Below are 54331 nucleotides of genomic sequence, written 5' to 3'. Positions count from 1 at the left end.
AAGTGTGAAAGCGGCAATGGTAGAATGCGATGACAATATTGGTAATGGTGGTGGCAGAAAGCAATTGCGATGGTGATGATGGTGGTTGTAGCGGAAAGTGGCGTTTGAGAGGGGTGGTGGTCACTAGCAAGTGTAGGGTGGGCTCAAGTCCACCCCCAAACAAAAAAATAATAATATTTACTATGTCTAATTTTAGCCCAGATAAAAAATAATATATATTACTACTATTAGTCCATCCAAAAAAATATTAACCCACTTCATTGACAATTCTTGAATTCGCCCTTAGTGGTAGTAGAATGTGATGATGTCGAGGGTGGTGGAAGGTCTTAGTTGAGGGTGGCGGTAGCGGCGACGGTATCGGTGGAAGCCTGGAAAGTGGGCATGGCGATGGTAGTGAAGGGTGATGGTGGCGGTAGTGGTAATTGGTGGCGGTGGTGGTGGTTGGTGATGGTGGCAACGGTGGAACGAAGGACCAAAAAATAATATTGGACAATCTTGTCAATTTATGAAAAATGCGTGGACAAATTAGTAAAATAAAATTAACTTCTTAAAAGGAGAAGCAACATTTTCTTACTTCTCTTAAATGGACTTCCTGACCATTTACTTTTTGAGAAAGTCCTTTACATATATGTAACCAAATGTTACAATTTTTTTTAAATATACTTTTCAAGCTTGGAAAGGACTTTTTAAGGCTCTACGAAGCTCCCCCAAAATCTCTGTATAATTCCTTCCATTTCTTTCTAACCAAACTATTTGGTATTGATATTTAATATTAAGGAAGGAAAAAGTTATTTGAGGTATTACTACACGGCTGAAAATTTGGTACAGTATTATGATACCCTCGGATTTCCAGATGTGAGTTGGCCATGCCGACGCCCGAACACCCGAGGATATAAAAAACAAATGGCAATAATCGAACACATAATACAATTATAATAAAAATGAATAAATAAAACTGCTGAAAGAAAACCAAAACGATAATCCAATAATGAAAACCTCAGAATAAATTTTATATATAAGAACTATTCTGGTACATCCAAACCTCCAATACAAATACAACTCGAAAATCCATCTAGTGAACCCTCAATCAAAACCCAACTGAAGATAAACTAAACTAAAAAGGAAATCCAAAACTAAATATAAATTGCAGTCCTACGCAATCAGAAGAATGAGTAACCGTCTCTGCTCAGCATGAACAAGCTTTAAGACTGGACCCGTCCGATACCTGAAAAATAATAGTAGGTCAGGCCTACGTACAAGTTCTATACTAACTAGAATTCAAATAGAGACCCAATACACAGATACATCTTAGATATCTTAACAATATCTATCGAGTCCATACATATATATATCCACACTAAATGATTCTCGCTGGACTACAAAGGGGGTCTCAACCTAAATAGAATGTAGCATGCAAAACGCACTAGAGGTGAGCATGATTACCTAGACCTAACAGGGTACACCTCAACCATCATAGCCAGCTATGCATCCCAATGCATGTACGCTCCCTAACCAATGATTATGAGACTCAAGCTTATATCGTTGTACCATAGTTATATATCTAAAGTCCGTCCAAAACCAGAGTATGTCATTTAATTGTTCATTGATCTGACATAAGATTTATAATCCGGTTAGTCACTCAACTTACTCAGTTGATCTGACTTAAATATAAGTAGGATTCAATATTTTACAATCCATTCCCTTATTCCAATAAAATAGGTCTTAGCGTTTTGAGTTAAACCATCCCTAATATGCCACCGCTCTTTACCGGTGCGTACAATATATAACATCTATATAATTGACAGAATCTAATATAATAATTCAACAATTAAAATTCAACATATAAATCCATGTAATTGACAGAACATAGTTTAATAGTTCAGCAATTAATAACCAAAACACTAATCCATGTAACTGCAAAATAACGTTTATTATTTCAGCAATTAGAATCCTAAGTAAGCATGGATCAAGTCTGATAAATAAATGACCCTATTGTACATCCAAAGCAAGATTTATAATCATGCTATAGTCCGTTAAATTGTTAAAACAGAATTAAACAATTTAATCTCTTTATATCCGTTAACAGCATGCAAGATTGTTTAAACTTTCCTACTGTTAAATCCAATAGCATAGAAGCATTAATTATGCAGTGTGGGTTCTAATACAGCATAATATAATGTTTAGAGCCCATGCTATAGTCCATTAAATTGTTAAAACAAAATTAAACAATTTAATCTTTTCTATCTACTAACAGCATGCAAAGTTGCTTAATTTCATACTGTTCATTCCATTAGCATAATGATGTAAATTATGCAATATGAGGTTTTAAAATTTAATGAAATTACATTTAGAACCCTCAGTACAGTCCCCAAAACAATCCAGAATACCAAATTCGTCTGGTGCCCAGAAAAGTCCAGATTATAAGTATATAAGAGAGCCTGCTCTCAAAACTTGAAAGCATGTTCCAACCAAGCATGGAGCTGGCTCCATGCCCCCTGGAGCCGGCTCTAGAGGGGTGGGAGTCGCCTCTACATCCCCCAGAGCCGGCTTTTCACTTGGGAGAGCCGGCTCCCTCTTCCATGGAGCTGGCTCTCTCCCTCTTCCATTGAGCCGGCTCTCTCCCTCTCTGAGAGCCCTGAACCTTCTCCGGCCTTTTGCTTCGTCTCCGGCCACTTCCAACCCTTCTGTTATTCAAAAGCAATGAACTTAACAGTCTAAATTATACCCATAGCATCCCAATCAGTTATTTACCACAGTTGGAATTAAAAACCACGCTGAAACCAGTTACCGATTCTTTATGTTTTACAAACAGACAATGAACTCCAAACTTGCAAGAACAATTACAGATTAAATTAAACACATATATACGAGCAATTTAACAAATATTAAGCATGCAAGATTTAGTTATTATCCGAGTAAGATCCTATAGATCATCTAGGTATACATAGAACACAGGTCAAGGGGAGAGAGACATAATAGAACTTGCCTGAGGTTTTGAATCAAAACATCGTCGCCGTCTTCCTAAGTTTTCCGACGACGTCTATTCACTGTCAACCTCCTACTGCTCAACCTTCCCTCCTCTTAAGTCTGTTCTTTAATCCACAGCCAAAACCCTGACGAAAATCTCTATGTTTTTTCACAATCTCTCTCTGGTTTTCTTTATATCTCTGGTACATGAATAAGGTTTTTCCAACCCTTGTGCAAACTTGTAACAGTATATTTATAGGCACAAATAAAAACCTAGGTCCAATGTTAATCAAAGACGGAAAGCCTAATAAACTCCTAGTCAGCCAACGCGCGAGTCATAAAAAGAATAAAACCCTAAGTTCACATTATAATTAATAACTCTAATTTAATCCAATTAATTCATTTAAATAAACTAATAAACCATTAAACAATTAAAACTAATTTAATCCAATTAAATACAATTAAATTAACAATAACACTTTAATCCAATTAAAGAAAAATACAATACAATTAAATTAACAATAACACTTTAATCCAATCAAAGAAACATACAATACAATTAAATTGACAATGAAACAAACAATTCAATTAAAACAAACGATCAATCAATTAATTAAAATAAACAGGCAACCAAACACATAAACAAATAAAAATGCAATAAAATAAAACTTAAAATGCTGAGACTATCTTTTTAAAATTAGGGGTATTACAAGTATTAACTAACCAAATTTTGGATAAAAATTGAAGTAAGTGTCACTGGAGTTTTTGAGACAGGTTCACATTGAAATGTGTTCATCTCCAATAGCAGTTTATGGTATATTCACTTGCTTAAAATCGTGTCAATATGGATGAGGAATTGGAGCCAATGTAGCTTATTTAATCACGGGTAAAAGTAGGTGTGGCGGTATTGTCCGACTGATAGAGAGTGAGGCCTTAAGTGCCCCCAAACCTATACTCTTGGGTTCGAATTTCCTTCTCCCTAATGTGACTCCTAGCTCTCTAACCATTGTCAGGTTAAAAAAAAAATCATGAATGAAAGTGGGTTATTTTGCTTGAGCTTGTTGGCCTTACGCCTAGTCCAAAATTTTCAAAATCTGAACTAATGCATGGGTAGTAATTTTGTTGGTTCGGGTTGGTGGTTCATCGAACTAGTGCACCCATTGACGGCTCAACTGAAAATTTGCACCCATTAGCTGAAGTGGTTCAATCGATGATTGTTTAACTCGACAGTTGTACTTATTAACCAAATTAGTGCAACCGATGACTGTTTAGGCCAAATAGAGGCACTTGTTTGGCCTCGATGTATCTTGTTCCAGACTAACACCATTTCCTTTATAAATACTCAATTTGGTCTCATTCTCTCTCTCTCACTCCCTATGAGCTCTGTGTTTGAGCTAATGCCAGTACTAACACTCGGATATTAGATCAAGATGAATATATGACCGTTCAAGGCCTTCGTGATTTGTATCCAAGTTTAATGGTTAATTATGAGTTCAAGTCAAGTCAGAAAAAAGTATAATGTAATACTTTGGCTAGTTCATTTGGTTTGAAGTATTATTATAGAATAATATAAAATCGTTATATCTTGTGAGACAAATGTTATAGAGACGTTTAACACATAGCAATGTGTACTGAATTGGTAAGGTGTTGTTGGGCCCAATTACATTTGAGTTTGCCACCGGTTTTTGGCACAACACTCATTTGATCAGGGGCAGAGCCAATGTGTGCTGGGAGGCACATGCCCCTGGTAGGGCCCGCCCACTATAGAATATAGTAATTTTTATTTTAATTTGTGCATTTATAAGAAAATTTCTATATAATACCCCCCATAAAATATATTCTAAATTTTTCTTTCATTTTTCTTCTGCTCTTAATATTTCATTGATTTCCTTAAAAAAAAGTTAAATTTTTCTTCTTTACTCAAACTATAATATTTTGTTCCATTAAAATTTATCATTTTTCTCCCCTTTTTATTCTTCTTTTTTTATTTATTTATTTTTGCCCTTGCTCCGTAACATTCTTCTTTTTGCACTTAAGAATGATGTATATTAGTATGTAATTTTTTTTGTTCTTCTTATTTAAATTATGATTTTCATTTTTACATTGCTTCCTGAATTAAAATCTTGGCTCCGCTCTGCACATGATACGACAAAATCATTGGATATGTTGTTATCAATCCTAAAGAGTCCATCTGAAACACTCCTAAAAACTATTTATAATATGATTGAAAATAAAATAAAGGAAGAGCCAGAGAGAAAAATGCATATGTTGAATTAATAATCGAGAATGGATCATCTCCAATAATTTTCCTCTCCAAGACTATGTTTAACAAATACAAAAATACCACATCATAATGTTGTTGTTATGAAACTAAAACATTATGAAGTTTTGTAGATGCTTGTAGAGGAAAATAATTTAAGAGGATCCAAATCCTCAAATTATTTTTGAAAATAACTTTTATATTTATAGAGTACGGTTTTCTTTAATTTTTTAAAAATATATAATTACTCCAATTTAAATGAGAGAAAGAGTAATGCCAGTAATACATGAAGAGCTATCAGTTTATACCGATTTTATTGGACAATTTTTTTAAAACTTGCAAAAAAAGGTCAAATGAATTATTAAATAAAATTTTGAATAACTTATGGAACCCTCATAAGAGATGGGAGAATATTTTTTTGGTGTATGTTTTTATAATCCAAACGATAATTATTTATTTTTTCCATGTTATCATATTTTAACCAAAAGGATAATTATTTAATTTTTACATACCAAGGCAAGGACTATAACACCAATAATATTTAGGTTTTAATTTGTCATAAAACAAGGTAGTAGTAATATACGATGAGGTTTCATCAGGCATGGTGAAACTGGGCTTCGAACAACGTTGGTGTTGGTCTGGTCTGGTCTGGTTCAGTTCTCGTGGGTTCGGGTTATCGGGTTTGGAGTTGCCGTGTTCACTGTAAACCTCCCTCTATCTCTATTCTTTCACCATTGTCTTCATCATCAACATCATCAACATCTTCTCTCTCAACCCGTTTCTCGTTGAAGCTGAACACCCACACACACCCCATTATCTACACAGACTATACTAGTACTGCCTCACAGATTCGGGTCATCCTCTTTCTCTCGCTGGTAAGCACAATATCTCTCAACCTATTAAAACCTAGGGTTTGGAACACAAAGAGCCCTAGGGCTCGTATTTCTATAAACGAAGTAAATGCATTTAGGGTTTTGAATTTAAAGGAAAGGGACTGGTTTATGCTTTCGAGCAATGACTCTGGCTGCATATGTTGTGATTTCTATTTGATAATTGCAAAAACGGTGTTATCAGATAGATTGGTAGCTCGCTAATAGAAAATGTTTGGTTTTTGGTGTTGGGTTCGTATGTAATTCTTTGCATGTTCATGTAGTGCGACGAGGGTAGTGGCATGAAAGCAGAAATAGAGACTTGTTTTATTCGGAGATGAGCGGACATGAGTAGACTGTCATTCAGGCCTCGTCCACTCGACATTCACAAGAAGCTCCCTATTGTCAAGTCTGTCAAGGACTTTGAAGATGAAGAGACCACCACCACTTCGACCCGTAACTCGCAGATACTGCGTCTTGCTGCAGAGGCCGATAATGAGGTACAAGCTCATTACCAGCTCAAAGTTCTCCATTGATTATTAATCTCTTTCTCTTACAGTTTAACTTTTTCGTTCTACTACAGCTATGCTGTGCTTGTCGAATATGATTTGCTAGTTGTAGTGAAGCTTACATTGGCATAGTATCTGTGATTATTCTAAATTTAAGGTGGCTGGGGATAGTTTTTGTTTTTTTTTCCTTGGCATTTAGTTTCATTGAAAACCACTTCTACCCCCTCCAATACATGCGAACACAAAGCGAAAGCTCAATGTGGGTGCGGGATTTGAAATAAATTATCAAAAAGTGGAGGTTGGGAGAAAATTAGAAATGGGTTCCGAAGAAGGGGAAGGCCGGGAGATGGAGATAACAATAGGGGGTTCTTCAAACTTTTGTACTTTCTGACTGTCTGTGCTTGGAGATTTAACAATATTCGCGTACTAAACATGTGCTAATCTGTTAGCATCTGTCCGTTGAAGGTGTTTGACTCGCCACATGTCCTTCCCTTTTGTACCACACTGCAAATGTAATTTGACATGTTGCATGTACTATTCAATTTGTTTAGGTTGTAGGGCAAGTGAATGACTTGAACCACTACTTTATTTTCCCCTAATTTTAAGTCAAGTCAAATGAATCCAAGTATCTCGATACAGGATTATGATGCAGCACTTCTATTGGCCGCATCACGACTGCTAGGGTCACATCTTGCACATCCATACTGTGACCACAGGGGTGCCATGAGTTGTGGTAGTTATTTGTTAACATATCGAAGAACACATAATGATTCCAAAACTGCAAAACAGTAACATGGATCACGCCTTCTTATCACAACAGATCACAAATGTTGATGCTTATAGCTGCATGATTACAATGGATTACCGTGTCTCATTGTAATCATTGAGGCTGCAGGGTGCCATGAAGGAGGGCGTACTGGAGCCATGTGTTTATGATGCAATACCAAACGGTCCAAACCACACAACAATTGTGATATTTGCAATGCATCACGAGATAGGATATATAGCAATAATCACAACACAATTCACAGGTGACATAGAATCATATGATCACAAACATCAAGGAATAATGAGGTTGCATCAGGGATTGCAGTAGTATGACCTATGATGCAATGCCATTAATGCTGTTTTAGTATGCACTGTGCTCAGAGTCCCCCTTGGTATTGCCTCAAATCTAGACACGTGCAGGATACTTGAGTGGTTTTAGTAAACGAGGAGCTATTCGGTATCATGTGAATTGTAGGTCAGAAAGCTGAATAAAAATTTGAATTGAAAAAGTACACATTAGACCCTTAATTGATTTTTGTTAAAATTGAAAGCATTAGTGGGATTGGAGATCAAGAAGCATTTACTTTTAGGATCTTCAAAGGTTTGGAGGGTGTAGGGCATGTCTAACTTTAATTCCTAGTAATTTTAAATAGTTGATCGAAGGAGCAGCGGTTAATGATAATTTTCACACTTAAAAAGGCATTGTACCAGTTTCCTTGTATTATCCCATTTGTTTGATGAAAATTATGAATATTTATTGAACTTTAATATGTTTCAAGCTACTTAAACTTTTCTTTCACTGTAGAATCATGGGGGGGTGTCTATATAAGAAATATCAAGTTGAGGCTGTTAAATGGGTGTGTAAATATAGTTTTCGTACAACTAGTGATGCTAATATCAGTTGATTTATTATGATTTCCAAAAGGTTTGTATCAGAATTCAGAAATTCTAGTTAGGAGTTGTCTTCCGTGCCGTTGTTTGGAATCTTTGGAAGGTTTAGGTACATATTTTAGGTGATGCTTCTGGATTCTGTGGAAAACACTAACTGCCACTCCAATTGCATCACTTGCAACTTGTGAATGTGGTTTAACAATAGTAAATCATAATTCACCTTTCATAGTTATCCTGTCACCCCAACATCAAATGCATCACCCCTTTCCCCCATTGAATGTCTTATATGCTGAAACTGCAAGATGCAAATTCATAATTGTACAAAGAAAAAATGAAATGAAAAGTCTCATTTGCCCCACGAAGGACATTAAAGAAAAGAACTTCAGAGAAAGCTTATAATGTTCCTATCCTCAAGGAGGCCTTGAGGTTATGCTGTCCTTTATCTACCATAGGAGATAGGTTTACAGCTCCCTCCTTGCTATTGTTTCGAAAATGTCAAAAGGCCAGTATGCATCTTTTACGGAAATATTAAAAATATTCCTCCCAAAAGTTCTATCATAACTTATCACATGTCATTTACAAATGTATGACCTGTAAGATCAGTGTTAACACACGATTTTGCTTCAAGTGCTGAGTTGTTCCTTTACTTTCAATTATTTTTGTTCTTTAGGTACAACATATTCCTACCAAGAAATTGGCTTCTGAAATACCTACACCACAGTTTGTTGTTGTGGGCACATATGAAAGAGATTATTCCCGAACTTTCAGTCAACCGACGTCATATTTACGCGGGAGGGGAGGTTTGAACTACGTAGATACTTTATTGATTCTGTTGCAGGATATAATTGATATATTGTACTGAATGTATGTTAAATTATTTGTAGCTCGGGCTGAGATTGGAGAGTTTATTGAGTACGACCTGGACAACGAGGATGAAGATTGGCTTCAAGAGTTCAACAATGAAAGAAAGATTCTTCAACCTGAAAAGTAATAATATCATATACGATTCCTATATCTGTTTCACGTCTGACAAATTTCATGGTCATTTTGAGTTGCTTGAGGATCATTATAATATCATTATGCTAAAAGATTGCTAGAGTTGTTACACCTTTATTACCTATGATATGGAAAATATGTGAAGTTGCTATAGGCTTTTGTTGCCATGTCTTGATTAAAAAATGAGCTTTTATTTGTAGAAGTTGAAGCACGCTCAATTGGGTATTTACAATAAGTTTTCTTGTTTTCTAGTTTGATATATGCTGCATGTGCAATTTTTGCTTGCACAAACATTGCTTTCTAAAAACTGATTTTCATTTTTTAATGGCACTTAGATGTAATTTCTTTTGAAGGTGTTGGGAGTCATACGTGAAGAGATTAGGGATGTGTTATTCACTTCTGTATTAGACTTTAGAAGTTATTTTTGGTTCTACATAGTAAGATCAATTTAATATGGTTGGAACATTGAAATGATAAAAAAATGCTAACCAATAAATATAAAACATGGAGTTAAAGCAAAACTAAATTTGTTGCAGCTTTGACGTGTATCCGAATCCTTTTTAGATGTAAATGAGATTTTCTTTTTTCAAATAAGAAAACAAAATGTATAAATGAGCTATAAAAACTGCACAGAACTGCTTCTCGTAGTATGATATTTGACTACCAAAACTGTGTGCTTATAACACTACACAACGACCTCTCGTCTTATCCTCAAATGCTGATTATTTGTACCGATCAATTGCTTTTACTTATTTACTCTTAGTCTACTTTATTGTACTACCACTCGCCCTTCTTGATATATTAGTAACTCTTCATAGTATAGAATTGAAAAGTTTTATCGCACAAGGTCAAAAATTTCCCAATGCAGAAGAATATAGCATACTCATTTTATTGATCATACTCATTTTATGGATCATATATATGCTGATCATCGATATCAAATTTAATAAATTCTCTTTGCTTTATGATTGACATTTTTCTTTCAATTTTCCTGAGAAAGAAAAAATTCTGTGTACATTATATAATGCATTTCCATGAGTTTGGATTGAAGTTGATTATTAGAAGTTCTATAATCACCTTTAAGTGATAAATATTGGTTTTTTACCTATAAAAAAGGGTTCCATTTAAAAATAAATAAATAAATTCTGTTATTTTTACTGAATTTTGTTTTCCAAAAAAATAAATAATTATATAATTCTCTCCCAGGACTGAAATTTGTGCTACACTACTTCGGCTGTTGTGTTGCTTTGTTGTTGTTATTATTACTATTATTTATTTGGGGAAGGAGGGGGGTTTGGGTTGGGTTAAGCCGGGGAAAAGTTAAGCCGTTGGATTGTAATATCTCATATCGTAGGCCTTTATTAAATTTAGGGTAACATTGGGTTAGCATAACCTAGCCTGTTCTTTATACCATCATGTCGAAAAGGATTGGGATTCAATCATTTCTTCGCTCCACAAAAAGTTCCTACAAAATCCCAGGTCCACTCTCAGGGTTGTTTCGAGGTTAGGTCCTTTTTTAAGTGCCTCTCGATTGATTCTGGAGGCCCTTTCCCTTGGAAGTCTATTTGGCGATCTAAGGCCCCCCTTAAGGTTGCATTTTTTGCTTGGACTTCCGTCCTGGGCAAGATTTTAACCCAAGATAATTTGAGGAGGAGGAATCAGGTGGTGGTCAATCATTGTTATATGTGCTTGTGCGATGAGGAGACGGTTGACCACCTTCTTTTGCACTGCAGCATGGCCAGAGACTGTTGGGATTTGATGCTTGGATTATTTGGGATCCATTGGGTTATGCCTTGTTCCTCTAGAGGATTGATCGAGGCTTGGAGAGATGTCTCTGTTGGGGTTCTCATTCATGAGGCTTGGAGGGCTACGCCTCTTTGTATTTGGTGGTGCATTTGGCTCGAGCGAAATAGGAGATATTTTGATGGAAAGAAGAAATCTATTTCTACGCTTAAGTTCTCTATTATGTCCACTCTTTTTTGTTGGGTTTTAGGGAGAGATTATAGATCTATTGAGGAGATTATTGTATTTTTGGCCTCTTTGAAGGTTTAAGGACCTTGTGGCCCTTTTGTTTCCATGGGTTCCGCTCCCCTTTTTGAGTGTTTTTTATAAAATCTTACTTTTCAAAAAAAAAAAAAGAAAAGTTTGGACATGTGGAAAAGCTATCAACATACAATCCCTTATAATATGAGAAAGGCTTTTGCTTGCTGCATTGCTAAAATGCTTGGTTTGTCTACCACTTCGTCAATGTCAAAGAGGGGCTTGTTTGTGCCTTGTATCAGGAATCCAAATCCCTATTACATACATGGATCTGTGATGTGACTACCTGGCAGAGGTTGTGATGACCTTTTGTGGATCCCCTCCACTCATGGTAGATATGGAGTACGATCCATGTTCTTGTGTTTGTCTAATTTTGCTGGCCAAGATTTCCCATGGAAGTCTATTTGGCGCTCTAAAGCTCCTCTTAGAGTCACATTCTTTGTTTGGACTGCTACCTGGGGAAAGATTTTGACATTGGTTAATCTGCGAAAGAGAGGCAATACCATTGTTAACTAGTGGTGCCTATGTAAAACAGACGGTGAGTCCGTGGATCACATTCTTATGCATTGTCCTGTGGCGTATGATTGTTGGAATCTCATATTTAGTATTTTTGGCGTTCAGTGGGTAATGTCTAATCAATGCTTGGAGAAGATGCCCTGTTAAAGGTCATGCTTGTGATTTTTGGAGGATCGTCCCACACTGTGTTTGGTGGTGTATTTGGAGAGAGAAATAACAGAAATTTTGAAGGAAAGGCAATCATCTCTTGCAAACTTAAAATCTCATATTCTTCGTTCTCTTTTCTGTTATGTAAGAGGCAGTGCTTGCTCCTCGATTGATGATTTGTTTGATCTATTGGACTATGTTGGTCTTTAGGTTTTTCGTTTTTGTGTATTAGGGACGCGTTCCCCTTTTTAACGTTTTTCTAATATATTTTACTTATCAAAAAAAAAAAAAAAAGGTCTTCATTGGAGTAGATTAATACCATTTGGTATTTATTTACTTATCAGAAAAAAGACCTGTTGTTTTTAGTAGCTCTAGAATGGTTGATTCTTTTGAGCGTTTTTAATAAAATCTTACTTATCAAAAAAAAAAAAATAGAATGGTTGACTCTTGAATCAGTGAAAGTTTTTATGTTTCTGTATTTTGAGTCCTGGTCCTAGTGGAAGTAGAAGATGTTCAAGATTCTATAAACATCTACATACTCTTTTAGTTCCATTGAGAGCTGAGTTTGGAGATTTGAAGATTGTGTTTTGCATGATGCAACTTATTAGTCACAAACCTAGTTGATGGATCCCAAGTGATTCTAGGTGAAAATCCTCATAAATCTTCTTCTTCTTTTCATTCCAAACCTCTACTCTCACAATCCTATCCTTTTCCCATACCCTCTTAGCCTTCAGTGTAACCCTCAAGAGTCAAAACCCTAAAGTACTTCCTATCTACAATTTCCAAGTAAATGATTTTCTGAAATCCAATAAGCCATTACATGCAAAACCAATCAAATACCATCATTTTCATCGAAAAAGCCCATAACCATTATTCTTCTTTTTAAAACCTTCAAGTAAGCTTTTCATAACCTTAGCTTATCAGAAAGCTAGTCATAGGCATCAATATTTTAAATTTTAAATGTTCCCCTGGACCCCTACATTATTCTGGTGTCAGAACTCATGGGGGATTATTTCTTTGCCCTTCTCTTTCATCACCCAGTCTAATTAAGTGTTAATTTATCCACAATCCTTGCATTAAATGTTATCGAAGCAATGATTGTCTTTGTGATTCCGGAAATTGAGAGTAGATTTGATGGTCTAGCCCATTGAAATATTGTGTATATTTCAAAGGGGCTAAACTACTTCTTCTCTTTATTAAACTTCACTTTTACTACTGTTTACTGGTATATTTGTTTGATGGAAATTTTCTATTGCAAAATTCAATAAAATCGAATTGATGCTAACCCTTTGGAGAATGACATGCTTAGTTATGGTCTGGATGCTGTTTGGTCACCTTTACTCATCATAGTACACATTGTTATTGCTCTGAGATCAGTATATCACAGTCAGACTTTGCACCAAGATAGAATGCTATTCTATCGTTCTTCCCAAGTGTGATGTTGTGCCCAAATTTGGGTGCTGGGTCGCAACTACCCTGTTTTTGTTTGTGGGTTAGTACGCTCTTGTAGCCCGACATATAAGGGCGTTTAGGGTTTGAATGGGACATTGAGAGATATTGAAAAATCAGAAAAGAGAGCGAGAGTGAGAGCTAGGGTTTGGAGGCTGAAACTTGTAATCTCTAGATTTTCGGATAGTGAGTTCTTTCTCCGGATCTTAACCGTGGATGTAGCCTTTGCCAAACCATATAAATTTTTGTGTTCTTTGTGTGACATGTTTATTTTTCTGTCGTGTTTCTTGATTGTTTCTTCGGTTCGTTGCGTTTGTCGTAACACCAAGTTCCATTATTTTTTATCTATTATAGTTACAGTTTTTTGTTGCATTTTAATTTATTTTTTTGTTGGTATACCTTCTGGTTTCACTTATATGTAGTTTCTTTTGTTGCTTTTACTCATCTATGACTGCTTGTTGATGCAGGCTTGAGACTATCTTGTTTAAACTAGAGGTATTGGATCATAAGGCCCGGGAACGAGCAGGAGTTATAACTCCTACTCTTGGTGGACCTATTCCTGTACTTCTACAGCTTGATGCTGCTATTGAGGTGAAAGTTACTCCCTTACTTGGTTGCAGAAATAATTATGTACGCTTGTTGGCACCCACTTTAAATATTGTGCACTCAATAGCTACTAATTTCCTTTTAAAATGGAATAAGCTCTTTTCTTCTTCTTCTTTTTTTTTTTTTTTTTTTTTTTTTCTTTCCTTTTTGTTTTTAATGGAAAAAGTTAATTTGTACCTATTCAATTACTTGTGATTGTTAGGTTCACAGTGGATCGTGGAGTTCATGCCTTATTAACATAAGCTATATGTTTATTTATTTTGTTTTCTAAATTGTCTACTCACAAAACTCTATCAACTCAACAAAGGAAAGTGTCTGTGGAGTTGTAGTTCCTTTGCTGAATGGTAAAATTAATTTTTTTGGAAAATAAATTGTTGGTTAGTGACAAATTATAGGTGCAATTACTTTGTGATGGTAAAGCGCTTGAGTATACAGAGTTTGAGGGTAGTCACTTTGTGCAAATAATGTTAAGAGGTCAGATCAATATGCAATGCACTCCTGATACCCTGCATTGGTGGGACCAAAACTAGGTAATGGATTTTGACACTTTTGGGAGAAAAAAGGTTGAGTTCTTGGCTTCTAGTTGGGCTTCGTTGTATGAAGGGTTGAGAAGTGCCTTTGATATTATTTTGGTTTGATTGGAGGACAACTTCCTCTTTGATAGCTCAAAACTAAAACAATAGCCGATCAGAAGTCTCCTTATTGTTGTATGCTTAAGTTCAATTTTGATGGTTATTCCTGTATACACACACAAATTTGATTATGTCTTTTTCTTCTTCTTAGACACACATGAATTTGATTATGGCTTTCTTCTTCTTCTGCTTCTTCAAGTTGGTGCTATTAAAGCAAATGTTGGTACCCTTTTAAATGCCTCGATGAAGGTGTGCCGTCAGTTTGAGGCAAGATCATCATTGGTTGGGTTAAAAGTAAGGGTATTGAAAGTTTTTGATATGCTTACCCATGAATCAAGTCAGGGATGTTCTGATGTCTGTTGTCATGCTCAACTCATAATAACTATCCTCACTAATTTTAATAGAAAGGGTCATTGCTTGAGTCAATGGTAAAAGTTCATGCTGAGAAGTGTGGGGATGCATGCTTGAGCCTGACAGCAGTCACTTTGTGCAAAATAATGTCAAGGTAAGATTTGTTTCCAGTCCTCCCCTCCTAGCATACTGTGTAGCCAGGGCTGGTACTGGCTAATGGCCTTTTAGGGGATTGATTCTCCTATTTTATTGCCTACTTTAGGTATGTTTGTTAAAGTGAATTTGTTCTATGGAATGAAATATCTAGATAATCTCTTTTGGCAATATATGTGTATTCTCTGCACTTGGGTGCTTGTTATGGAAAATCTGGTTTTGTTAGATTCAGTTCTTCACCCCCACCCCCCCCCCCCCCCCCCCCCCCCGCGCGGGCTCTCTCTCTCTCTCTCTCACACACACACAAATGTTAGAATCAGTTGTTTGTATAACAGGGGTTGATTAATATTTATTTGTTTCCTTGAAATGCCAGTCTCTACAAGACCTATCCATAAAATATGGAGTTTTCCAATCTATATATGGTTATTGGAGAGAAAAGGTACGCATTAATGACCATATAAAGCTTTTATGGTTTCATGAAAGATATTGCATCTTTGGTAGGGAATAATTCTGCTGCTATAATTAAATTTTCTGCAGTATGTAGTATGCTTTGTGTATCTTGGAAAATTTAAAATTATCAAAGAACAATGGTAACATTTTTTGATATATATACTTAAAAAAAAAAAACTTTTTGATATTTATAAATAATACTGAATGCGGCATTATATGGTCCACTAGTGCTACTTTGTTAAAAATTGTTTTTTATTTCATTACGTGAGTTGTTATAATTGTTTTAACCCTATATTTTCCCCCACATTTTTTCCTGTCAGCGTGAACGATGGCAAAAACCTGTTTTACGGCGTTTGCAGGTTAGTTCCATTGCTTGGTTATAGTTATTCCTTTCTAAGGTGTTTTGTCTTGTACATTTTCTGATAAAAATTGTCGAAGCGCTTGTTTGAAAAAGTGTGGTTTCATCACATCATTCTATTATTTTTTAAATATTTAACTACCATAAAATTCATTTGGTGAATCCAATTTGATACCCCTTTTCTTTGCACCTCTTTTTAATCTTCCTTCTGCCTCCCGATGATTTAAAGTTTGGATGACTAGCTGCATAGTTTAATGAAGACTTCACTAAAGAAAAGTGAAATCAACTGTTGCTAATCTTACAAGTGGCTTTTTATAATTATTGTTGATTCTATAGGATAGGTGTTCATTTCCAGCTATTTAACTTCTTTCTTTCTCCCCTGATTGCTAAATGTCATTTAGTGCTCAAACTCATTAATAAAACATTTTCCACAATGAATTGATTTGGTTATTGGAATCCTATCTTGCATTCTGCTCTATCCAGGGCTATGCTTTTTGTTCCTTTTTAATTGCCTTGAGTCATAACCCTTTTTGTCTTCCCCTTGTCCTTGGGACTTCTTGACCCGTTCAGCATGTGACTCCTCGCTAATGCAACTACTAAATTTTATTGTAAATGGACAAATAATCTCAATCAGTTTTCTCTTATCTCGTTTATGTTGTTATAAGCATTCTAATTGGGGCTTTAAGTTGGTAGAAACGATCAAGCAGTACTCCCCACGATTCCGATCCAGAGTATGCTCCTATCCACCGATTCAGTAAATAATTATCAGGAACGAAGTAATCCTCTATTTAATTTTTTTTATAGCCCCCTTTTTCTGAGAAAGGAGAATAGTAACGGGAAAAAAAATAAAATAAAAGATGAGATCAATTCAGAAGCACTTTTTATTTATTTATTATAAATAGAGCAGACAGAATGCCATTGGTCTAATACGGGACCTTACGATAGATTTTTTTGACTCTATCTATCCTACAAACATATGAAGATAAATAATATTGAATAGGTCCTTATGAGGTGAAAATCTCATGTACAGATATGTACATTTTAGACATTTTCCTAATAGCATTGTTGTTTTAATTACCCAAAAAAATTTCCATGAAAAAATTGTGGATCTCATAATAGTCTTATAAAGCCTCAAATTGTTTTGATTAGTCTCACATGGACTGGCGACTGCATAACCCTCTGAAAGAATTCCATTTCATCCATTTTGTTTTGGAAATATAATTTTTTTCTTTAGTTATATCTTATGGAATTGAGCCCAGGTAACAAATTCTAAAAGTTGCCTCTAGCTTTAATTTTTTGAACTTCTGTTTTTCATATTTAAAAGTTACTTTTGATTCCAAAGGTTGCCTTGGTGTTGTCATATCGATCAGTATGTCGACACAAATCACATGAAATGGCTTTTTTGGCATGAATCTGCATGATTTTTAACTTTTTCCTTCTCCAATTATTCCCTGGGGAAGGGGATTTGTTTAAGATGTCTGAAGAACTAGCATGTACCGATGGGAACTGCCACCTATCAATGTCTTCCATGATAATTTCATTTACATCTCTCACTAAAATACCCTTTAAAACCTCGTATTTTTCCTGATAAGTACCCTTAAGACTCACTTATGAGGGATATAATTCTCCTGTAAAATTCAGAAAACTGGTTTCTCTTCTCAAAATATTAGTGTGTTAAACATCATTTGAACTTCATGGAGGCATTCTAGCAGAGCAAGATCTTTGGTTTGACTCAAATTCATCCTGATTTCCTGTTATGTTAATGCACTTGAGTGTGATCTGGGATGGGAAGAGAGAGGAAGAAAGAACTGAATTACTATAGTAGCCTCTAATAGTGCCTTATAGTCCCCAATTGGTTAGGATTACCAAGAGAAACCATTGAAATTTAGTTTTATTCTCTCTTTAGGAGGGGGATCCCGTGAACAGGAAGGTATTGTCTTTAGAGTACCATCGTAGTGAACTGATATCCGATGGAGAGGTCAGGTTTAGAGGAACTGCTGCAAACTCTCTTGTTACTGAGACCCTTAGAGAAGTTAAAAATAAGATCTTGTTACATGTAGCAACTATTTTTTTCTTGCTTCTCCTAAAATATTTTGCACTATATACATATATAGAGGTCCATTTTGAGGAGGTGCACAATAAGCATTTTGGAGGACAGAGTATAGGTGCGCTTGAGTGGAAAAAAGAAAAAACTTATAGTAATCTTCACACTTTCAATTTAGCCCCACTTGTCACTTTATCTTCTTTCTTTGCATATTTATATGATTCAGCTATTAACATTTGGATGTGTATAAACTTCTCGGATTAAGTTATTACCATTTGCATGAAAAGCTTTTACTTAATTGTTCTTGATGGTCAGCTAACAACTCTCTCAACTACATTTGTTCTTGCAGCCTCCTCCACCAGTTAATGATACCAATCCATATAACGTATTTAGGCCAAGGGAGAAAGCCCATAGACTTCACACAAGGAGGGTAGGTGGTTGACTTGGTTTATGAATGGATTTTACCTCTTTTTTAAGTGGATAATTCCCTGTGAAATTTTAATTTGTTAATGGCAGGAGTATCATATTATTTGATGTTTTATCTGCTTGCTGTTCTATTATTTAGATGCAAAGGAGGGAAAACAACGTGCAATCATTTGAAAAGCTTCGCCAGGTGAGAACCCCTTACACTTCAACTTGTCAGTTCATGTGCTGGCTTTGACCTTATGTTTTTAATAGGACTTCTGAAACACACAACTCTCTGAAATTAAAGAATGATTATTCATGAATTGTGAACTTATTATGTTTATTTATTAAATGTGAAATTCTTTCTGGCTGAGAGCTACTGCCATTCTTATTCTTATTTTTTCCTTAGCAGTTATATACTCCCTCCCTCCCCCCTCTCCTTTATTTTTTCCACTGCCTAATAATGGTGAATTAGGGTAATGGGGTCTCACATGCTATAAGTGATATATATATATTTTCTGTAACAGTTTCTTATTCTTAATTGTACTACTTTAAAATATTTAGTACTTGCTTGTATAGAAACTGTTTCTAAATTATATCAATTTTATCTTCTTTTGCTAAGTTAAACTTTGGCTATATGATTGCTGATTAGCAAGATAGTCAGCTAGATACGTATCATTTACCTATTATTGGCACCATATGCTTATGATACTTATGCTATGATCTGAATCATTCTAGCAAAAACTTAAATTAACCTGTCTCTCTTGTTTCTTTTGCAAGGGTGGGGTTGGGTTGGGTTGGGTTTTGGGGGACACCACGATTGCTGATTAGCAAGATAATCAGCTAGATACATATCATTTACCTATTATTGGCACCATATGATGATGATACCTATGCTAGTATGATCTGAATTGTTCGATCAAAAACTCAATCTAATCTTTCCCCTGTGGGTTGGGTTGGGTTCGGTTTGGGGGATACTCCTATTGCGTCAGTAATTGAATAATGAATAATGATTGTAATCTTTGTTGAGATGGTTGACATGTCGACGTGATCAAGATCAAGGTACTTATTTCAGATGGTCCATTGGGCTTCTAGAACCCCCACCCCACCCCCCAAATAATAATAATAATAAAAGAAAAGAAAAAGGAAAAAGGAAAGAAAACAAATATGGCCTGATTTATAATATGCTAACTTATTTAAATTTTATGCTTTTGTCAAGAATTTGAATGAGCCTAGATTGGGTTGAATTTATGGGTTATATAGTGCTGGGTGTATTCATAAATATTGGGCATGGGTTTTGCTTTGGATTCCTAGTTATTTCCAAAATAAGGTTGCTTAGGGGGTGAAGTAACTTAAGTTAGAGGACATATAATCTGAAAAACTTAATTTCTGAGTGTGTGTCGTGGTGTGCACACGAGCACACACATGCTACAATGGAATATAGTATAGAAGGTTTTTGAAGAACAAAATTTCAAATTGGTGGTTTGTTTTATGCTCTATCACATGGATTCTTCAAAAGTAGTGAAGTACCCGTGTCGGACGCATGTCCCTTAGACATGGGTATGAGATATGTGTCCGATTCTTTTGGTTGGACATGTACTTTAAAAGCATAGCCAATCATTCAATTACATTATATTATTACTTTAAAATGAGTTAAATGCCTATATTGAACATTATATTAGATAAAAACGGTACTTTACTCTAGAAAATAAAATAATTAATAAAATGAATATTTAGCCGTGTCCGTATGTCCTTCTGTTTAGAGATTTGACACGTCCGACTCATGGATGCACACCCGTGTTCGACACCCGTACCCGAGTCCATGTAACATAGGTTTTATGTCCCTATTTCATCTTTCCTGAGGTCTGTCATCAAGCCCCGCGATATTCAAGCTTTTTATTGCTGGAAGTTATAAGATCTGTTCTACAACCATATTTGCAAATTTTCGGCATTGATTCAAATTTACATGAGTCAACCTTTGATTGTAGGACTGGATTCCCTACTCTTTGCTAAGGGAATACATTGCATAGATGCACATTTCCACACTTTTATGCAAGTTAGAGTTTATGTCCATACCAGGTCTTAGTTCTTGCAACTTGTGGTTTCTAGTACGCAAATTGTGATGTCACAAGACCAAACTATTGTCTGAACTTTGACCTTTTTGAGTGTTACTGAACTTAGAACTTTTCTACCTCTGGTTTTCACCTCCTAGCACCCTGCATAGGTGGGACCAGCTCTAGATAATGGCTTTGCCTTTCATTGTTACAGTCCCTTCCCCAATCCTTGGAATAAGCATTTCTATGGTATGATAGGTGTTTCCCTCAAGTGACTTCAGGCTGTCTAATGGTAGGAATGCACATCCTACGCAAATTAAATTAGGAAAATGAAATGATCATTATGTGTAATCATGCTGTCAACATAGTAACTGTGACGACCTCTATGAGCGGGTGCGAGACACTAGACGAGCTACTGCACTGGTAGACTACAAGGTGTCATGATCCCACATCGCCTAGGGAATGTGAAGTGCTATAGGTAAGGTTCAACAACCTTCTATCACACAACGCGTTTTAAAGCCGTGATGGCCGTGAACCCACCAGAACTATAAAGTTAAGCGTGCTTACTTTGGAGTAGTACCAAGATGGATGACCCCCTGGGAAGTCTTTGGTCTGAGGGAGCCAAAAGTGGACAATATTGTGTTTGGATAGGGTGAGGGCTGTTATAAATGGTATTAAAGCTAGCGCCCAGCCTGAAGTGTGGCCAACAAGGACGTTGGGCCCCCACGAGGGGTGATTGTGACCTATGTTATCCGGATTCGGGTACGGGTGTCGGACACGGGTATATGTCTAGGGGTCGGATCCATCTATCTATCAAATTATTGGATACGGGGACATAAAATAAAAGTGTCCAAAACTCGGACACGGGTATTTGGACATTTTATATATGTTGTAAAGGAGAAATATTACTCTGTCACTTGTATAACTTTTATGCTTCATTTGGTTGGAGAGATTGAAAAATGGATGGAAGGGAAGGTGTCTCCCCATTTTTTGTTTGGTTGAATGGAATGGATAGTAGAAAAGATGGATGGGGTGATACTTTTTTTTGTTTGGTTGGAAGGAAGGGAAATAACGGATTTATATTTTTTTACCAATATACCCTCACTGTTTAAAATAATAAAATTTAGATATCCATTTGAATTTTTTTGAAAAGGTTAAAATTGAAAATTGTATATTTGTAAGCAGTTATTCATTTTCTCTCTCCTCCTTTCCTCCTAAAATTGGGCGGATAGCAAAACAGGAAGAAAGGAGGGATGCTGCATCCCTCCTTGCTTCATTCTCCTCTTCCCTTCCCTCCAACCAAACACGAAAAGTTTCATCCATCCCCTCCTCTTATCCACCCCTCCTCAATCCTTCCCTCTAATCAAACATAGCATTAATATTGCACCAGTTAAATTTATATTTTGACGAAGTTTACTTTTTTCTCTTTTATCAAAGCAAGCACGCGAAATAGCGTCAAATAGAAAGTACAATTTTTGGCAGCCACATCGTCTTATATCCTAATTATGTGGGATGTCCGTTGGATCTCTTTGTTGGCCTCTCAGGTTGGGCGTTTCTCGGCTTCCTGTGTTCTATTCATGGTGGAGGATGGCTTTCGATGGGTTTTTTCTGGAGTCTATGGGCCTACGGAGGATTGTGATAGCCAGTTGCTCTTGGAGGAGCTGGGGGAGATTCGCAGGCGATGGTTGCTGCCTTGGTGTATCGGGGGGAATTTCAATGTTGTACGTTCCCCTTTTGAGAGATTGACAGGGGGCAGATGGATAGCTGATATGATGGCTTTCTCAGAGTTTATTGATGCTTGCTGTTTGCTTGATTTGCCTTTGGTGGGTGGGCCTTTCACTTGGTCCAGTGGATGTTCTCCTCCTACTCTTTCCCGTCTTGATAGATTCTTGGTGTCGAGTGATTGGGAGGAGAAGTTTTCTGATGTAGTTTAGACCACCTTGGCTCGTCCTTTGTTTGATCATATTCCGTTGTTGTTGGACTGTGGCGGGCTGCGTAGCAGAAGATCCCCATTTATATTTGAGAATATGTGGCTCCAGGCTGAAGGTTTTTTGGAGCGAGTCTGATCCTGGTGGGTGGGGTATGGAGTGGTTGGCACTCCAAGTCATTTTTTGGCAGGCAAGTTGCGTTTTTTAAAGAATGATCTCAAAGTCTGGAACAAAGAGGTGTTTGGTAATTTGGTCTGGAGAAAGAATTGAGTTCTCTCTGTGATTGTTGACATTGATAAGATGGAGAGTCAGGGTCTTTTGACGGGTCCTTTGAAGCTTAGGAGGGTGGAGTGCCAAGCAGAGTTTGCTGAGATTGCTGTCATGGAGGAGATTTCATGGAGACAGAAATCTAGAACTTTGTGGCTTAAGGAAGGTGACAATAACACTAAATTCTTTCATAGACTTGCCAATGCTCATAGAAGGGGCAACCACATTGGGAGGATAAGGGTGGATGGGGTGTTGGTTAGTAAAGAGGAGGAGATTTGTAAGAGTTTTTCCGAGTACTTTTCGAAGTTGTTCACTGAGTCAGTCGATTGGCGTCCTTTGCTTGATGGGCTTTTATTTGATTCTATTTCGGGAGAGGAGTGCTCTGTTTTGGAAGAGCCTTTTTCAGAAGAGGAAGTTCTCTCTGCTTTGAAGAGCTGTAATGGGGATAAAGCTCCTGGACCTGATGGTTTTACTATGAGGTTCCTTTTGGAGTGTTGGGAGGTGGTCCGTGAGGAGCTGATAGGCTCTTTTCATGCCTTCCATGTGCAGGGCTCTTTTGAGAAAAGTTTGAATGCAACTTTTATTGCTCTTATTCCGAAGAAGGGAGAGGCAATGGATGTTAGAGACTTCCGCCCTATTAGTTTGGTGAGATGTTTTTACAAGTTGATTGCGAAAGTCTTGGCCTCTAAGTTGAAGAAGGTGATGGATGGTGTCGTTTCTGACTCTCAGAATGTATTTGTGGGAGGTCGGCAGGTTTTGGATTCAGTTCTTATTGCTTGTGAATGTGTTGATTCCCGCTTGAGCAGCGGTGTTCCGGGTGTTCTTTGCAAGCTAGATATTGAAAAGGCATACGATCACGTGAGCTGGAGTTTCCTTCTCTACCTGTTAGAGAGGATGGGTTTTGGTGGGAGGTGGAGGAGATGGATTCTTTTTTGCATCTCTAGCGCTCGTTTCTCTATCCTTGTGAATGGAGGGCCGACGGGTTTCTTTTCTAGCTCGAGGGGCTTGAGACAAGGGGATCCGCTTTCCCCTTTCCTGTTTCTTTGTGTGATGGAGGCTCTTAGCAGAATGCTGAAGAGGGCTGTGGAGCTGGGTTTTTTGGGAGGTTTTCGGGTGGGCAGGGATGTTGCTAGTCAATTGGAGGTTTCTCATTTGATGTTTGCAGATGACATTATTGTGTTTTGTGATGCGGATGCATCCCAGCTGAGGTATTTGAGATGCGTTTTGATTTGGTTTCAAGTTGTTTCTGGCCTTAAGGTTAATGTTGGCAAGAGTCTTCTTGTGCTTGTTGGGGATGTTTCGGAGATTGAGTTGTTTGCTCAGATCCTTGGATGTTGCACTGGCTCTTTTCCCATTTCTTATTTAGGATTTTCTTTGGGAGCTCCTTCGAGATGTGTGGGGAGTTGGGATCCGGTTGTGGACAGATTCGAGAGGAAGTTGGCGGGTTGGAAAAAGCAGTACCTGTCCAAGGGGGGTCGGGTTACCCTGATTAAGAGCACCCTTTCTAGCCTTCCTACATACTTCATATCTCTGTTTCAGATTCCTTCTTCAGTGGCTGGGAGAATTGAAAGATTGCAGTGCAACTTTCTTTTTTTGGGGGGGGAAGGAGAAGAGTTCAAGTTTCACCTGGTTCGGTGGGATTAAGTGTGCCGCCCAATTCGGTTTGGAGGCTTAGGGTTAAGGAGGTTGTTGCCTTTTAATAAGGCTCTCCTTGGTAAATGGCTCTGGAGGTTTGGGTTCGAGAGGCATTGCTTATGGAGGAGAGTTATTGCTAGCAAATTTGGGGAAAGTCGTGGTGGGTGGTGCTCTCTGGCGATGCGTGGTCCAAGGGGGGTGGGAGTTTGGCATTTCATTCGGAAGGGTTGGGATGACTTCTGCAAGCATGTTCGTTTTCGCATTAAAGATGGAAGGAGGATCAGTTTTTGGAAGGATCTTTAGTGTGGGGAACTCCCTCTTGCTCTTGCTTTCCCACGGCTCTATAGGATTACTTCTCACCGATAGGCCATGGTTGTAGATTGTTATCATCTTGATAACGGGAGACTGTCTTGGGATGTTCAGTTCATGAGGCATTTTCAGGATTGGGAGATCGAGGATGTTTCTCGTTTTCTGGAGCTGTTGTATAGCCAGGTGATTTCTTTTGGGGAGCCGGATTGGTGGTTCTGGATTCCTAACTTGCAAGGCCGTTTTGAGGTTAGGTCCTTTTTCAGATGTCTTTCGGTTGGTCACGGAGAACCCTTCCCTTGGAAGTCTATTTGGCGGTCCAAGGCCCCCCGTAAGGTCGCTTTTTTTGCTTGGACCGCTGTCCTGGGTAAGATTTTAACGCAGGATAATCTGAGGAGGAGGAATCAGGTGGTGGTTAATCATTGTTACATGTGTTTGTGTAATGAGGAGTCAATTGATCACCTCCTTTTACATTGCAGCGTGGCCAGAGATTGTTGGGATTTGATGCTTCGATTATTTAGGGTCCATTGGGCCATGCCTTTTTCCTTTAGAGGGTTGATTGAGGCTTGGAGAGGCGTCTCTGTTGGGGCTGGCATTAAGGACGCTTGGAGGGCTACGCCGCTTTGTATCTGGTGGTGTATTTGGCTTGAGAGAAATAGGAGATATTTTGACGGAAAAAAGAAGCCTGTTTCTATGCTTGAGTTCTCTGTTATTTCTACTCTTTTTTGTTGGGTTTCAGGGAGAGATTATAGATCTATGGAGGAAATTATTGTTTTCTTGGCCTCTCTGAAAGTCTAAGGCGCCCTTTGGCCCTTTTGTTTCTTTGGGCTTCGCTCCCCTTTTGAGCGTTTTTAATAAATTCTTACTTATCAAAAAAAAAAAAATAATGGAAATTGTACAATGGAGGTGAGAATGTCCAAAAGCCAGCCTAAAACAAAAGTGCCCAACAATAATTGAAACACCCTTACAATAGACCATTAAAAGCCCAAATAGTAGCCCAACCCAATGTATTTGTGTGTGAAACGGAAGTGGGTTACAATGTAACCCACATATAATAATATAATAGTTATAATGATGATCTGAATGCTAAAAAAACAGTGAGCACGCTGCATGGAGTACTATAAGATATATATCATATATTTATAAGAATAAAAAAGTAATGACACGTTTAACAAGGAACTTTCTCTTCTTCGATAACTCCTCCTTTAACCTTTCTGAACTTCACAGCAGAAACCCCATTTTCAAACCCAATGTATTTGTGTGTGAAACGGAAGTGGGTTACAATGTAACCCACATATAATAATATAATAGTTATAATGATGATCTGAATGCTTAAAAAACAGTGAGCACGCTACACGGAGTACTATAAGATATATATCATATAGGGTAAAGTGTAATAAACCCCCTTCAACTATTACCCTTTTAGCAAATAACCCCCCTATACTATAAAAGTAGCAAACAACCCCCTGAACTTCGCATTTTAGTTGCAGTTTACCCACTCTGGTGATCCGCGGGCTGATTTTGATAGCATGTTTGTCACGTGACGACTCAAATTTAATTAAATGACCATACCACCCTTATGAAGGTTAAAAGACTATAACACCCTTCTATTACTTGACCCAAAACCCCACCAAACAAGCCTTGTCATCCCAAAAATCTCTCATTATTTCTTCCTTGATCTCGCTCGACTGATAGTTATCTCTATATGCCTATGTATATATATATTATATATATATAGTTCAAAAAATGTGGAGGGTTGTGCGTCCAAGAATTTTCAGAGGAAGCGTCGTCCAAAAAAAACAATTGCAGAGACGTGTTTCTTTTAGTCTTCACTGAAGCTCTCACTGAAACCCTCTTAGTTAATGGTCTGACCGGAGCTCACCGGTTTTTGAGATTGAGTTCTGTTATTGCAATCTGGAACACACCGGAATTTGGTCTAAGATTCGCTGGAATCAATGGAGTAATTAGGTAGGAGCTTTTCCCCATCTTCAATGCAACTCTGGTCGAAATGGTCTTTGTTGGGTCAGTCTGGAGTTCTAAACTCTCGCCCCTTGTAGATAACTGAAGCTCTGTATCTTCGCTGGTGGTGTATTGGTGAGTTTCTTTGATTTAGTTGCTGCAACTGCCTAGGTCTCACCTCTTTTTCAAGAATGAAGATTCTCCGGCTGTTTGGGTAGCTGAATCACAGACCTTCTCCAGCCGGTTTGTCACTAACTAAAGTTTTCTGGTCTGAACGCTGTAGCTATTGATGGATTTCCTTTTTCTGTATATAAATCCATGAAGCTCCACACCTTAATTGAATCTTCAAGGCTCGTAATATATTCATCTCTTCATTGAGATCAACTACTTCAAATGGAGCACCATTTTTTGCATTTGCTGCATCTGGTTGCTGACTTGGTCTTGGCTGCGTCTGGTTATTGCCAAACCCATCAAACTACAAGTAAATGGACAATTGGTGTCTTTCTCTTAGATATATATACACACACACATATATATATAATAGAGTTGCTCTGTGTTTCTTGATTTTGAATTTCTTGATGTTGTTTTAGGGTCCACAAAGTAGATTATCATATTCCAATTTCTCAGAGACTTTGATTACATTATGGCTCCAAACTTGGCGCGGCTAATTTCTGAAGAGACCCATGAAATTATGACTTTGATTTCAAACGGATTAATGAGGGCATTTTTTGTTGGTTCAAACGGATTAAAGAGATCAACCATGGATCAATACAAACAAAGTGTAGTCTGTACGATGCATATACATTTACTTATATGTATACACACTAGATTTTGTTGTTGGGAAAGAACTAAGAAGAAACAATGGTGGTGGTTTGGTTAAGGGAAGGGATAATGGGTCAGTGGTAAGTTGCATAGGTGTCCACATTTTAGTGGCTCTTCTTATTACATTGGTCCCACATCATTTAATCAATTTTATATTTACAGATGAATGTTAAACCACACCTTTTTTATTTAAGGGGTAAAATTGTCTTTACCTATTTCCGGTAATGAAAAGAGTCCGAATAATTTTCTCTTTCCTAAAACTAAACCAAATTCATAGTTGGAGGGGTTATTTTTAATTGAGGGGGGTTTGTTGCATTTGGGGTATAGTTGAGGGGGGTTTAATGCACTTTACCCTATCATATATTTATAAGAATCAAAAAGTAATGGCACGTTTAACAAGGAACTTTCTCTCTCTTCAACAACTCCTCCTTCAACCTTTCTGAACTTCACAGCAGAAACCCCATTTTCAAACCAGAGACTACCATGGAGCTTCACTGTTAATGGCTGCCGATCAATCGTGTCCGACTCAAAAGTGAAACGTCCGACTTGAGTCTTGTGTCCATGTTTGTGTCATGTCGACACGGACACTCTTGTCGTTACAGGCAAGTCCAAATAACACAAATTGTGACGACCTCTGTGGACAGGTGTGAGACATTGGACGAGCTACCACACTAGCAGGCTACTGGGTGTCATTATCCTACATTGTCTGGGTAAAGTGAAGTGCTATAGGTAAGGTTCAACACCCTTTTATGACACAATGCGTTTTAAAGCCGTGATGGCCGTGAACCCATCAGAACTCCAAAGTCAAGCGTACTTACTCTGGAGTAGTACCAGGATGGGTGACCCCCTAGTAAGTCTCTAGTTTGGGGGAGCCAAAAGCGGACGATATTGTGTCAGGATGAGGGTTGTTACAGCAACATACATGGAGCGCTGCCTGTCTTCGTTTTCAGTGGGCCTTAAGGAGGGTAAGAGATCCTTTGATGGAGTAGTCTCCTTGTTTTTTTGTTTTAGTTTGTGTTTTTGTTAAATTTTCTGTACTTTGTTCTCTATGCTTTTGGGTTCAGGTGTCATATTGTGAATCTATGGAGATTATTGTCTTTTGTGGATAGCCTAAGGCTATAGGTTTTTGTTTATGCAGTTGTTCTGTGCTGCGTCCCCCATTTGGTTGCTTAATGAAATCTTACTTAAAAAAAAAAGAAAAAAAAAAGGCATACATGGATGAAATGAATGCTAATGGTCATGTTTCTTTCCATATATTTATGTGCTCACTTCTGTTAATTGCTACATCACATTTTAAAATAAAAATTAATTAAATGATGCCTGTTGAAACCTGTAAGAAATCTTTCTGATACGTTATATGTGGAAGGAATATATGTTGTATCTGTCATGTTTATATTTCTAATATTAACATTATCTCACAGAATTCCACATCATATTAATCATTTCACAGATGTTTTAATTTAGTTAATTTGTTTTTAATTCACTATTTCCAGGTCAGACGCAACCTTGACCAAGCGAAGACCATACTTGAGGCTTTGATTAAGGTGTTCATTCTTTTTTATTGGAGTTTCAGAATCTCATTGTACATTATATCTATGATGACATTGTTCTAATGCCTACTAACACATGCTCTGGCAACATGATTGTATGCAGAGAGAAGAGAAAAAGAGAGATGTCATGGAGACTGAAGTTAGCCTTCAAAGGATCCAAATGAAATATAAGGTAATGTAATGCTGCATAATCTTTGAGTGAGCCAACGTATATTGCAAATGCAACTGATATTTGGGCCATGCAAATGCAATTTCGATTAATTTTTGACTCTCGTGTTTTCAGCATGAAACCGAGCTCCTTGAGGACAGCTTTGCTCTGCCTGGATTGCCATCTTTTCCTTGCAAGTTTGGTTCAAGTGAGGAGGAATTTGTCGATTCAGATGATGTTGCTAACAGCCGTCCAAATAATCGACATGCTGCAGTGCAGAATCGTCCTTTCACAGACTCCAAGCTTGTGATGGTTTCTGCAGGAAGCATGAAACGGGAGTTCAGAAGACGACATGTCCCGTATGGATGGCTTCATAAATTGGTAAATACATATTATTTATCAAATTACCCTGCCTTTTTTTACTTTTGGCTCTACCATTTTGTTTGTTGGGGCCATTGCAATAAGATTTTCCCAAGTAAATGCAACTTTTGTTTGCTACCTTGGCAGTCACTGGTTCAATATCGTTTTTTAGGGCACTCATAAAACTAATCAGAAGGGTAAAAGGGTTTCTTTGGGAACATGTTCACCTCTTTTATTTTTTATTTATTTATTTTTTCATGGCATAATAGATGCATTGTTGAATGCAAATTATAACTTTGGGTCAATGTAGGATCCGCTTGAGCCCGTTTTGCTGTTCACAAAACCTCTAGATCCAGAAAAGTTGGCAGCAGCAGGCATTGTACCTCCGTCAGATGCTCCAATGGCGAATGGCACATCTGGACGCTCATATAACTTCCATGGAAGGATTGGCCGGGGAGGGCGTATAGTATTCGATAGATGGAATCCGCTTATGCATACCCCAATCGACAGCAATAACTCTTTTTATGCACCACCAAAACCTCGGCCTTCCACACATAAATGACGCGTTACCGCATATTTTTTTTCCCATGCTCCAGCTCAGATGAGTGAATTCGCTCAGAACAGGTATACTTCTGATCCTTTTTCAGGCGACACTGGAGGGGGGCCAAAGGGTAATAGCACCCAGAATACCTTGTTAGGTCAGCTATGGGTATTTTGATGCAGGGACAGGAAGCGTACTTCCATGACCTTGCTTATGGAAATGGTTGTATTAAAACAATACCGGCATTTGAGGGTAATGCCCTCGCTTTGCCTCTGCTCATTGTACAATTATTATTATCTTTTGCAAAGTCATAAAAAAAAAAAAAAAAAAAAATTTGATAGTCATCTCTCTTCCCTCTCATATCTGTAATATTTTCCTCATATTGCAATGGGGATGAATGAATGAAAAAAATAAAGAAATAACGAAGCCAAGGTAAGAAGTAGGTGAGAGTTGGGAAGAATGGTGGAAAATCTTTGAAATTCTTGAAGTTGATTTGGTAGATCTTCGCAGTTTCCAGTGATTTTGATCCTTTTGAATGCGATTTCGGACGGTGTTTTATGCATGCCAAGCTTAATAAAGTGTTACGGATATCTGTTAAGGAAGTAGGAATTCAAATACTGTTCCTCAAAGTTTTGCTGGTAAACATTCACTCACTTTTGGTGGTTCCTTTCTTTAGGGTAGGGTTATACCAGGTTCTGTTCTATTTCAAATAAAAAAAAACAAAGAAGGGAAAAAAGAAGCAAGATTTGCCTACCCATGAGCTTTGGTTACTTTTTTTTTTATCGAAAGATATGAGCTTTGGTTACTTGATTTCAAAATACCTTTGACGGTGCTTATTATCCTAACAAACTAGGAAGGGAGATTTTAATAAGGATACATTTATTCGGGGAATTAGGGAATTTACAAAGTACAAACTAGGTGTAACGGGTGGGCGCTTGCATATTTCTATTTATGCTCATACATTTTTCTATCCGAATCCGATGTGAGACAAGTTTTCTTTTGTAACATTCTCCCCCACTCAAACTCGTAACGCTCTCGTTGTGATTGGACCGCCTTGCCTACTCAGGGGGTTCACCCGGATGCCTTAAGAGCTCGGCACTTGGCCTGGTATTGGATCAAGGACTAGTCTGATACTAACTGTAACAGGTGGGTGCTTGCACATTTATCTAAAAATTTAAAATATTGGACAGTGTCGCATATATGCTCACCAACTTATAATTTTATATTCATACATTTTTTCATTTGGATTCGATATGGGACAAATTCTTCCTTATAACACCACGCCACTAGGTAATGCGGCAATGATTAAATCACATAATGACACAATATCGAATATTACTTATAGATACTGAGCTCGATCTTCCTATTCTTGTACTGTCAAATGTGTTACATTTTGTAAAAAATATCAATAAATAGAAATTCAACTGAAATTGAATCTTTGTAAGACCGTTCAGTATTGTATCGAAAAAAAAAAATGCTACCTATATATAGTCACATTTGACTTTGCACTTTTCATTTGATCTGTGAACATGTCTGGCCAAATGAATTGAGATAAAGAAATTAATTAAGTGTACAAAATGCTTCTGCACAATTATAAGATATTTAAATACATATGTGACATTAATTTCTCCCCCAAGATTTGGTGGTTAATACTAGTTTTATTAATTAAGTGCAGGTAAATTTTAATTTTTACATTTTTTTTTTTTTTTTCTATATCAACCCTACAACACACGCACTATTCAAATTAGGAGTGCGGTTAAAGCGAAACCTTAAAGACTTACTTCCCTCTATATATATATATATATATATATATATATATATATATATTCTATACATAAACATGTTATGTCCAATTACGTCATATATTGTCCACTTATTATGATTTTCAAAACAGGCTTACACATGCAATTAATTAAAAGGCATTCACAAGTATAAATGAGAGCAACTTCTACGCTATGCCTAGTGGGACGTTTTACAAGTTGATACTAGTCTTGTTTAGTTAGTGTACTTAAAGTTTGTTCTTTACTTGGCCACCGTGTTTTTATAGTCGGTTCCTCCTTACCTTTCACTCCATTATTATATTCTTTGCCTTTATATATATATATATATATATAGTTTCACCTTCACATTTTATATCATATTACTGGGGGTTGTCATCTGTGGCAAGAAATGGCAGAGGAATCTCGGTCTCTAGAGTATACCCCATCGTGGGTTGTCGCCGTTGTTTGCACCATCATTGTTCTTCTATCTCTTCTTGCTGAACGAGGCCTTCATAGACTGGGAAAGGTATTCATTCATTCCTCTTGTTTCTTTTTGCATTATATTGCAGGATGGTTATGTTCTTTTATATATATATATATATATATATATATATAGTGCGAGCGATAGTAAGATTATTATTCCATTATGATTTAAATTTCACAATGACAACTCTCACGCGTGCATTAGATTAGACCACCACTTTCTTATATATATATATATATTATTTGGTTTGAATCCCTTAATATCTCCATTGCCTTATGATTGCCATCCCAAGATATAGTCAGATCTCATTGCATTTATAAGAATTGAAGTCTTAAAAATACAAAAATGGCTTGTTTTTGCTCTCTCTCTCTCTCTCTTTTAATTTTAAAAATAATGGTTCCAGAGGCGGTGGTGGTGGCGGAGGCGACGGTGGCGTCCGTGGTTGTGGCATAGGCCATGGTGGTGGAATAAGCGGTGGTGTAAGGCAGTGAGGCTGTTGTTCAGGTGGTGGCAGTGGTGTGATGACCATGGAAGGCGAAGACAGCGGTGGCGTGGTGGTGGTGGTGGAAGGCGTAGGTGGCGGTGGTGTGGTGATGGTGACGGTGGAAGCCGTGGGTGGGGGCGGTGGAGGGTGTCATTGGTGGTGGTGGAAGGTGTCAATGGTGGCGTAAGAAGGCAGCGGTGCTACAGTGGTGATGACACTTGAGAGTGGCAGCGCTGGACGTGGCGGCTGAGGTGGTGGTGTGCGGAAGGGGGGGACGCTACTAACTTATGAATTGAACAATAAACAATAGTGACTCTTAATAATATTAGAGTCATAGAAATCAATTCAGGTAGTGCTATACAATTTGTTTATATTTTTAAAAATCATAGTAAATTCTTAAAAATTATTTTTACTTATCTGAAAATGTAGTTTGTTGGAATATTATATTTATATATATAATTAATCTTAGAAGGTTATCTTTAAGCATATATATAGTCAAAATAACATGTTAAAGAAATTAGGCTCCGTTTGGTTAGATAGAAACAAGCAAGAAAAGAAATTGAAAATGAAGGAAAAGTGAAGTGAATAGAAAAAAAATTATTTTCTAGTATGCATTTGATTAGAATGAAAATTTATTCAAGAAAACTGTAAAAACATATTAATTTGTTATTTTTGATACCATAAAAGTAAAAAGAAATCGATTAAAGATACCAAATTTACCCTTTTAATTTTAAATACTAATAAATAAATGAATTTGTATTTATTGATGTACATTTTTAGCAAAGAAATAGTAAAATAATGGATTATTAAATTTAATAATATAATTATTTATATTTAAAATAAGACTTCATTATATTTTCTAAGGCAGTAGTATAACTAATTATTAGTGTATGAGAAACGAAACTTAAAAAAAAAAACACGAAAATGTATTGATGGCAATACTAAAAAAAAAACAAAGAAAAAGTTAGTTTTACAGAGAACTTGTCTCTAAGAAATTCAGTACAAAAATAAAAGAAGAAATTATTTTTCACTATTGGGTAAAATAAGAATGTTAAATTAAAAGGCAAACATCTCACGCGAAAAAATTAATTCCCTGTTTTTTTGTGCATGAAAAGTTTTGAGAGAAAATAGACAAGTATGGAAACAAAATTTTCCATTAATTTTCTCTTTCTATCTATCCAAACTCTAAAAAAATTTAAAAATTTTCTGTTTTCTTTCTTTTCTAGCTATTTTCACCTAACCAAACAAAGCCTTAGGATTTGATTGGAGAAAGAAAATGCAAATTTATTTGAGGAGAATAAAAAATATAAATAAAGAGTAAGAAGGAAAAGAAAGAAAGAAAGAAAGAAATTTGACATATTGAGGGGCAAATATGTATTTTCATATTATATACAAATAAAAAAAAAAAATTTAATATGGAGCCTGGTGAAGCTGGGTTCATCCCTAGACCATTCCAAATATTGCACATTAAACAAAAAAAAAAAAAAAAAATATCGAATATAAAATGATCATTCATTCCATTCTTATGTAAACGTAGCTAAAATAATTACAAAGCTTTTAAATTAACACTTCTAATTATTGGCATGTGAAATTGCTTAATTATGTTTTGGGTTGCTTGATATTCAGATCCTGAAACACAAAGGTCAAGACGCTTTATTCGAGGCCTTGCAAAAATTGAAAGAAGGTTTGTGATTAATTAGTTCTCTCTATACTTCATATATATATATATATATATATATATATATATATATATAAAAGTATAGAATTTTGAATTCACATGATTTGCTCTATTGTGATGATAATTTTACCCCTAGACCGTACACAATTTGCTTCAATTTGATATGTAGCACATTGAACTGCCAGCAATCAAAATGGTTAGAATCTAATTTGTGTGTGTTAAGAATGTTCCATTTTACTACCTATAAGAGGAAAACAAAACAAAAAAAAAAAAAAACAATAAAATAAAATAAAATGCATGTCTAATTTAGTCCCATTTTAATCTCTATAGGATATGGTTATGTAAAAAAGTCACAGTACTCGAATAAGTAGTTGAATGTGCAAGAAACTGCTCTCTATTAGGAAAATTAATTTTTTACACTTTGGCTCGATTTGTTTGGACTTAAATATTTGTTTAAAATTTTATTTTTATTTTTTGGTGTTTGATTGTCGTAAAATATTTATAAAGAAAAATATATTAAAATTTTACAAAATTAATTTATCCATTAATTTTTGGTAAGTTATTTTATACGTCCGGTCTAGGGATGACAATTTGACCCGCCCCTGCGGTTATTCGCCCCATTTTTGACGGTTTTGGGGGGACCGTTTTGCTTATTTAGGTGGGGATGATTTGATGCAATAAAAACCCACGCAGGTTTGGTGCGGGGGCGAGGAGAGGTCGTCCTGCACCGCCCCATTTGGATAGACAAATTACTTAAGTACCCTTATTTCATTAATATATATATTTCCCACTATATATTAATTACCTCATATAACAATATTAAAGTAATAAATGAATTTTATTAAAAGGAAAGTTGCAATGGTGAAGAATTGAAGATGGGAAAAAAAAAAAAAAAAGCAAATCCATTTCAACAATAATTAAATTATGGTCTTAAACGGGCCAGGTACTTGTGGGGGTAAAAATGTTAAACGGGGCCGTTTTTGCGGTTTTGGGCGGGGACGGGGTGAGGTTCTTAAACTGTTGCGGGGGCGAGGGAGGGTACACCCGCCTAAACCCGCCTCCATTGCCATCCCTAGTCTCGCCCGAAGGGTGTATATTACCCAAAAAATGAAAATATTTTCTAAAAAATAAATTTTACGTCATAACAATCTGAGCCTTCAATTAAATCCTTTACCTCTTCTTCTATTTATAAAAGTCTATTATTACCCTAAAAATCCTTTGCTCTTTCTAAACCGCTTCATCCCTCCTAAACGGGCTTGTCTCTTCTAGGCTGATCTCTTGGTCAAAACAAGCCTTGCTCTTGAAAGAAACAGGCCTTGAATGAGAGTCAGCGGACGGGATGGTCCTTGGGCTAATGGGCCGGGCAGGACTCGGCCCAGTGGGATTTTATGCCCATTCAGTAGTGGAAATAGTTGCCAAGCAAATCACCTTGTTACAATATTCTTAAACTGTTCTTGAATTAATTTCTATCTGTTTAACATATTCATTGTTCTTGATATATATATATATATATATATATATATATATATATATAATTTTGTTTTTCTTTCTTACCAGAGTTGATGCTTTTGGGTTTCATTTCTCTTCTCTTGACGGTCTCTCAAAATTTTATAACCCGCATATGCATCCCTAGTCATCTTGCATCTTATATGCTCCCCTGCAAATTGGAAACTACTACTTCAAGTGCTTCAGAACATCAACATCAAGCTATGAACTACGGCCGGAGGCTTTTGTCTACAGCTAATTCAGTCCAATGTGCACTTGTGAGTTTTTTTTTTAAAAAAGTATTTATTCGTTTTTCTACATGTAGAAATGTTAAATTTTTTAATTTTATTTTTGGAGTGAGACTTTACCTTTCAAATACATATACAAGTATATAACCACTCCAAGGGTATTAGGTACAGTCAGAAAGAGTTTAACTCAAGAACTACGAGTTGCTTTGTTTTATTTTTTTATTATGGCAAGAAACTCATACACCTTCTTTTTGAATTCGAACCTTCCACTTTTTACTTTGGAAGGTGAGAAATGCAACCTTCCACTTTTTTACTTTGGAAGGTGAGAAAGTATTATTACATTGCAACTCTTGTTCTATTGAGATTGATCGAAATTGTTAGATTTTTGTAAGATATTAAAAGATAAGACCATAGAAGAAAGGGAATTGAAGGTAATCCCTTAGGATGGTTAAGAAAATTTCATTGTGTGTTTAAAGTTCTAGAGAGAAGAATAATCTTTCCAAAATATAGTTATTTGTAGTCTGTTTGATGTAGTTGTAATTTTAAATGAAGCATTTTTCATATAGAACTGTCAAAAATGTTCTGGTTGTTAAGAGTTTCATATAGTGTCTGGAAATGTAATATATCAGAAGTCCTTATATATATATATATATGCACTCCATCCATAGATACAATCATTTTGCAACCGCAGTTTGAAAAGTTGAAAATTTTGGGTTCAAGTGAAAAGTTCTATAATGTCAAAATCTATACCTACTTTATTGTACCACCAAATGCAACTAAAATGCTAGTTTTCAAATTAAAAAATCTTCTAGACCATCGAGATTGAGTGTTCAAGCCCTTCTAAGGGCAATATTTTGGGGGGCGTGTGTGCGTGGTTGCTTGAACTTTCAAAAGAAAAAAAAAAATATGAGAGCAAATTTTGTTGACACAGAAGCTTGTGTCCATTCTTTCTTTGCAAAAAACACATTCTTGATATGATTATGCTCACATTACATGGAACTAGTGCTTAAATTTTGTTCCTCTTTCTCCGATTTCAGGGAAAGGTTCCATTACTCTCACTAGAAGCATTACATCATCTGCACATTTTCATCTTTGTATTGGCGGTTGTTCATGTCATCTTCTGTGTCAGCACCATGCTTCTTGGAGGGGCAAAGGTAATGTATGATTGGTTGCAACAATCGCACTCCATTTTCACTCAAATTTCAGTTCAAGACAATATCACCTTCCTTAGTGATTTTACAAGTTCTTGGCAAAAATCTGCAATAAACCGGTTTTGGTGAATGAACCATCTGTTAAATAAAAAGGAAACAGAACTCAATTTATGACATTGACCTATTGAGTAGAGTTGAATTTCAGTTACTTCATTCTATAACTCGAGTTTTAATGTTTTCTATGCTTAATATAGTATTGTCCAATAAATTTGTGTATTTCAACTTTCATGTAGATTCGTCGTTGGAAGCCTTGGGAGGAGGAAATCAGGACAACGGGTAAAGTTGATTTGTCACAATGCAAGCGTACATAATTTGTTTTAGCTGATAAAAAATCATATCTACATGCAGCTACCCATGTTCACCATCACCATCACCTTCGTTTCGAGCAACGTGCATCTGGACGTTGGAGGAGGACGTGGGTTGTAAGTTGGATGGTGAGTTCCATGTCATTTGTATCACTATACATTTCCCTCCAAATTCTAGTGTTTTTGCAATGCTTAACCGGACAAGTAATTCAAACCTTTTCATCTGTTTTCAGGCATTATGAGTAGTAGAAATTTTTTTACTTTGTTTTGGCTTTACAAAGTATCACAATGCAACAGTGAAAACCTCAAATTTTTGAGTTAACTAATAAGGTTTTTGAAGGACGATAATAATTTTTTTAGTACATAGTAAATGGAAGTGTGTATTCAATTCATATGTTTTACAAATGTGATGCATACTTCTCAAGTGTGATAACATTTTTAGTGGTTGTTTGTAGATTTCATTCTTCAAACAATTTTATGGCTCAGTTACAAAGTCCGACTATATTTCTCTACGAACAGGATTTATAAGAGTAAGGTTTCCCGTCATTGGTTATTATTAGCTAATTTCTTCCGTTTCCTGTCATACTGTTAGAAAAGTATAATAGTTAAACACAGTTTGTTTTTCATCTATAGGCCCATTGTCCTTCGAATCCAGGTTATGATTTTCACAGTTATATATTAAGGACACTGGAAATTGATTTCAAGAGAATTGTCGGCATAAGGTAAACTTTTTTTTATAGTTTTTACTTTTTGCATTGTGTTCGAAGATGAAGCTGATCTTTTGTGCTAAACATTGTCAACTGATCTTCTACTTCAGCTGGTATTTGTGGCTCTTTGTTGTGGTCTTTTTGCTGCTGAACATTGAAGGTACATTCCTTTCCTCTTGGTTGTGCATTTGACTCATTTCGTAATGGATTCCTAACTCTTCCCACTGTAAGTTGTCAAAATACGCAGGATGGCACACATATTTCTGGTTATCCTTTTTACCCCTCGTGGTAAGTAATTCGCTTCCTTTCAAGTGTAACAGTCTGATTGTTAGAAGGGAAGAGTGGGATGAGAGAAGGGTTGGGAAAGTGGAGGGATGGATAGAGTGTTTATCGTTTGGCAGGAAGGAAGAGGGACGGAAAAGAGGAGGGAAGCAACTTGCTCCCCAGTCTTTCTGTCCAAAAAGGTGGACGGAAAGGAGAAAAGCCCCATATTTTTAATTCATTCTTACATTCAAATAACACTCTGAACAAGGATATAATAGTATAAATTAGTTAACATCCTTTTCCTTTCTACTCGACCAAACAAGTGGAGGGAAGGATAGATTCTTCTCCTTAGGAAGGTCTTTTCCATCCCTCCTATCTTCCTTTCCTTTCATCTTTCCATCCCTCCTAATGAACCATTTGGTAGGAAGTAAAAGGGAAGAGAGACGGGAGGCAACTTGCTCCCCCACATTCTTTCCGTCCAAAAAGGTGGAGGGAAAGAGGAAAAGCCCCATATTTTTACTTCATTCTTCAAATAATACTCTGAACATGGTTATTTTAGTAAAAATTAGTCAACATCCTTTTCCTATCTACTCGACCAAACAAATGGAGGAAGTATAGCTTCTTCTCCCTAGGAATGCCTTTTCCATATCTTCTATTTTCCTTTCCTTTAATCTTTCCATCCCTCCTAATGAACCATTTGGTAGGAAGTAAAAGGGACAGAAAGGGAAGAGAGAAGGGAAGCAACATGCTCACCTCATTCTTTCCGTCTAAAAGGCTGGACAGAGAGAAGAAAAGCCTCATATTTTAAGTTCATTCTTCAAACAACTCTTTGAACTAGGACATACTAGTAAAAGTTAGTTCACATCATTTTCCTTTCTACTCAGACCAAACAAATGGAGGGAAGGATAGCTTCCTCTCCTTAGGAAGGTCCTTTCCACCCCTCCTAATAAACGGAGCATAAATTAGTGCATGGTGCGCAAGAAATGGCACAAATGTAACGCGAGTTGGTGAAATGGCAGCTTTTGCTTCTTGTGGGCGCAAAGTTAGAGCACGTTATCATCCGCTTGGCTGAAGATTTTGCACAGCATAAGCAGGGGGACAACGAAGCACAAGCAGTGGAGCCTTCTGACAGACATTTTTGGTTTAAAAAACCCAAGATTGTCCTTTACTTGATTCACTTTGTTTTGTTTCAAAATGCATTTGAGATCGGCTTCTTCTTTTGGATTTGGGTAAGCAGAGTGACTTCATCAATGAATTCCCAAATACAAGTGTCTTTTGCATTTTGGTTTAGTACTAACACTATGTCATTAACTGCTCTCCAGAGTACATATGGATTTCATTCATGCATCATGGAGAGATTGTGCTACATCATCCCAAGACTTATTATAGGGTACCCTATCTATCAATCTGTCTATATATATATATATATACATATAACTATATGCTCATTTTGTCTGGTCCATCTCACTGCATCACTTGCTTGGTCAGGGTGGTTGTTCAAGTACTCTGCAGTTACAGCACATTACCTCTGTATGCTCTAGTCACCCAGGTGAGACAACTTAGAAATTTAAGTTCACTAAGCTTGTGGGAGTAGTTTGGCATGCTTATTTTCTAATTTGTTCCTTTCTGAATGTAGATGGGTAGCGCTTTTAAAGAAGGAATTTTCAAAGATCATGTGCACGAAATGCTTGGAAGTTGGGCTGGCGGTTCAAAAAAAATGACCAAAGAATCGTTTGAAAACATTCGTACTGAGGAACAAATACCCGATGCTGATGCAGGAATTACTGCATCAGTAGTTGAGCTTTCTTGTATTAAGCGAACTCAAATGTCATCTCCTTGAGTTTGTTCAATAATGATTTGGTTTTCCCAAAACAATCAATGACATTCATATATACAAGCAAATTTGATTCATGGTTGTGACTTGTGAGTTCATTAGATTCATCAGTATGTAATCAATCTCTTGCCGATGAATTCTAACAGAAAAGGATGCTGATATATTTTCTGTAAACACATCAATGCAGCTTTCTACTATTATGGTTTAAGAACTTGTTTTTCCTAGTTGCAAAATCTAACTGTTGAAATCTATTTATTTAGTAGTTGCTAACTTTCTATACATTGATTGTGAGATGTAATGAAACTGAAGAGGAATACAAACCATTATGCCCTGCTCTTGAAAAATACCTTATCTATACGGGCTAGCCCAGTGCACGAGGCTTTAATTACTGCGGAATTTGGGGAGGGTCAGATATACACAGCCTTACTTCCGTATGGGGAGGCTGTTTCCGATTTTGAACCCGTGACCTTTAGGTCACAATGGAGGATCAATCAACCTAACCAATAAGGTTCTATTCCAAGTCACAATGGATCAACCAACCTAACCAATAAAAGAAGGTTCGGTTTTCCACTATGCAAGTCGCTAAACAAGGTAATTTAGACTTGGTGAAGGACTTTACTCTCCAGTGTTTCTTGAAATTAGTTAAAGGAGATAAAACAACTAAATCTTACTTGGAACCAGATGGCAAAATGTCAAAATTAACCTTGATGAATGTCTAAATGGAGTCTGAAACCAAAGTCCAATTTCATTAAAATTTGCCATCTGGTTCTCATGAAATTGCCATACTTCACATTTGGCATTCAACAATCTAAACATGGTATTCTCAAGCTATGGATTTAATGTGGGGAAGCATATGGTAAATTCTCATGTTATTTTTCAACATCAATTGACACCTGCCCAGTATAAAGAGGATAATAATAATTTTACAAAAAAAAAAAAAAGAGAGGAAATTTTATTTGCTAATAGACTCAATACACTTCCATCTCTGACACATTTTACAGTATTTTCTCTGTTTTTCCTCCTCCTAGGGATCTAACCGAAACCCCTCATTAGCTCCAGTTGTATACAGTAACAATTTAAAAACCATCTAGGGCTATGACAAGGATGATGATGAACCCAGATGCTTAGGTCTTTCAAGTGGAAGCTTTTCCATCTCAAATCTGCCATGATCAGAGGCGGAGGCTTCTTCATTGATCTCTGCACTTTTAAGTTCATTCAGAGTCCTCTTTGCATAGACAGTAAAAGCAACTGTGGTGATGATTGCAACAATGAAGGAGATAACGTTGTATATTATTTCCACTGAAGTCAGGTGATGGTTCCCATACTTGATATCTGCTAACGTCCTTATTAATCGACCACTGCACAGGAGAACAAGGGGAATGAAGGCACGTGAACAACACAAACCAAAATGAGCAAAAATATGCCTAGCCAAACACCATTAGCGTACTTAAAATATTCTAGCTTCTGCCGAGAAACGTTTAGGAAAAATCATCAATTTTACAATATAAGCATACCCTTAAAAAGCAAAGCGAAGGGTATCTGTTGTTATATGCTTGCATCAACCAGAAAACTGAAAAAAGCAGCAACTCAATAGTGTGTTTGTGATGTAATGACTAGACCTCACACACATTCCGAATTAATCGAGAATGCACTTTAATTTTTTTAGTAATTAATGATAAATGGCGCCTATTCTTGCTTGTATAATATAATTATCTTGAAACCACACAGCAGAAAAATTCTTGCTAAAAGGAATTCAGAAAACTAACCTATAGATGTAAATGAAGGCTTCTGGAACCATTCCAGCTACCGAACCACATAAATAAGGCCAAAAATTCATACTGGTCACCACTATTGCATAATTAAAAATTGTGTATGGGAATGGTGAGACCCTGAAGAGGGCAACCACTCGAAATTGATGGAACCAGCTCCCTTCCCCAGCAATTCTGATCATAGCTGCTTTCTGAGGCCATCTCTTTAGCCATTGCTGAACATGAAATGAAAAGACAGGAACATGAAAAAAAAGGAGAATGGAAATCTAATAACAACATTTCTCTGTACCATAAACACTGACATTTATTGGACTTACATGAATTCGGTCACGGAAGAGTAATCCAATCAAATATGGAAGGATCATACCAATAGTTGTTCCAACCATGATTATAACGAACCCAAGACCATATCCAAAAATCATTCCAGCCAACCACATCGAAGGGCCAGAAGGGATTAAGAACACAGGAAACAGTGCCAGAGAAGCAACAAGTACAAGTGCAAGAACTGGACGACCAAAGGCAGTGGATTCCCATTGCAAGATTGGAAAAAGAACCTACAGTAAAATTGAGAAACCAAAGGTTTATTGAAGCCACAGCAGTAAAACTCGAGTTTAGTGCTTCTATGAAGCAAAAATACTTGACTTAGGAAGCAATACAGTGTTATTTACATTATACAATCATTATTTACAAATTTCACACACCCTTCATTTTAATCAAATCATTTCTACATTCTCAACATTAAGTCAATTCCACAAATTTAGCACCCTAATACTTGATTCTGTGCCATTGTCTATATGTTGTTGTTGTTGGTGTATTGGTACACGTACAACAACACACTCAATCCATAATTTTTTCTGCTTACCCTAGTTCTAGATTCTTTACATGCATGTTTTGTATTCTTTCCATATATTCATATTTTTAGGAAGATTCCATTGCATTTCAAAAATGTTTCCATAACTAGCCAACCAAAGCGCATTGTCGACACTCTGACCCACAATTGATCTGTTGTTAGCTGATGCCTCCATATCACCAAATTGACCGTATCAACTTGTGGGATCAAATGCCAAATAAAAAAAAGGTGATATGTCCCAACACCTCTTAATTTTATCCGTTCACATTGATTCTTTAAGTAATTCTAATAACACAGAATGAAGAACATTTTATGATCAACGTTAAGGAGAAGCAAATATGCCAACTAGCAAGGACAAACAGGGTGAGTTAGTAAAAGCAACGCTGAGTTGCACATGGTACAAGTAAATAACTAATGATTTAGCCAGCAAAAAGGCCTAAAATATGCTTTCAGTCAAACTGGGTCTTGATGTTGTGTGACCATGTGTATTAAACTTTACCATCACAAAAAATGTTGCAACCATGAGAATGGATGCATTGCATGGATAAAGAAGAATCAAGCTATAACTTCAACTAGTGTCCACAATTTTTAGATACTCCAATCCATTCAATGGCAATATAACAATCCAAATACTACTTCTGTGGGACAATATATCTGTAATGAAAACTGAGAAACCAGCTAATAAGCCTGCACATGTAGCTGTCATTTTAATTTTCAATCACAAACATCAAACAATAGAAGGGTAAAGCCTGATGTGGATGGAACCTGATGGATCATTCCTTTGGGATACAACATAGGGGATTTCATTCACCCAACTTGGATGTTAAAGGCGGAAAGTTTTAGAATAAGCAGGAGTAACCAATAATAGTTGACCTTATCTATTGTTCTCATGTGGACATATGAGAGAGAGAGAGAGAGAGAGAGAGAGAGAGAGGGCCTAGCCAAGGACAGGAAAATACCTTCTCAATAAGCAATGGCACTCCCCATTTCAAGAAAATGAGAAGGATTATTATACTAGTAAAACACCATATTATGGTCTTGATCCACCAGATAAATGACTTATTTTTTGTTTCTGCTTGAGATTGTAAGACATCATTTTCAGCTATCCTTGGTTCATTGGATATAACCAGCCTCATATATTCACTGTCTTCCCTAAATTGACTCCCATGATTTTCACTGTTCTTTCCTAAATCAGCTGAATCTGGCATCTTTGTTGAGACACCAGAAATCTGTCAAACAAAACATGAATGTGCTATAAGAATCAAGGCAAGCATAATCCAGACTCTACAAATGACAAGTTATGCAGATTTCAAATCATGACAAATTTATCATCAAGCATACAAGCAAAATAAAATATAACATTACTAATTTCAGGCAGTGTGCATAGGTTGGATGCTACGAATTACACCACTTCACATCATGTGCTATTTAAAATTTAAATGTAGCGCCACACTTGAAGTCTAATTTTCCATAATTTGATATCTAACGGACGACATTACAATTTAATGCAACCCAGGTCCCTAATCCCATAATAGCACAACAGTTAGTCATAAGAAAAATCTCTCACAACTGTGAAATGAACAGAACAATTATCCAAAATTTGTTGCCCGGTGCATATGCGAAGGCACATGAGTTATCTCAAACAATGTTCAAAAACCAAACCACTGACATGCTGTGTAGAGTAAATAGCATCTGAACTGAACATACCTAATGCATTCCTTTTATATACTGAACGCATCCAAATTTTGGCATATTAGACTAGATGTGGACGAAAAAGGGTTAAAAAAAAAGAAGGGAAATTACAAAATCTCAAAGAAATAAAGCACACATTGTTCTATTTACCAGATTAAATAGCACCTTTGAGGAACAGGTGTAACTTGTCCAGCATATTGAAAACTGAATGTTTTACGAGTTCAATGATATTGGATTATTTGGTTAATGATGAGCAACTACAGCTATTTTTTTGGGCCGTGTGTGATGAAGTCCGACTCCAGCAGTGGTAAAAGATGATCTGGTTTGAGCTAAGGCACAAAAAGGCCAAGACTGGCCTGAAAAAATGCAGGCTGCCACCCAGGATGGCATATGGCTTTAGATAGATATTTGTTTAGTAGATCCTTATGTAGTAAGGATATAAGTTTGAGGAGTGGATATGAGATCATTATTTTAAGCAATTTGATGGATTCGGTTCAATAAGGTGTCTCTGCCAAACCAATCCAACCACTTGGGTACAAGTGGATTCAAAAATCACTTTTCCATCAGCAAGCTACCCTGTTTCCATCCTTGAAGCACAACAAATTTGATTATTCAAAACACTTCATGTTGTTTCTTAACCATCCATCATTCTATTCCATAAAGAATGGTATATAATGATTGTTTATATAATTTTCCTTTTAGTTTAAGAGGTATATGTCATCACACAATATGCCAAAAACATCCCCCAATGGACTAATCTTACTTTAATTTTTTGAGTAACATTATCTTCAGTCTCTCCCTACTTGTGAAAATTGAATCTAAACAACAGAATCGTTCACATTTCCATAACTCTTAACCCTCGATTTTCAGTACATCTTAATCACCACTCTTCGTTTTGCTAAAACTACATCCTGTTTATTAAGTCTTATTCCCACTTGCAATAAACCCCCTGTATTCTAAGCTCCTTTACAAACATTTAATTTAACATTTAACCATACTTTGATGTCATCGAATAAAATAGTAACATTATAGCATATACCTGAGACCTCAACTTAAATATATCTACTCAGTTCATCAATGACTAAGTAAAAAAGATGGGGGTTTAATGCTAATCTCTAAAGTACGCTTACAATAATTGAAATTTTACTTGTTTCTTTTATGTTTTGGATATAATTACAGCTTTATCATATCTATATATCAATTTGTGACATTTTCCCTAGCAACCACCAAATTATATCTATAAGGACCTTATCATAGACTTTCTCTACAACTTTCCATTGATCACCTTAACAATTAGATAACTTCCACAATTTAAATCCCCAACATAAACCTAAACTCATTTTATGAAATATATTTTAAGTCTTGGTCATTATTCAATCATTCTGTCCAAAATTTCAAAATATGATTCATTAATATTAAAACAATGATAATTTTTATGAATTTGAATATCCCTTGTTCGATATATAGGCAGTACAATAAATTTCTGTCACTCGTCAATAATTTTCTTAGCTGTTATTATGATTTTGTCAAACAATTTTGTTAGTCAAGACACACCATCAGCTTCGAAACATTTTCGAATCTGCTTCTTAAACTCTTCTTGTTTTCATCTTCCTTAATGTCTTTTACATCTCAAACACCCTAATCCAAAGAAGAAAAAAATTTATTTTCTCAAATCTCCTTGACACTACATTCATCTAAACCTAAGCTTCCCATATGTTTTTTCTTGTAACAATTTCTTAAAGTTAGCTCTCCGTATTTCTTTAAATTCGTCATCTTTCACCATGACCCTTATGATTACGCACTTAAACATGATTAAAATCTTTGGTTTCCACTTAGTCTAACAAGTTCATAATTTATCCACAAAAATTGGAACCCAATCTAAAATAAAAAAAACCATCATATAATCTATAATTAGCATCTGTTATTGCTTCTTTCAACTTTCTTCATTACATTTTTTTTGTATCTTTCAAAACTTTCTTCATCTCTAGTAAGAAAACACTATGCATTTTTATATAATCAAATTAAAAAATATGCAAACAATAAAAGCTCAAAATTGGATACCACATAATTTATTTGCCATATTTCTCTAAACTAAAACGAAGATTTGGGCGTCTAAACTAGAAGAACCCCAAAAATGTTCGATCAATATAAAAGCGCCATCTCAGGGAATCATACAAAGCAAACAAAAAATAGAGAGAGGGTTTTGGTCAGTACCTGAGTTCCGCAACTTCCTCACCCTCTCTCTATATGTATATGTGTTTATACATCTTTCTCTCTCTAAAAGTTTGAGACGGAGACCAATCGGTGATCGGTGTACCAGACGATTCCTTCACACTACTCTTTTGCTTTTACCTAACACCTCCCATTCACCGGGGATATATATGTATATAATTCATATTTACATTTACTGTATATATAAAGTGAATTTAATTTTTCAATTTTGATTATTTTTTCTTTTATATTTCATTTTAAATACTACTAGTACTAGTAGTCAGTACTGAGTCTGCTAACTAATACTCAACTCAATCATGTTAATTATAAAAGCAAATCACAACCATTAAATTTCATTTATAGTGTTTATTTCTTCTGTGATGTGATTGAAATTAAAGAGTGATAGTTTAATGTTAGATACTCTCATTTAAAAGTTGGGATAGGGAGTTTTATTAAGGGTGCAGTTTTACACGTTTGGTACAATTGAGTAAAACTATGTTTGGCTAGAGGAAATTGGACGAAAATTTTTTTGAAGAAAAATTATTTTTCATAATCATATATATATATAAAGTGAAAAATTATAACTTTTTTGTTTGATAGATTAACAAAAAGAAAAAAAATATATATATATACTGTTAACTTAATAGAATTGGTCACATAAATTCACTTTTTTATTTACATTCTTATTTTTAATACATGAATGCTTTATTTTACAACCCCAACATAAACCTAAATTCATTTTTAACTAACGAAAAGAAGAGATAAGAAATGATTTTATTTTGTGAGTAACAAGGGTAAAATTAGAATTCTCTCTTTATTAAAAAAAATTAAAATGGACAAAAAAAAAGTAATATAATTTATTCACCGCTAACTAATATGGATGGTTTTAATGAATTCCTAAATACTTCCATTTCTTTTCAACTTTTTTAATACAACTTAATATTTCCTCTCTTTTCTTCTTCTTCCATTCTTTTTTTTTTTTTCCTTTCATTTTCCACCTACCAAGCGTGGCTTAAATGTCTTCTTTTAAGCATGCTTCGCAGTGTAACGGATTTGGGAGAATATCAGTGTAAACTGACCAATTTATGAATGGTGTATAATAATATTGAACTCTTGAATCTTAAAAAAAGGTTACGAATTGATATATACCCCCAATAAGATAAAACATGTTTTCAAGTGCATTGTTATTGGCTTTTGTACATCATTTTAAACGAATTCAATATTTTTTCCTCACAAATAGCACAGGTGTTCCATGTGAATTTGAACACTTCAATATATCCCTTGGAAGGTAAAAGGTAAACTATGTGATAAAACTTGTTTGTTATCCTACATGGTTTTGGCACAAAGTGCATTTGATTAATTGGTTGCAAAAAAATTTATTTGATTGTTGTTGAAAATTATATTCACCTATCATAATTAATCCAAAAAGTGTTATTACTCTTTCTTTTAAATTTATTCATAATTTGCATAAATCAAAGATTATTATATATGCTTTTAAATCGTAATACACATCTGAAAGTTAAAAAACGAATGAGGAACCGAATGCTTTCCATTCACACTATGCAAATAGAGGGGACAAATCAACTCACTTACTCCATCCATCGAATCTAAAAAATGAAAGTGTTGTTTTCAATTTTAAAAGAAGAATCATTTCTGCATCATTTTTATTGTCTCAATCACACTATCAAACTTTTTTTTTTTCCATATTCCCAATTACTGTTCTACTAATATCTCATAGCCATTTCTTAGACATTTTTTGATTGCTAAAGAATTCATGGTCCTTATTTTAAATAAAGGATAACTTTATTCATAAATTACAAATCCTAAAAGAAACTATAGGATTGAACTATTGTAGAGGATATGAGCCTATTTTTGTCAATTTATTTTCCAATAAATAGAAGTGCACTATGCTGCTACATATTCGAAAATTCATTTTCATTTTTAGTAGTTTTTCAAAGTTAATGGGTCAATTTTTCATCTATGTTATAAACTAGGTTTTGGAAACATCCTATGCTTCATTTATTTAATTTTTCATCTTTTTAATATTAAATAATATATATTTGAAAGATAAAAAATAGGGCACATGTTCGTCAATTCAACTCCATACTCTAGGAACCATTAGTCAAAAAATCAAAATTTATTTAATTTTAAGTCCTTTAAAGGATGCTTGCTCAATTTTATTGGTTTTTTGTGAGAAAAATAAAATTTTATTTTATTTTTCTCACATTTTTCAAAAAGTGAAGTTTATAAATTATAAATATATAGATACGTAATTAAGTCATGAAATTGAGTCACAGACAAGGAAAAGCAAAGAAATGTTCCTGTTAGACAATGACATGAAAATTTTATTAACCAAACTCCAACTGTTTAAAATCTAATATATCAAAAAAAAAAAAAACATGGATGATTTTCATACATACAATGTGTATCACAAATTACAAATAAAAAGACTGACCAAAACCCAAATATACTTCTTCAGGGTAGTCCAAGTTCCCAACCCTAGCCAGCTTATCCCAGCTATCTTCACAGTGCTTATGCCACCATAGTTTCACATCTTTGTAATACTTTTGCTCTCAGTATGTGAAGTCCAAAAACAATTAATTAATGCAGTAAAATCGTGTACCCCATATGAGTCTCAAGAAAAACTTCGGAGACAATGTTGACGGCAGCCTCGGCGTCTTATGGTTTCCAAGGTGCTGGAGGCGGTGGTGGAGTTGGAAACATTGGCGGAACTGCAGAGAATATCGTGTTCTTGTCAATGCCAGTAGACTTGTCACCTGACAGTGCCACGAGGGCTGCAACTAAACCGGCATTGCCTGCAAGCGTTGGCTCCGTGTAATTGTAGTTAGTACGCACATCATGGAAACCGTCGTGCTTGTCAGGGCCAGCAACCATAGCTCCAACGATTGTATTTGGATTTGGCTTGGTGGTGTCCCTCCATTTCCATCCTCCTTTACAGTTGTACTTGTTGTTGTTCTTGGGGATTGACGCACCTCTATGGTGGACATGTTTTGGATAGCGATTACCAAATCCCACAACATAACTCATCCCTCGAGGATTTTTGCCGAGGATGTAATCAATCTGCCAAAACCCCGGAGAAAAAAGAAAGGTACAGTTAGTCGTCATCAACATACTCATGTTTTTGCAGACCGCTACAAATTTTTTTTTTTCCCCGTACAAGTGATAAATTCCACATGAATAAGATCAAAGGGTTGCCTCTCTGTTACTTCCGATACAGAACAGAGTATCACATACCTGCGTCTCGGCATATTTGCGCAGCACATCTGTTGAGTAAAAATTAGGTCCACAGTACCATCCAGGTGTATCTGCAGCATCGAGATAATCACTGAACAGGGCAGCCAAGAAGGCAGAATTGGCTACATATTGAAGAGGCTGAGGCCTTCCGTGATTTAACTGTATCAAACCTCCTGTAAAAGGTCCACAGAACAATTACATTGAGATTTTATTTTCCCTTCTCTCACTAAATCCATGAACCAAACAGACATCAACAAAGCAGAGGTTACTTACCCTTTGTTCTATTAAAGGTTGTAAAAATTGGTAGGTATGAGCACATGACAATGCTGGTCTGATTGTGAAATGTTCTTAAAATTTCTTCATAAGGATACCCAGGGCTCAAGAACAATCTCAAACGGCTAAGAAGCACCTAAACACAAAATAACAAATAATATATCAGTATAGAAGTGGGCATGATATGAGTGAAATCTTAGTAACTAGATTCTCCAAGTAAATAAATCTGATCTACATTGATCAACATGTCAGAGGCTCAAATTTTAGTATGTCTTTTGACATATATGTAATAATTCATAAGCAAAAATATTTGGGGCAAAAAGTAATATTAGTAATAAAACAATTTCAGAAAAGCTGCAACTTCAACCTCATAAGGGATTGCAATTGATCCCTTTAGCAAACAGACGATGAACCATAGTCAGAAACACATAGCAGAGTAGTGATTGTTCACGTACTGGTCCTGCTAAACCGATCTCAAATTTTAATTGACCACCCTTTATTATTAGAACTTCCAAAGTATAGTTTACGTTTAATGACAGGCAAACATAATACAATTCAAACATGTACGAGTTAGAATCTTTACAGTCAAAGGCTCACCATAGACCGCCCAAAGCCAAAAACAGAATGACAGATCAATTGCTGCATGTCACATTTCCAAACATGCAGTATATATCAAACAAAGAAATCCAAGCATTGTGATAACGTATAACAGTTCCTATGGATGTTGGAAGAACCTTAAACATTGTTTGTAACACGGATTCAACACACGTGTGCACACAAACACAATTAAACGTTGATCGGTTGGAAAATGCATAGATAGGGTCCTCAACAAATTCAAATTATTCTTGGGTGTGCACATGAACCTGTTAGTGAGTTAGACAAGAATATAAAATATTGGTGTAGTAATAACACAATTTTTGAAAGATAAGCTTAAGTTTCACCAACTTACTTGAGCTCCAGCAAGCTTGTTGTCCCAGCTAAATACACCATAATCCGGGCCTCCCCAGAAGGCACCAGCATGTTTAGCAAGACCGGGAGCAGTGGCAAGGTTAAGATAGGAAGAATTCCCAGTAGCATAATACATCCAAGCTCCACCCCACACAAACTCATCCCAGTAACTAGTAGAATTGTAGAAAATTGCAGCTTCAGCACTACCTGCACTGTATCTGCCTCGCTGAGCCCTGGCAAACCTGAAGAGGGTTGTAGCACCATGTACAAGTTTTTGTGAGTAGGCCTTATTATCTTTAAAAACAATAGACGCAGCAGCTAAAGCAGCGGCCATCTCTGCAGCGAGGTCAGAGCAACTGTGACATACAGATACGGGACGTGGGTAATCAATGTCCTCTGGACGCATCCAGCAATAATGATCATTAGGAGTTGGTCCGCCTGAAGTATCCCCTACTCCCACCTGTTAGACAAAAGGAAAGAGAGCACCCACCGATGAGTTAGCCAGGTAAACTTATTCAAATTTACAAAGCATATGTAACAAGCACAGTGCTGATAATTTCTTCAGCAACGTTAAGAAATTGCAGGATGAAAAATACAGAATGTCTTGAGAGATTAAAATTTCCATATGGGATGTCAAAATAGAAAGAAAGGGTAAAATATAGATGTAGCTAAACGAATTGACTAAATAATTACAAGAGTTTACCTGTGCAGCAACCCGATCAATGATATCAGCAGAAGAATTGAATGTCTTGAGAAAGTAGTCAGTCCCCCATTTAATTAGTTCTTTAACATGGGTGAGCTCTCCAGCAGCTTCGTATTTTGCAGGGTATTCGATTACACTCCAACTTAACATAGTCATGGCAAAAGATGCAGGAAAGTTGAATTTGATCGCGTCTCCAGCATCATAATAGCCACCCGCCAGATCCTTACTTAAAGTCCAGGAATCAGACTTGCCATCATTCACACACGAGTTTCCCCTCCATGAAACATTATTGTGCTTGGGGAGTTTTCCGGCTGTAATTGTCAAACATTACAAATTAGAAAACAACCACAAAAAAAGCACAATGTAATGAAATTAGATAGATCATGGATTGAATACTAATGAGTAAAAAACAACTGTGCATTTAGTTGATGAAGTCTCTTTCGTAGATTACAATAATGGAATTTAAATAATTAATATACATCCACACATGTAGGGATATACTTGTATGAAAATCCTGTTCAATCCTTGTTTTATCAATGTTCGTTGCTTTTTTTCATTCTCAAAGGCTCCTATACGAATCAATCGGATCAGAGTCACAATAGTTCCATATAATGTTCAAATTGAATTCGCCAACTACTGTAGAATCGAACCAAAAACCAATATGAATTATCATTATCAAATCAGATCTGAGAACCATCTCCCAACAAAACAGAACTGATATATATGCATATTAACATTCATACATGTATATAAATATATATATGTGAGTGTGCGCGCCACAACAAAATATAACCGATATATGAACTAAACATACATACGGGCCTATATATACAAAAATATGATATTGTAGTATATATATATTTATATAATCTGTTTTTTACTTACAGCGCTGGCCATTGAAGAACATGAGGGCCTTGTGGAGAGCCAGCGTGTAATTATCCGGCGGAGGATGTCCACGGTGGTGGCGGGGCACCGTCTTGACGATAAGAGTGATCAGCCCGGCCAAGAGCCCGGCGGCGAGGATCGTCCCCACCGTCCACACGAAGAGCTTACGACTCACAATGAGGCAACCCAGATCCACATACTTCTTCTTCTTCTGCTCTCCGGGACCCAACAGCCAGCTCTGCTGGGTCTCATCCAACGGCCGCGACAGCGCCGCCCTGTCGAAGTCCTGCAGGTTCCTGCTCCGGTCATCGTCGGTGGCGGAGTCCGCCGCATTTATCTCCAGCGGCCCACCCCACGGATCTCTACCGTACATATTGAAATCCCTCTCTCCCCTTCAATTCCCCAACTGGGTCTGATCAATCTCAACACCAATATCACAAATCAAACAAATTGAGATGAATACAGATCAAAACTCAAACAACCCAGATCTTAAAAAGACACAAATGATGAGTCTGACCAATCTATTGATCAAAACACAAACAACCCAGATCTTAAAAAGACACCAATGGAGTGAAGGGAGAGAATGTGGGTTGTGGGTTGATCTCTCTCCGCTTCGATTGTGGAGTCTCTGGACTAGGAGAGACTCTGTTGGACTATGGTGATGTAAATGGATTATATTATTGAGAGATTGACGAAGAATAAGAGCGAGTGAGAAAGTGGCAATAATGTAGCATTCAAGTGGGTGGATTTGGGCTGTGATTCTTCTTAATTTTTTAAAAAATTAACTCAATTTGGTGATATAATTTTATTGTTGGGTTGAGCATTGTCAATTTGGTTGATGACAATGACCAGTAATCTTCACTTTCTCTCTCTAGATTTAGCTTTTACCAGCTTTGCTTGCTTCAATTACACACCAACTTCTGATACAAGGCTCCACCACCAAACGGGTATTTGGAATCTGCTATATAGGTAAAGACGCGTAGAAACTACCATTAGTAGTTTTGTCACCATTGAAGGCTAAGAATAATTTTTTTCTCCCACCGACAATAAAAATACATAAATTAATACTAGTACACAATTATGCAATTTGGTAACCCCATTATTTAATTTTCCTTCTAAATAAATTGAGAAAAATGAGTTGTTGATTAGGATATTTGGAAAATTATTAGTATTGCACATGCAAATTTGGTATCTAGAATATATTAAAATCACTGTCATTTAATGATCGAATTAGTCAAGCTTAGTGTCATGAGAGAGAGATTATGATTATGAATATGTACTCAGTGAGCCTATTTATTGTTTAT

General features: G+C 36.2%; 4 protein-coding genes across 4 annotated transcripts; 2 read left to right on the top strand and 2 right to left on the bottom strand.

The window, feature by feature from the left end:
* Window positions 1-5830: 5830 nt before the first annotated feature.
* LOC132299509 (uncharacterized) lies at window positions 5831-30317 on the top strand. The gene is made up of 13 exons (XM_059796190.1): window positions 5831-6102; window positions 6381-6596; window positions 8935-9064; window positions 9149-9251; window positions 13880-14003; window positions 15528-15593; window positions 15925-15963; window positions 18356-18436; window positions 18572-18619; window positions 28876-28926; window positions 29036-29104; window positions 29216-29461; window positions 29751-30317. Exons 2-13 carry the CDS (start codon window positions 6444-6446, stop codon window positions 30000-30002), a joined length of 1362 nt encoding a protein of 453 aa, XP_059652173.1. The 5' UTR covers window positions 5831-6102; window positions 6381-6443; the 3' UTR covers window positions 30003-30317.
* A 1783-nt stretch (window positions 30318-32100) lies between these two features.
* Window positions 32101-40785, top strand: LOC132299508 (MLO-like protein 13). Its single transcript, XM_059796189.1, has 14 exons — window positions 32101-32267; window positions 34336-34393; window positions 35945-36150; window positions 37158-37274; window positions 37565-37607; window positions 37680-37765; window positions 38092-38166; window positions 38270-38358; window positions 38454-38503; window positions 38591-38631; window positions 39627-39836; window positions 39930-39997; window positions 40096-40156; window positions 40244-40785. Exons 1-14 carry the CDS (start codon window positions 32151-32153, stop codon window positions 40445-40447), a joined length of 1425 nt encoding a protein of 474 aa, XP_059652172.1. The 5' UTR covers window positions 32101-32150; the 3' UTR covers window positions 40448-40785.
* Window positions 40786-41295: 510 nt separating this feature from the next.
* LOC132299507 (uncharacterized) lies at window positions 41296-47117 on the bottom strand. The gene is made up of 5 exons (XM_059796187.1): window positions 46967-47117; window positions 44020-44289; window positions 42528-42764; window positions 42208-42425; window positions 41296-41799 (listed from the first exon to the last, which is right to left on the bottom strand). Exons 2-5 carry the CDS (start codon window positions 44266-44268, stop codon window positions 41535-41537), a joined length of 969 nt encoding a protein of 322 aa, XP_059652170.1. The 5' UTR covers window positions 44269-44289; window positions 46967-47117; the 3' UTR covers window positions 41296-41534.
* Window positions 47118-49287: 2170 nt separating this feature from the next.
* On the bottom strand, window positions 49288-53901 carry LOC132299506 (endoglucanase 25-like). The gene is made up of 6 exons (XM_059796186.1): window positions 53028-53901; window positions 52143-52453; window positions 51441-51899; window positions 50492-50627; window positions 50219-50391; window positions 49288-50044 (listed from the first exon to the last, which is right to left on the bottom strand). Exons 1-6 carry the CDS (start codon window positions 53398-53400, stop codon window positions 49643-49645), a joined length of 1854 nt encoding a protein of 617 aa, XP_059652169.1. The 5' UTR covers window positions 53401-53901; the 3' UTR covers window positions 49288-49642.
* Window positions 53902-54331: the final 430 nt, after the last annotated feature.

This window comes from Cornus florida, unplaced genomic scaffold (assembly GCF_030987335.1).
Source record: "Cornus florida cultivar Cherokee Brave unplaced genomic scaffold, ASM3098733v1 CherokeeBrave_3.0.0_Hap2_Chr03, whole genome shotgun sequence".
Classification (NCBI taxonomy): Eukaryota; Viridiplantae; Streptophyta; class Magnoliopsida; order Cornales; family Cornaceae; genus Cornus; species Cornus florida.
Note: the sequence above shows the minus strand (reverse complement) of the source record. Positions and strands in the feature narration are given on the sequence as shown.

Coding starts and splice junctions, on each gene's coding strand:
- LOC132299509 (XM_059796190.1), top strand. CDS start 6,444: ATGAGTAGACTGTCATTCAGGCCTCGTCCACTCGACATTCACAAGAAG. Junction 6,597..8,934: donor CTGCAGAGGCCGATAATGAG/GTACAAGCTCAT, acceptor TTTGTTCTTTAG/GTACAACATATTCCTACCAA. Junction 29,105..29,215: donor GGATCCAAATGAAATATAAG/GTAATGTAATGC, acceptor TCGTGTTTTCAG/CATGAAACCGAGCTCCTTGA.
- LOC132299508 (XM_059796189.1), top strand. CDS start 32,151: ATGGCAGAGGAATCTCGGTCTCTAGAGTATACCCCATCGTGGGTTGTC. Junction 37,608..37,679: donor GGAGGAAATCAGGACAACGG/GTAAAGTTGATT, acceptor ATCTACATGCAG/CTACCCATGTTCACCATCAC. Junction 39,998..40,095: donor ATCCCAAGACTTATTATAGG/GTACCCTATCTA, acceptor TTGCTTGGTCAG/GGTGGTTGTTCAAGTACTCT.
- LOC132299507 (XM_059796187.1), bottom strand. CDS start 44,268: ATGCCAGATTCAGCTGATTTAGGAAAGAACAGTGAAAATCATGGGAGT. Junction 42,765..44,019: donor TGCCATTGCTTATTGAGAAG/GTATTTTCCTGT, acceptor ATTTTACTGTAG/GTTCTTTTTCCAATCTTGCA. Junction 42,426..42,527: donor TCTTCCGTGACCGAATTCAT/GTAAGTCCAATA, acceptor TTTCATGTTCAG/CAATGGCTAAAGAGATGGCC.
- LOC132299506 (XM_059796186.1), bottom strand. CDS start 53,400: ATGTACGGTAGAGATCCGTGGGGTGGGCCGCTGGAGATAAATGCGGCG. Junction 51,900..52,142: donor TTGATCGGGTTGCTGCACAG/GTAAACTCTTGT, acceptor TTTGTCTAACAG/GTGGGAGTAGGGGATACTTC. Junction 50,628..51,440: donor ACAAGCTTGCTGGAGCTCAA/GTAAGTTGGTGA, acceptor TTTTGTGTTTAG/GTGCTTCTTAGCCGTTTGAG.